Raw genomic sequence first — 72,089 nt, 5'->3', positions numbered from 1 at the left:
TTCTCCATGTAAATGCCTTGTCGTCCTTTTAGTAAAGAGGCCACTGGGAGGAACAGAAGGGAACCACACACAGTGTTCATTATTTCTGTTTAATGAGTACAGAGAGCAGAATCAGAGAAGATGTGAGCCCATAATCAAAACCAGAGAGCATGAGGCAAAGCAAGCTACTGACCTCCATGCCTCACAACTTCCAAGTTGGAGTCCTCCTAGACTCTAAGGAATATATATTTTTAAAATTTTTACTTTGAAGCAATGCTAGATAAACTTAAATATTGCAAAGATAGCTCAGAAAGCTTCTGTATACCTATACTCTTTGCCCAGCTTTCCCCAGTGTTAACAATTTACACAACCACAGGACGTTTGTGACAAATAAGAAATTAACAGTGTTATGAACTAAACTTCCAGTTTTATTTGGATTTTACTAGTTCAGGGACTATATTTTTAAAGGTTTATTTTCTCTATTATAAAAATAATACACACCTGTTATTTTAAAATACTTAACGATTTTAAGTTTCTCCTTATAGTCGAGTTAGAAAGTATAAAAGTTTACAGAAGAATTAATGACCCATGGTCCCTCCACCCAAAGACAACCACTGTTAAAGTTTTACTGTATTTCTTTTCAGTCCTTTTTTCTATGAGTCATTTTCATTGTTTGATATACTTAAATCACTATTTTTTACTTAATTTTGTAAAAAAAATCCTGTGTTTAATACACCATATTTAAATGTAGATATAAAAAGACTGGTCCAAAGAGCTGCAATAATTTCCTGCTCCTAGTGGTAGAGTACTTTAAACAATGTTTTAAAATTCTAAAATCAACAGCTGATCCTTAATCAACCTTTCTGTTAAGGCAAACTTCTTTATGCCCATTCTGCCCTTGAGGGATCCACAGCAGCCCGAGGAAGCTGGACAGTTGCTCCAGGTCACCCTTCCTTGAAGAGGTGGTAGGGGCTGGAATGGAAATCCCCAGTCCCAGCCCAGTGGTCTTTCCCTAACATTCTGCTGACTCACGATACTCCTCTTATCCAGTTCTTCCCATTGCATCTGTCTCATTTCCTGTTTCCTGCCCATCTGAGAAAAGACACAAGCCAAGAGCACCATGGGAGTGGCCAGGCTCCAGACTCCTCAGTCTTTGCTGCATCCCTTCCCCCCACCCCTTCTCTCCCCTTCTGCTCCTACCTCACTCCACAGTTTCCTAAGGCCATTCCTGGGAGCCTCTAAGGCATGCCAAGGGCAGACCCAGGATGAGCCCAGCACAGAAATGAAAGGCCAACTTGTCATGGCCTTGAGCTAACAAACGTTGACAGAGAACATGTGTGGTCCATGACTAAACAAGCTTGCTCATTTTCATTTCTTAAACCTGTTTACTTTATCCAACTGTATTCTGCTTATGCCTCTGGAGGATGATGAATGGGGTCAACTGTCCTGGATAATTCCAGAAGGATGACATGCCATTATCTGAGCCCCAGACATGGGGTCCTACCCGGTGTCCATGTACCCGGAGAACTTCCCTATTATTTACCTGCCATCACTGTCTTTTGGAACAGGATGGAGTTGGCCACAAGGATGAGGAGCAGTGGCAAGTACGTGGTGACATATTGGGGGATGGTGTGGTCCAGACCACTTTCACACCTGAGGGAAGAAAACTGAGTCATTCTTCTTGAATGCAAAGCTTTGGCTAAAACATGCAGACTCATCTGGAAGCCAAAAGGGTGAGGGCGAAAAGGGAAATGCATAAATCTACTTCTGACCCTGCCAAAAGGAAATCTGACTCATTCCTCATGTCTGAGAACAAGCAATAAGTTGCAGGAGAATAAGGAAATCAATCATGTTTCTGTCTTGTAAATGGGAGCACCTGTAAGGCATTTAAGGAAAAGACACTCTGGGGTAGAGGATTCCCTACATGGGGTCCCTTCAAGGAAAAAATCACAACATTCAAGTAGAAACAAAGGCACTCAACGAGTTAGTTTTTGAGCACTTACTACATGTTACACATTAGCCAGTAGCATGAATGACATCTCGTCCCTCTGCCTGAGCCACTCAAAATACCTGAGCTTCATATTTCAAAGGAAATTTGTTCTCATGATTATGGATATCAATTGTTTCTGTGATTCTTTTCAGGGAAAAGGACAAGGTTTTATACTGATGAGTCATAGGCATTGCCGGTCACAGTAGGATGTGTGGGGAGCCACACAGTGGATGTTACCAAGTAGGAACTATCAGCTAAGAAATGCACAATGTAGGAGAGAAGAAAAATGGTGCAGAGGCAGAGAGAACCAAGGCAAAGGGGAGAGAAGATGGAGCAGTCCCAACCAAAGGGGCAGGGAGAAAAGCAGATGACAGCCAGCCCCTGTGGCCACAGAAGGTGAAATGATAAAAACAAGAGCACTTTTAATATTCATGGAGCCTTCAAACCAAAAGGTAAAAAATGGCAGAATATATGACAAATCAGGCAAGAAAAATGCAATACCCATCTTGCCATAGGAAGGATTTCCATGCTGCCACCTCCTTTTTAATAAGCACTTTCATCTTCAGCTATGAAGGCTACAATGCAGTCTGGAAAGGCTCAAGGGGAGAAAGGGAGACAAGGAGCAAGAGAAGTGACTCCACTGCCAGGACAGAAAGTACATGCAAATGAGAGTGAGCCTGCGAGCTTGAAAGACACCGAAGGCTCTAGTTTGGGAGATATGAGGTCTAAGAGCTGATTAAGGATTAAGATGCTTCCTGAAGACCTGACAGCACCTTGGGGCACCCTGTGAGCCCCCCAGCAAGCACGCCCTTAGTCTCAGATTCCACTCGGCCAGGGGTCTCCAGGGTCCCACAGGTGAGGGCAGGCGACAGAAACTCCCTTTCCAATTAAGTTGCTTCTCTTATAGCAGCTGTTGACACTGTATCTGTCCTGTTCAAGTTCTCCAGGAAAGAGAGCGCACGAATGGATCTACACTGAGCTCCTGTGAGTATTCACGGTTGATAAGGCAAAACCAGTTTGGAGACCTCTAACTGAGTAGCTGAAAGAAATTGAAAAAGAAGGGGGAGAAATGATCTACACCGTGGGCCAGCAATTTTTTTTCTGTAAAGGGACAGATAGTAAATATTCTCTGCTTTGTGGGTCATACCACAGTCTCTGTCACAACGACTCTCCTCTGATGTTGTAGTGCAAAAGCAGCCATAGACAGTACATAAAAAAATGGGCTGTGTTCCAATAAAACTTTATTTACAAAATCAGGCAAAGGGCCAAATTTATCCTGAGGGCTGTGCTGTGCTGATCCCAGTCCATACAGCCCTAAAATAACAGGTACTGCTCACCTGTTTTCCAGTTTTCCATAGGAAGTTAGAGTATATGTCCTTGCAGGTGCCTTGAGGCCTTGTAAATGGTTGCATCGATGGGATTTTAAACTTGATGAAATGCCTGAAACAGTTTCAGTGGCCACATCTTCCTGCATCTGTGTTCAGGGTAGCCAAGAGTGCAGGATGGAAGAAAAGGGGGAAAGCGCAGGAAGCAGAGGCACCGAATTATTCCTCCCAGAGCTCCCATTTGCTTCTCATCTCGAACTCCTGCTTAAAATGTTAAACGCACCTGCTCCTCCAGAGGAAGCTTGAAGAATAAAAATTAAAGTGTGGGCATGAGGAAGCTTCACCAATACAGAGTGGATATACCAAAAGCTTTGCATAACTGCTGTGATCAGGCAAATAAGAAAAGCAGAGGCAGGGAAGGAAGTCATGGGTGCAAGGCCCTGCAGTGAGCCCTCCAGGTCGTGATTGTGAGTGGCCTCACATGGCACAAGACAATGGGGTGACTTGCAAGGCAACCCCTGTGGGTCAGGGCATGTCCATTTCCTGCAGAACACAGAATTGGTGTGGGGTTGGAACAACTGGGCTGCCAGGTGTGCTGGCTTACCTGGACACAGAAGGGTAGTAAAACATGACAGCTCCCTCCAGGCAGAGTAGGGTGGCCAGGCCCCAGGCCATGATGTGGTACAGCAGGATGGTGCTAGAGAGGAAAAAAGCCGGCAGCAACAGCATAGGGGGGCAAAAAAGTCCCCAGGGAGACCACCAGACTGCTTCCATGCCCTGGAAAGGTCAGGGAAGTACACACACAGCAAAACCCTTCCTCAGAGAGTGTCCTTATGTTGCTACTGAGGTTGTGGATTGTTGTTTTTTGTTTTTTTTTTTCAATTAAGGTGAAATGCATGTAACATAAAATTACCTATTTGACTGTGAACAATTCAGTGGCACTTAGTACATTTGCAATGTCATGCAACCACCTCTACCTAGTTCCAATGCCTTTTCATCCCCCCAAAAGGAGACCCCATACCATTAAACAGTCACTCCCCATCCACCCACCCCCAACCCCTGGCAACTGCTGCTGCTTCCAGCTACTTTCCATCTCTGTGAATTTGCCAATTCTGGACATTTTATATAGATGGGATCATACAGTATGTGGTCTTTTGTGTCTGGCTTCTTTCACTCAGCATAATATGTTTGAGGTTCATCCATGTGACACAATGTGTCAGAACTTCATTCCTTTTTATTGGTGAATAATATTATGCTATACGGTTATATCATATTTTGTTTATTCATTCGTTCGTCAATGGATATGCAGTTTGTTCCACCTGTTAGCTATTGCGAACGGAGCTGCTATGAACATGCATGTGCAAGTGTTTCTCTGAGTCCTTGCTTTCTTTTCTTTTGGGTCTACATCTGGGAGTAGAGTTGTTCTACATTTAACTTTTTGAGGAACCACCAAACTATTTCCTGCAGCAAATGCACCGTTTTACATTCCCACCAGCAATGTACCAAGATTCCATTTCCTCCATATCTTTGTCAACACTTGCTACTTTCCACTTTTGATTTTAGCCAGCCTAGGGGACTGGCTGCTAATTTTGAGACTTGACCTAAATGGGACCCACTTTCAATAAAACCATGGAATAGACAATTCCATCTCTAGTTCCCTCTGAACAAATTTTTCAGTTCTCCTCTACTATATACTGAATATTTGTGTCCCCTCCCACACATAAATTCCTATGTTGAAATTCTAACCCCCAAGATGATGGTGTTAGGAGGTGGTGCGTTTGGGAGGAAATGAGGTCATGAGGGTGGAGCCCTCATGAATGAGATTAATGCCCTTATAAAAGAGAACCCAGAAAGCTCCCTCATCCCTTCCACCATGTGAGGACACAGTGAGAAGGCACCATCTGTGAACCAGGAAGTGTGCCCTTATCAGACACCAAATCTTCTGGCACCTTGATCTTAAACATCTAGCCTCCAGAACTGTGAGCAATAAACGTCTGTTGTTTATAAGCCACCCAGTCTGTGGTACTTTGCTAGAGCAGCCCAAGTTAGCTAAGACAATATCTCACAGGCCTGGTACCTGTGCCTTGCTCCTTTCAACCCTCCAGGCCCACTCAGCCTCCCTCTTATCCACAACCTGCTGGCCTAATCCCAGGAAGATGCCCTGAGGCCAAAACACCTGGTGATTACTAGCAGCATGATCTGGGCCAAACCCTCTTCTCAGAGCCTTGGGTTGCTCTTAGCCACAGGAAAGATAAAACTCTCAATGGCCTGCCTGTGCCACTATAGTCAGGACCAGTGGACATCAGGCCATGCAGCTGTCCAAGAACTGTAAACCAAATAAGCTTCTGTTCTTTATAAATTACCCAGTCGCAGGTGTTCTGTTATAGCAACACAAAAATGGACTAATGCAGAAAATTGGTACCAAGGAGTGGGGTGTTGCTATACATATAGCTAAAAATGTGGAAGCGCCTTTGGAACTGGGCAATGGGCAAAGGTTGGAGGAGATTGAAGGACCTAAAAGAAGACAAGAAGATGAGGGAAAGTTTGGAACATTTTGGAGATTGTTTAAATGGTTGTGACCAGAATGGTGATGGAAATGTGGACAGTAAAAGTCATGCTGATGATGAGGTCTCAGGTAGAAAAGAGGAACTTATTGAGAGACAAAATACCACCTTTGCTACACCGTAGTAAGGAACTTGGCTGCATTGTGTTCATGCCCTAGGACTTTGTGGAAGGTGGGACTTAAGAGCTGTGAACCAGAATGTTTGGCGGAAAAAATTTCTAAGCAGCAGTGCATTCTGGAAGCTGCAGGGTACTTGCAATAACCATAACTCAGCAGTTATGGCAGAAAAGGCAAGATGTAAAGCCAGAATTTAAAAGAGAAGCAGAGCATAAAGATTTAGAAAATTTGTAGCCTGGCCATGTGGTAGAGAAGCAGAGAGCAGGAGAAAAACGCAAGGGTGAAGCAGATAGACTGGTTGCTAAGGACATTAGCTTGGCGGTGAGGCAGCCAGGTGCTAACAGGCAAGACAATGGGAGAAAAGCCAAGATGACATTTCAGAAATCTGGAAAGGCACCTCTCCCACCACAGACCCTTAGGCATAGGAGGCCCAAGGTGTCCCAGAGAACAGACCTGGGGCACCACTTCCCTCAGGAACCCACTCCCTGCAACCCAGCTGCTCCAGCTGGAGCATCCCTGCCTCAAGCAGCCCCAAGTGTGGTTTGTGTAACACCTCTGGAGAACAGAACCTGGAAACCTTTTTGTGAAGGTTAATTCTAGGTGCCAACTTGGTTAGATGAAGGAATGCTGAGAAACCTGGTAAAACTATCTTTTCAGGTGCGTCCATGAGGGTGTTTCCAGCAGAGATTAGTACGAGAGTCTGAGTGGACCGGGTGGGAAAGACCCACCCTCAGTGTGGGTGGGAACCATCCAATCTGCTGGGGACCCAGAGAGAACAAAAGACAGAAGAAAGAGGTGAAGCTCTCTTGATCTGCTGGAGCTGGGATAAACTCTTCTCTCCTGTCTGTGGACATCAGAGCTTGAGACTCTTCAGCTTTAGGGATCCAGGACTTACACCAAGAATACCATCAGCTTCCCTGGTTTTGAGGCCTTTGGACTTGGAGTGAGCCACGCTACTGGAATGTAGCTTATAGACAGCCTATCGTGGGACTTTTCTTCATAGCCACGTGAGCTAATTCTCCTAATAAATCCCTCTCATATAACTATAATGTATTCTATTGATTCTGTCTCTCTGGAGATCCCTGACTACTACACTTGGTGGCATCCACATCATGTTAAGTGTTCAGGCTGGCAGAACATGAGAGCTGTGGAGGTATGGCAGCCTCCACCCCAATTTCAGAGGATGTACAGAAAAGCCTGGGGGCCCAGGCAGATACCTGCCACAAATGTGGAGCCACTGCAGAAGCCATCTACTAGAGCAATGCCAATGAGGAAAGTGGGATCAGAGCTCCCACAGAGTCCCCCCAACAGAGAAATGTCTAGGAGAGCCAACACAGCAGGACTGCCTCCAGGACCGCAGAGCTGTAGGGCCACTGGCAACAAGGAACGCCCAGCTGGAAAAGCTGCAGGCACCAGTGCAGCTCAATGGGCTATGCCTTTCACAGCACTGGGAGTGTGGCTGCCCAATGCTTTGGGGGCCCAGATGCTCCATTGTGCCCAAGATGCAGGACTTGGAGTCAAAGAAGATTATTTTGGAGCTTTAAGACTTAATGTTTATCCTGATGTGCTTTGGGCTTGTTTGGGGCCTGTTTCTCTTTTCTTCTGGCCTCCTCCTCCCTTCTGAAATGGGAATGTGTAGCCAGTGTCTGTTGCACTATTGTATCTTGGAATTAGATAAATGTGGTTTTGATTTTTACAGGTTCATGCCTGGAAGTTTTGCCTTTGGTCTCAGATGAGACTTTGGACTTTGAAGTTGGTGCTGGAACAAGCTAAGACTGTTGGGACTGCTGGGATGGAATAATTGTATTTTGTATGTGACAGTGACATGAGTTTTGGGGGGCCAGGGGCAGAATGATAGTTTGGATGTCTTGCCCCCACCAAAACTCACATGGAAATCAGACCCCAATGTGGCAGTGTTGGGAGCTGTTTGAGTCATGGGGTGGATCTGTCATGAATGGATTAATGCTCTCCCTGGGGCAGGGGGGATTAATGAGTGAGTTCTCACTCTATTAGTTCCCATGAGAGCTCGTTGCTTAAAAAGACCCTGGTACCTCCTCGCTCTCTCTCTCTCTCTCTCTCTCTCTCTCTCTCTCGATTCCTCTTGACATGTGATCTGGTTGCACCCAGCAGCCACCTGCTACTTTCAGCCATGAGTAGAAGGAGCCTGAGGCCTGTGACAGATGCAGCTGACCCAGAATCACAAGCCAAATAAACCCCAGTTCTTTATAAATCACCCAGTCTCGGGTATTCTGTTATATCCACACAAAAATGGACTAACAGGACCCCACTGCTTTCTATTACTTATGATATGAGGCCGGCCATTGAGTTAGAGGACAGTAAGGACAGGAAATTTGAGGACAGGATGTAGGAGGACAGGGGGTGTGAGAATAGTTGAAGGACAGGAAGTATGAGACAGGAAGTGCCAAGAAAGGAAATGTGAGGACAGTTTGAGGGCAGGAAGTTCAAGGACAGTTAGTGTGAGGACAGTTGGACTACCAGAAATATGAGATAGGAAGTTCAAGGACAGGAAGTTCGAAGACAGGAAGTATGAGACAGGAATTTCAAAGACAGGAAGTGTGGGGACACGAAGTTTGAGAACTGGGAGTTTGCAGACGTGAAGTGTGAGATCAGTTGGAGGACAGGAAGTATAAGACAGTAAGTTGAAGGACAGGAAGTGTGGTGACATGAAGTTTGAGGACTGGGAGTTTGCAGACATGAAGTGTGAGATCAGTTGGAGGAGAGGAAGTAGAACAGGAAGTTCAAGGACAGGAAGTTCGAGGACAGGAATTGTGAGGACAGGAAGTATTAGAACAGGAAGTTCCAGGACAGGAAGGAGGACAGGAAGTTTGAAGACAGTTAAGGAGACCCCAGCAATGGAATTTAACATCATCTTGTGCTCAGGAAGGTTAGAAATGTTTGCTGGACCATCAGTATGGTCACTCTAGGAACTTCATTTGGCTGCACATTATTTAGAGAAGAGGGGCCAATGATAGGAGAGTCTTCCTACACTCTTAACCTATATGCACAGCCTTCAGGTATGTGCAAAGTTAATGTTGAGTTAAAAGGAATGAAGCATTGACACATGCAACAATGTGAATGGACCTCAAAACATCATGCTGAGTGAAAGACGCCAGACACAGAAAACCACATATCACATGATTCCATTTATATGAAATTTCCAGAAGAGGCAAATGCATAGAGACAGAAAGTAGATTAGTGGTTGCCAGGGGATAGTGTATGAGGGGAAGGAGTGTGACTTGTAATGGGTTCTGGGCTTGTGGAAATGTTCTAGGGTTAGTAGTTATACTAGTAAATATATTTTGTGAATGCAATAGACACAACTGAATCTTACATTCTAAAGGGTGAATGTTATGGTATAGGAATTATATCTCAATCAAAAGAATAAAATAGAGTTGTATCAGAGGATGAATCTCACTCAATGTCCACTGGCTGAATGTTTATTGAGCAAAGTTTCTGCCTGCTGTAGGCACTGGAAACACTAAGAGCAACACAAAGCCCTTCCCTCATGGGGTGACAATCTTGAGAGGGTGACATACAAGAAGCAATGTCCTTGCCCCTCTGGCTGAGGAGGGGGCAGCCACAGAAGCCCTGGTTTAGGTGAAGAAGATTTTATATGAAATCAAGTTCAGAGCTGTGATTAATCTAAGAGATGAGCTGATGTTTATAAGTGAAAGTGTCCAAACACTTCGGATAGCCCCAATAAGGGCCCCCAAAGACGTCCATGTTCTCATCTCCAGAGCCTGTGAACATGTTCTCTTACATGGCAAAAGAGACTTTGCAGATGTGATGAAGTTAAGGATTTTTGAGATGGAGAGATCAACCTGGATTATTTGTGTGGGCCCAATGTCACCTGATGAGTCCACAAAAGCAGAGAGGCTTTACCAACTGCACAGAATGAGAGAGAATGGAAGTGTGAAGACTTGACCCAACATTGCTGGCTTCGAAGACAGAGGAAGAGGCCACAGCCAAGGAATGGGGGCAGGTTCTAGAAGCTGGGAGCATGGTGTGGCTGGAGCAGGGAGAGTGAATGAAGGAGGATAGAGGGAGGACTTGTGGTGAGGTCCCTTTGGGTCACAGGACGGTGTTGGCTTTTGTCTAAGTATATTGAGAATGCACTGGAAGATTCATCATTTTTTCAAAAAAAGTACTGCAATAAGAACAGTCTTTAAAGTTTACAAAAAACAGAATATGAAGGGTGGGTGGATGGCTCAGTTGGTTAGAGCACAGCCTTGTAACACCAAGGTCAAGGGTTCAGATGCCTGCAGCTGCCAACCACCAAAAAATACAAAACAAAACAGAATCTGAAGAAAAATTCAGTAAGAATGTGGGGAGGTAGCTTTGGGAAGAAATCAGCCAGTGGCTGTGACTCCAAGTTTTGGGGGAGATGACAGAAAAGGAAGAAAAGGGAAGATTCTTGGTTTTGTCTGGTCTCTGTTTACCACCTGAATCTCCGACATGGAAGTGAATCCAGTTGGGTCTGGAGCTAAACTTGCCCTAAATCTGGGGCTTCCCAGAAGAAGGACCTGAACCAGGGGCCCTGTCCTCAGCTGCGTGGGCCCTGCATCCCCCAGGGAGACCTAAGGCCACATCAGTGCTGGCTTCACCTGATAAGTAAGGAGCTCCTATCCCCACTCCTTCCCAAAGCCACCTCTACCTAACATGCAAGTGCAACCATCTGAATGCTCAGTCCAAACAGGAAGGAGTCCAGACTCGAGAGACTGGTGGTTATTAGATAATCCACGAGAGCAAGTGTTCCCTTTCTTCCTTCCCCACCTCCCCAGTCCGCATTCCCTGCATTCCTGGACAGTCCATATCACTCCTCTTTGTGCTTCAGTACACTCCGCCCTGTTTCCGAACAGGATCTGAGGCACCGCCTTGCACAAGCAGCTGGGAAGAGGGAGCATAGCACAGGCAGAGCTGACTGACTGGTACAGTACCGCCTTCGCTTTGCCTCTTCTGTCTGATGGGATCCCGGGGGGCTAGGGCTCCATCAGACGTGCCGGCCATCACTCCAAATTCCACCAGCCTCCTGCAAAGTAGCGTGACCCCCATCTCACTGGAATTTTAACTCAGAAAGATAAGCTGTGTAGACCAAGGGAGCAGTCAGGGATCTGAGTGGGATAGGATGCCCTTCTACAATGAGATGAGAGGGAAGAGACACGGAATTGCACACAGGGGAATGAGCTTCAAAAGGAGAAATATTTTGTAGCTAGCTGTATGGGCGGCCATAAGGGACCGACTCCAACATATTTTGCCTCCCACATTGGAAGCAGAGCCAGGAGGAGCCCATTCTTGGCCTTCCTGGGGCTGGAAGCATGTCGGGTGTGTCTGAGCAATGCGGAGTCCTTCCCAGGAGGCGCAGATACCCAGTGGAGTGGCTTTCAGCAAAGGGCTGGAGCACTAAGAGTGCACAGTCTCTCATTCCAGACCCTACCCTTGGGCTGCACGACAATTGTGGGTTGAGGTGGGACAGCGGGCAGGCGTGAGGCCAGGCAAGTCTGGGGCTGGAGCTCACCAAAGCCCAGTCAATGGTTCCCTGCCCCCAAACAGGCATGCAGGATAGGGGTCAGGTGCGGCTCAGTTATGCAATGGTAGCCACACCAATAACTTAGGCATCCAGCACTGAGCTTCAAGTGCTTCAAGAGCATCTTGAGGAGTCAGCACCATGGCAGAAGACATCAAGACCAAAATCAAGAATTACAAGTTTGCTCCTTTTGACAGCCATTTCCCCCTCCAGAACCAGACCAGAACTACCTGGACTTCCACCGCTGCGAGAAGGCAATGACCACTAAAAAAGCAATGTTTCTGTGTGTGAGTGGTACCACTGTGTGTACATGTCCCTCTACCCCATAGCCTGAGTCTCAGCTTGGGATGACTATTGGGCTGAAGGCACATTTCCTGAGAAGATCTGATCTGGATGCACCTCACCTCTCCTCTGTCTTCTGTCCTTCTCCTGGGGTGTGGTAAAGGGAGACCTACCCTGGGACCCTGAAGCATGACTTAACTAATAATAAAAACACATTGGAAACCTGTGAAAATAAATAAATAATAACTGAGGCATCTGAAATGCCCAAGGGGTGAGAGTCTGAGCTCCAACCCAGCTCCAAGCATCCAGACCCCAGCTGAAGACCACAGTTCCTTCGTCCAAACCCTGGACAGCTTCCACGTCCAAGTGAGTGAAAGACCTCCCTAGACCCTCTTTATTCTCACACTGTCATTTTCTTAGAGCAAGTAGTGACTTCAATTCAAGTCACTTTTCAAAGAAAAACTTGTATATCCCACAACCTGAAACCAGAGTAGCAGTTTAAATTTTAATTTTATATCTGCCTTAATGACATTTGTTAAGATTTGGATTACAAAAACCAATAGTCCTGTGCCAAAGAAAATAGCTAATTACTGAAAGGATCTAGAAGAGAGTGGGGAGTTTAATCCAGACATAACTACAAATTGCAGCCCCTACCCTGGAATTCAGCAGGACACTATCGTCCCCACCAGCTGCGGTCTCTCAACAGCCACCTGCAGAATGAACCCCACCCCAGGCAAGCTGGCTCCTGCAGAGAAGCTACGGAGGCTTCTGATCCCACACTCTCAGCTGTGGCTCAAACCATCCAGGGGGATCCTCTTGGAGACCCCACACCCAGGCTCCAGGAAGTACAACTTCCACCAGGTAGGGGTGAGGACTTGGTCTCCACAGCCACTGAGCAGCTGTCTTGTTTCTCTGCTGTGTAGCGTGTTCCTCTTTGATGGGAGAGCCTACCCCACTCGCAACAGACAGTCATCCTAGTACAGGAAACCTGCCCTTGCTCTTGCCCCTCACAGGCAAGATGTCTGGATGTCTCACCTTGAATGTGCACCTTCTGCATGATGGTGGGTCCTCAGAAGCTAGGCTCTGCCCAGTATCCTTTAGTCTCTGGCACCCAGCATCCTGCCTACCTGAACACTGAGCTGCAAAATGTATTTGCAAACATTCTCCTGGGTGTGAGGAGGGCTTCCTGATTGCCTCTCCTGGTCTCTCAGGGCTCGTCTGTTCTCTGGGTACAGACAGTGCCCCCTGTCCCATCTGGCCCCATCTCCCTTGCATCCCCACCACGGGTGAGGGTGAAGTAATGCATCCTCCTATGGCAACAGGAGTAATGCACTTCTTCCAGCTGCTGCCAGCACTCCAAGGCTCTTCTTATCTCCATAACTGGTGGTCTATGAGACCTCTAGTTTTGTTGTAGCTCTGATCCCTCCAAATCTGATTGAGGGAATGGTTGGAGACACACCATTGCATAGGCTGCAGATACAAGGCCTTCTCATGCTGCTAGTTGCCTAGCCAAAGCCATTCTCTCCTTCGTCTTTATTAACTTGTCACACAGAGCAGTGACATGCTTGGCTAGCAGACTATGCTTCCTACCTCTTCCAGCAGCTATGTGTGACCACGTGTACTACTCTGTTTTCTGTTGCTGATAAGAAAATACCTGAAACTGGGAAATTTATAAAGAAATGAAATGTATTTCTTACAGTTTGGAGGCTGGGAAGTCCAAGTCCAGGGGGCATATCTGGTGAGGACCTTCTCCTGGATGGGAACTCTCTACAGAGTCCAAGGCAATGCAGGAAATCACATGGCAAGAGCGCATCTAACATGTTCACTCACTCTCCTTATGAAGCCCCCAGTCTACTTCCTGACAACCCATTAAACTATTAACCCATTACTCCATGAATGAATGAACCCAGGCATGTGGGCACAGTCCTCACAACCCAATCACCTTTTTTTTTTCTTTTTTCTTTCTTTCTTTTTTTTTTTTTTTTTTTTGTCATTTACGTAACCGGGTACTCAGCCAGTGAGTGCACCGGCCATTCCTATATAGGACCCGAACCCGCGGCGGGAGCGACGCTGCTCTCCCAGTGCCGAACTCTCCTGAGTGCGCCACGGGCTCGGCCTTTAAAGGCCCCACCTCTCAAATGCCATATTGAGGATTAAGTTCCACATGAACTTTGGAGGGGACATTCAGACCATACCACCACGAAACTAAGTTCAGGCCAAGAATATGTAAGTAGCATTGTGTGAATCTTCCAGAGATGCTGCTTTAAACTGGCTCAGGGGAAATGGGCCCTTTCTGTATCACCCTCTTCCTCCTTCTTGCTGCTTGGAATGCAGGTGTGATGGCTGGGGCACCAGCAGCTATACTGGGGCATGACACCTTGAGGATGGAAGTCAAACAATAGGCTGGTGGAGCAGGGTGGTAAAAGAAGCCTGAGTTTCTGATGTCCATCAGAAGAACCCTGGATTGCCCACCTCTGGGCTCCTTTAGCATGAAAGAGAAGTTCTATCATGTTTAACATACTATTATTTTATGTATTTTATGCAGCCAAAAAGAATCCTCACTGATCCACTTGGTTGGCTGCCTTTGGCTTTGACCATCTTCTCTGGAGGATTTTCACAGCCAGGCATATCTCTGTTCTATACAGATGTGTAAGAGTTTGGTAGATAAGTTAAAAAAAAAAAAGAAGAAGGAAAAAACAAACAAAAAAAATGAAGTAAGCACTAAACCACAGGCCAGAGAGATCAAAGATAATGATGATGTGACACATATAAGGGACGTCAATGATTTTAGAACAGGGATCTATCTAGACTACCCAATATATTCTACAATCTGTATATAATCTCTATTTGTTTACTGATATTTGTTTTAAAAGTGAATTTATCCAACAAATGGTGCTGGAACAAACGGATACCCATATGCAAAAGAATAAAGATGGACACATTCCTCACTTGTACACAAAAATTAACTCAAAATGGACCTAAATAGACTTGGTTGTGCATTGAATTATGTCCCCCCAAAATTCACTGAAGCTTGAAATGTGTCCCCCAAGTTTCATGTATTAGAAACTTGGCGCCCACTGTGACTGTTAAGCAGTAGGAAGTCCTATTATGGTAATTGTAAGGTGGGGATTGAAGAGGTGATTAGATTGTAGGACCGTGCAGTAGTGAATGGATTAGCAATGGTGGTCAGAGGCGTGGTTCTGAGGTCTTTAAAAGGAGAGAGAATGAGGAAGTTGGTCTCTTGTTCTCTCTGCTCTGCTATTTCACAATATGATACCCCACGTCACTGAAGTCACCAGCAAGATCCTCACCAGATGTGTTCCCTGGACTTTGGATGTCCCAGGCTCAGAAACTGTAAGCAATAAATTTCGTGTTCTTTATAAATTGCCCAGTTCTGTGGATTTTGTTATAATCAGCAGAAATGGACTAATGCAGACTGAACGGAAGTATTTGAACCATAAGAAAACATAGGTATAAATCTTTGTGTCCTTGGGTTAGGCAATGGTTTCTTAAATACAACCGCAAGAGCATAATAAACCAAAGGAAAAAAATTTTAAATTGGACTTCATGAAAATGAAAAGCTCTTGTGCTTCAAAATATACCACTAATTAAGTGGGAAAATAACACACAGAATGGGAGAAAAACTTTGCAAATCACACATCTAATAAGGTACTTGTATCTAGAATATATAATGGACTCTTACAACTCCATAATAAAAAGACAAATAATCCAATTTAAAAGTGGGCAAAGCAGTTGAATAGACATTTCTACAAGAAGGTATGCAAATGGCCAGCAAGCACACAAAAAGATGATCAACGTTATTAGCCACTGCTGAAATCAAAACCACAATGAGTTACCACCTCACCCACTCTAGGACAGCTAAAATTAAAACAAATGAACAGATAAGAAGTGTTAGCAAGGCTGGGGAGAAACTGGAACTCTCATACACTGCTGGCAAAATGGTGCAGTCATTTTGGAAGGCAGTTTAGCAGTTTCTTACAAGATTATACCTAGAGTTACCATGTGGTTCAGCAACTCCACTCCCAGGTGTATACCCAGGAATATATGATGAAAACATGTTCACACAAATACTAGTATACAAATGTTCATTGAAGCATTATTCCTAATATTAAGCACAATGGAAACACCCTAAATGCTCATCAACTGATAAATGAAAAAACAAAATATAGCATATTCATACACCGGAATGTTATTCAGCAATAGAAAGGAATTGTCTGAGCCTATTTGGGCTGCTGTAACAAAATACCACAAACTGGGTGGCTTATAAAAAATAGATGTTATATTTATCACAGTTCTGGAGGCTGGAGGTGCAAGATCAAGGTGCTGGCAGATTCAGTGGCTGGAGAGGGCCCCCCTCTGGATCACAGATGACACTTTCTGTCTCCTAACACAGTGGAAGGGACAAGACTACTCTCTGGGGTCTTCTTTATAAAAGCACTAACCACATTCACAAGGACTCCACCTTCCTGATCTAATCACCTCCCCCAAACCCCACCTCCTAACACCATTTCAACATACAAATTTGGGGGGACACAAATATTCAGACCATAGTAGGAATAAAGTACTGACACTTGCTACAACATGGATAAACCTTGAAAATATGCTGTTTAAAAAGCCGCACACGGGCCGAGCCCGTGGCGCACTTGGTAGAGTGCTGCGCTGGGAGCGCGGCGACGCTCCCACCGTGGGTTCGGATCCTATATAGGACTGACCGGTGCACTCACTGGCTGAGTGCCGGTCACGAAAAAAAAAAAATAAAAATAAAAATAAAAAGCCGCACACACAAGGTCACATATATTATGATTCCATTTAAATGAAATGTCCAGAACACGCAAATCCGTGGAGACAGAAAGTAGATTTGTGGTTGCCAGAGGCTGGAAGGATGGTAGAATGGTGAGTGACTTGTAACTGGCACAGTGATTCTTCTGGGGATGTTTAGAACATCATAAAATTAAATGATGGTGATGGTTGCATAACAGTGGGAATATACTAAAAACTGCTGGATTTTACCCTTTTTAACGTGTGAACTTTATAAAATTGTTGATAGAAAGCACGCAGGGGCTCCATCCAAAGGGGACCTGATTCAAACAGACCATGAACTTGGTGGGGGACAAATGGTTCCTGGACTTGGAGCCAGAAGACCTGGATGCTCGCCCTGCCCATCTGCGTCCAGCTTGTCTGCCACACAAGTTCTCTTGTGTGTTGCTCTTTCCTCAACACACATTCACATCCCAGCTACAGTAACAGTGACACCTACGGAGAGACTACTACGTGCCAGGCACTGTCCATGTACACATTTCACTGCATTTACTTGCTCCTGCCAGTGGCCTTAAGAGGTGGGTACCATTTAACAGCTGAGAAAACAGAAGTCCAGAGAGGTTAAGCAATTTGCCAACAGTCACACAGCTACCGAGCACTTGGGCAGGAGTTCAAAGCCACCAGTGCCCAACTTACTAGCCACTGTGTGATTCCCTTCAGACAGCCACCTGCAACTCCAGTGTCTCAATTCCGTGTTTAGCATAAAGTGTCAATATATTCTCAGAAGAATGTTTTTCCTCTGACCTTTGTATACAATCAAAAATTGCTTGTATTTGCACCAATCCTTTTTTAGTATTTCTTCAGTTCCAAATATTTAATTTCTTGAATCACTTATTTTCAAGGCTTTGAACTCCTCAATATTTTGAATCTGCCTTTGGCCTCTGACACAAATGAGCTGTCATAGATATTTCTGGGTGGAGGGGCCAGATGATAGTTTGACTGAGGGCACCTGCCTTACTGCAAAACACTTTCAAATGCTCGGTGGTAGCTCCATACTTCCCTCATGAGATGGAACTAGGGCAGAAAACCCTGCTCATTTTGGCAGCACATTCCTCACACCTGCCCATCTCTGTATCACCAGGTAGGCATCCACTGCGTAGCAGAACAGCCACCAGAAGCAGGCACTGTACAACAGCTGGATCCACATCTGCAACCAGGAAGAGCCCAGCATCAAAGCTCCCGCAGACAGGCATGAGATGTCCAGCCCATGCGTGAGATGACAGGCAACACAGGAAGGCTCCTGGCACACATGTGGACGCGGTCTCTGGAACTGAGGGCAGGCTGTGGCTTCTGTCCTCTGTCTGCTCAGCTGGACCTGACTGACAAACCCGCTTTCTGGCACACTTTCAGGCACAGTAGACAAGGCTCTAAGAAGTGCAGTTTAAACTGCCATGAGGGTTCTAGGAAGTAGAAGCTTTTTCTCTGGGAATGAATGAGTTCAGGCAGAAAAGGCTCAGAAAGTCCTTCCAAGTAGAAGGGGATGGAGGGGGCTTAGGGTGTTGGAAGATCAGTAAGCCTTGCCGTTCTGGGCTGAGACAGATGCTTCATCAGGAGGCCATGGAAGGGAAGGAAGGAAGCGGGCAATTCTGCTCCAGGACAGAGAATCAGCACCACCTGGGTAAGCTTTACATCACTCCCTTGAGCATCCACTTGGTGAACAGAGCATAACGTGTGCATGTGTATTATACATATTTATTTATTTCATGGTTTATAAACCATGAATATGTTTAATATATGTTATTATTATATGTAACATAATATGTTTGAATATAAAATGTTTGTGTGATATAAGTTAAATATAAAATGTTTATATGTTACCATTATGTATATTTAAATATAGTTCCTTAACTTAATTGATAATGTTTTTGTGTGCTTGTGGCTCCGTTTAGGGTAAGTAGGGTAAGGGCGCACACTTGTGCTTCCAGGGCTGCGGGTGGAGAAGCCACACTTGCGTGTGTATCAGCATCGTTTGGAGGGTTTATTAAAACATAGACCTGGCTGGGCTCCAGCCAGAGTTCCTGATCAGTAGGTCTGGGGCATGGCCTGAGACTTTGCATTTCTAGCAGATGCCCAGGGGCTGCTGGAGCTGCACTTTGAGGACAGCAGTGTGACAAGAACGCAGGTAGGGTGGAGAGGGGAACAAAGGCGGGCGCACCTACCGCACTCCCCATGCAGTAAGTGGCAGGCCAGATGTCTGTTCCGTTCACATCGGAGATGTTCTCAACGAAATCTGGGAGTCCTAACCACACCGAAGACCGGATTATGATACCTACGTGAGAATTAAATGATGCTTGGTGTCTGATCCTAATTCAAATCTAAAGCTGACTTTTGTTGCTTTGTACAGATAACAGATAGATAGATGGACAGATATCGATATACACAGATAGATAAATAGATAGGTAGATAGATAGATAGATAGATAGATAGATAGATAGATAGATAGATAGATAGACAGACAGACAGACAGAAAGACAGACAGACAGATAACAGATATGATAGTGAGGAAGCTAGGTAGATATGATAGATAGAAGATAAGCATGACAGATAGAGATAGATGATCGATAGGAAGGGAGGAAGAGATGGGAAGCTGAGGGGAGAGGATGGAAGGGAAGAGAAGGGAATGGAAGGAAGTAAGAAAAATCTACACATATTGGAGTGTGCAGAGAGAGAGAAGGAAAAAATACTGCATTACTCAGAAAATAACTCTTATGATAGCAAAGCAATCCCAGGCACTCTGATTTCAAATTGAACCATCTTTGGCTACAATCTCGTCCCTAATTTTTTTTTTTTTTTTTATTGTTTGCTTAGCATTGCAAAGTGATGTTGTGAATAGCAGTCTGTACTTCTCAGCTGCAATTTTAATGTCCATGTTAATTATACCTCATATAAAAACGAATTATTCATAAAGCACAGTTTGGAAGTTTAAATATATAGATCCTTCATTCTTTTTAAAAAAAATACTTTTAAGATTTTCACAAATTAGCTCTCAATAATTTGCTTTTTACATTTATTATTTGTGAGTTTCCCTTGCTATTAGACCCAAATATCTAATGCTACTTAAAACAGCGCACATACTTACGTACATATTATGGTTTTTTTCATTAGGTAATACAATACCCTTTGTTTAAACATACACTATGTAATACACTACTAAAGTAGAACTGGGAACACTAAGACATACTATTTCTCATTATCAAGCCACTGCTAATAAAACTAATGCCTTTCTTCTGTATATAATTTTTCACACATAGCACTCCTTTGAGCTCAATAAAAGCCCTATGAGGTAGGCATTGTATTTCTTATTTTTCTGTAAGGGGACAGGTCACCAGCCTTCTTCTGACTTCTGCTTTCTCCTCATTTGCCCACAACACTATCCACCACCCTTTCTAAGGCTAAAGGATGTACGCATAATATTTCACTAACCCTCAAAAGATGTCTGGGTACACCTTTACTTCCAGATATTCAAGTTATAGAAACTAAGTTACTATTAAGATGCTTTTCCAAAACGACTTAGCAGAATCAGGAAGAAAAGCAGTTTTGATTGAATTAGCCTGCACACAAGTGATTTTACCCCAAATAAAAAGGAAATATTGCATCCCTGTCTTATTCCTCAAGTCTGATAAAGTAACTTGACGTTGCAAAGCATTTATTTGAAGTCAAGTTTCTTGAGCACCTTCAGTCACGTTTTTGGCAATCTGGGCAAGGGGACAGAATAGCTGGGCCCTAGACACACAGCCCTGTGCCCAGAAACTTGCACAAGGTGGGGTATGGAGGGCAGTTAGCAAATACCTAACAGCCTTCAAGGAGAAACATTCTGCAAATACATGATTCTAAAATGGTCAGCCCCTATCACCCAATTGCCAGTGTGGACAGTATTTTGACCCCAATTCAAAGAAATCTATTGTACAAAACAAAAACAAAAAACAACAAAAACACTTATGATACAACTAAACATACACTGATGACATTAAAGAATTGGTTTTAATCATTTTAAAGTGATAATGATATGAAGGTTATATATGTTTAAGACTCTTTGTCTTCTAGAGCTGTACACTGGAATCTGTAGGGATGAAATGATAAAAATTCTGGAATTTGCTTCAAATTAATCCAGTGAGGAGGGTGAGGGGGGGTGTAGATGAGCTGAATGAAGGGTAAGAGGAATTTATTATATTCGTTTATATATCATTTACTACATTAACATATGCTGGAAATTTTCCAACATAAAAAGTTAAACAAAATGGCAAAATCTAACTTAGATGTCTGTAAAAAGTGCCATGCTATAATTTAAAGCAGATGTTGCCAAAATTGTTCTGTAAAGGGCCAGATAGTAAATATTTCTGGCTTTGTCTGACCAGAACTTAACTTTGCATTTGCAGGGCAAAGGCAGCCCTAGACAACGCACAAACGCACAGCATAGCTGCGTTCCCAACAACTTTACTCATGGGCACTGACAATTAAACGTCATACAGTCACATGGCAACATATACTATTCCTCTCTCGGTTTTAAGAAACATTTAAAGATGTACACCCACTCTTAGCTCATGGGCCATAGGAAATGAGCAGCAAGCCGGATTCGGTCCTGGACAGCAGCTTGCGCACCTGTGGTGTAAAAACCAAACCTGAAAAACCAGGGCAGGGGAAGGATTTCAGGTTTCAGGTTTAAAAACACACGCGACAAAAATATATGGTGCAAAACAGAAAAGAATACACACACGCACACACGACCTGGTGGGTTAAGTACAGATCCAATACATTTTTTGCACTTTGCTTAACTGCACTGAAGTTTCCCGAGTAAGCAAACAACAACAAACACCATAAACTGACATTTTAAAACCAACGTCCCTGGGACATGAATTTTACCGACCATCGTATTTGCAGAATTCCCTAGAAAAGCACACCTGGATGACCCCCATTATCTGTGCTCAGATGTCCCGCCCAACCCGCGACTGAGAGTCCTAACCGGGACACCAGTACACACTGGAGCATTCACCCCACACAAAGCAGGGCCCCCAGCGGGGTGCACGCCCTCACTACGCACCGAGCAGGACCTCTGCAAGGCGTACGCCCTCACCGTGACACGGATAAGGTTTGGAGCTCTCGCCCCACACGGAGCAGATCACCCTGACTTGGCACCGACGCCCTCATCCCACAAAAAGCAGGAACTCTTGAAGGCCGCGCGCGCTCCAACCACACGAAGCTGATGCCGTGCCCGGCAACACGCGAGCCCCGCTCTTCATGGAGCACGTTCCCACAGTGGGCCGCGCGCCATCACACGGCAGGGGCACATCACCACCTCCCCACTCCCGCGGACCGCACGCCCACACCCCTCAAAAGCAGATCCCGACAGCGGACCGCAGGCCCCCACCCCACAGGGAGCAGGACCCACGCGGGTCGTGTGCTCTGCACCCGAATGGAGCATGATCCCACACCGCGGGACGTGCGACCTCAGTTTACATTGAGCGGTTCCCTACCGTGGAATGCGCACTTCAAACAGACACCGATAAAGTCTGTAGTCTTCAAAAGCACGAAGCATGTCTCCCAACCAGCTGCACGCCCTCACTCAGGACGCACGGAGCATATCCCCGCGAGGATCATGTGACCTCATCACGCAGGAGCAGGTCCCCCTTGCGGACCGCGAACAGTCACCTGGACACCTGTAAGATCTAGAGACCATGATCCGCACGAAGCATGTACACTGGAGTGACGCGCGCCCTAACCGCGAATGCAGGAAGTACCCCCGCCGTCCAGGGTCCCTTACTCCAGAGGAACAAGTCCCCCGCTGTGCCTCGGACCGCATGACCTCACCGCGCAGGAGCAGGTCGCCAACGCGGGTCCTGTGCCTTTAGCCCTCACGGAGGAGGTCCCAGAAGCCAGTGGAATGCCCTCACCCCAGACGGCGCAGTTCCCCGCGCTGGCCATTTCCCCTTATGGCGCGCTGAGAATGTCACCCCAAGGGCCGTGAGCCCTCATCCCCGTAAGCTTGGACCACGTTCCCGCGAGTGTCACATGATCTCACATGACAGGGAACAAGACTCCCGCTGGCCATATGCCATCCCTGTGAATGGAGTGTGCTTGCCTCGCACGGGAAGCGCGCCCTCCCTCTGCACTGAGCGGGTCCCTACCGTGGGATGTACGCCTCACCTGGACACCAGTAAGGACTAGAGACCTCACTCCGAAAGGCGCAGCTCCGCACCGTTGGCCGGGCGCCCTCTCCGGGACATGTATAAGATTTGGAGCCTTCATACTCCACCGACCAGTTCCGTCCCCCAGGTCCGCGTGCCCTCACCCCGTATGGACCACGTACCCTGCGGGCCTGGCACCCTGACCCAGACACCGGTAATGTCTGGATTCCTCATTCCGCACGGAGCATGTAGGTCCTCTCGAAGGCCACTAGCCTCACCTGGATACCGATAGGTCTTGAGCCCTCACCATCACGGAACAGGAATTCCCGTGGGCCCCTCCCCGTCACCCCTACCTGAGCAGGTCCTCACTGTCTCACCTGGACACCGGGGAAGTCTGGAGCCCTAAAGCTGCACGGAGCAAGTGCCCCGACGTGACGTGTGCCCTCACCCTGCACGGAGCAAGCACCCCTGCTGTTCCTGCACCCACACCCAGCACGGAGGAGGTCACCACCGCGGGTCTCGCACACTCACCTGGGCACCAATAAAGTCTGGAACCCAAAAGCTGCACGGAGCAGGTGCCTTGGCGGGCCATGGACCCTCACCGCACATTAGCAGGTTCCCCCCACGCCTCGGATCGCATGCCCTCACACCGGCAGGAGTAAGTACCCAACCCGGTTCCAGCGCCCTAAACTCGTCACCGATAAAGTCTGGAGCCCTCAAGCCACACGGAGCAGGTGCCCCAAACGGACGTGCGTCCTCGCCACGCACGGTCCAGTTGCCCCCACCCCCCGTGGCCCCGTACCCTCAGCCCGCATGGAGGAGGTCCCACCGCTGGCCGGACGCGGTAAAGACGCAGGAAGAAGCTCGCCCAGATCGGACTGCCAACTCACTCCACAGGAGGAGGAGGTGTCCCAAACCCATGGGCTGCGCGCCCTCACCAGGACACTACTAAAGTCTGTAGCCATTCCCGGTAGGACCGCGTCCCCCGTATTGGGACCAGAGCCCTTTTCCCGCACAGAGCAGGAACGCCCGTGAGCCGCGCGCCCTCCCACCCCACGGAGCAGATGCCCCGCCACGAGAGACGAGAGCCCGCACCTTTCACGGAGTAGTTGCCCACAGCAGGCCACCCGCCGCTACCAGCAGGAACAGATCGCCCCCTCCCCACCCCCACGGCCTGCGTGCCCTCACCCCTCAAGAGCATGTCGCCGCCAGAGGACCGCGGGACCTCACCGGGACACCAGTAAAATCAGGATCGCGCATCCCGTAGGAGCAGGTCCTTGTCACGTGGGCTGCGCGCTCTCAGTGATGCGGAGCAATTCTCCACCCACCCCGTCAACCAGACACCAACAAAGTCTGGAGTCCTCACGCTGTACGGAGCCGGTACCCACCGTAGGCCACGTGCCCTCCCAGCGCACTGAGCAGATCCCCTGCTAACCAAGACGAGAGCCCTCCCTCTCCGCGGAGCAGGTGCCCACAGCTGGCCGCCCGCCGTTACCCAGCAGGAGCCGATCGCCACCTCCACAGCCCCGGTGCCGGCGCGCTCTCAATCCCCAAGAGCATATTCCCCCGTCGGACCGCACCCCTCACCCCACAGGGAGCTGGAACCCCACAGGTCACGCAACCTCCACCCGGATGGAGTATGTTCCCCTACGGCGGAATAATAGAGGGTCCTTACACATGATATCATAGAGAGCGGAATCATAGACGGGCATTATAGATAAAATCATAGAGAGGGAATCATAGAGGAGCATTATAGATAATATAGAGAGCCGAGATATAGACTGGCATTATAGATAATAAAAGCAAGCTGAATCATAGCCGGGCACTATAGATATATTCATTGAGAGCCGAATCATAGATGACCCTTACACACAATAGCGTAGAGAGCAGAATCATAGAGGGGCATTATAGATAATATCTGGACGCCGAATCATTGAGGGGCATTATAGGAAGCATCATAGAGAGCGGCATCATAGAGGGGCATTACAGATAGTATCATAAAGAGCCGAATCATAGAGGGGCGTTGTCCATAATATCAAAGAGAGCCGAATCACAGACGGGCCTTACACATAATATCATAGAGAGTGGAATCACAGAGAGGCATTAAAGATAATATCTGAGAGCCGAATCATAGAGGGGCATTATAGATAGTATCATAGAGAGCCGAATCATAGACGGGCCGTATAAGTAACATCATAAAGAGCCGAATCATAGCCAGGCATTTTAGATAGCATAATAGAGAGCCAAATAATAGAGAGGCATTATAGATAATATAGAGGAATTATAGGGGAGCATTACCAGATAATATCAAAGCGGGGCATTACAAATAGTATCATAGAGAGCCAAATCATAGAGAGGCATTATAGATAACATCAGAGAGCCGAATCATACAGGGGCATTATAGATAATATCGTAGAAAGAGGAATCATATAGGGCATTATAGATAATCTAGAGGGACGAATCATAGAGGGACATCATAGACAGTAGGGTCATAGAGAAGAGTTTCATAGAGTGACGTCTTGATACTATCATAAAGAGGGGTGCCATAGTGGGGATATCATAGATAATATACATAAGGGTATCGTAGAGGGGATATTATAGATAATGGCATTATAGGGAAGGGTTTCATAGAGGGACTTATTAGGTGATATCATAGAGTGGGGTATCATAGAGAGACATCATAGATATCATACGAGGGTATCATAAAGGGACATTATTGATAATAACATAGAGAGGGGTGGTGTAGAGGGACATCAAACATAATGTCATGAAAAGGGGAATCAGGGAAATCGTAGATAACATCATCATGGAGTAGGGTATCATAGACCGGCATCATAGATAACAGAGAAAGAGAGGCATCATAGAGGGGCATTATAGATAATAGCATCATAGAGAGGCGTGTCATAGAAGGACATCATAGACAGTAGGATCACACAGAAGGGTTTCATACAGGGACATCTTATGTCATGTCATAGAGAGGGGTGACCTGATGGAACACTATGGGTAATAGCATCATAGAGAAGGTATCAGAGAGGGACATCATAGAAGCAATGAAAACATCTAGGTTTGGGGGGACACAGCCATCTGCTGAGACCCCCTCCCACGCTCCAACATCAGGGAACTTCCCGACATAGTGGCCGTGACTCGGGCACCTGGCTAGCCACCTTGGTCCTCTGTGGGAAGCGAGTTTGTGAGCATCTTAGCACATGCGTGGGAAGGGTCCAGACTGAAAATGCTGCGGGGTCCCAGTGTTCAGAAGGGAGCCTCCTCAGCCTTCATGAATGGAAAACCGTGTAACAGCACAGCCTGGGACAGAGGCTCGCCGGCCTACGACTTCGTGGCTTCCGATACAGGCTGGAATAAAAGCTGCAGGACACCGTACACTGCAGTGTGTGGAGCTGAAATGACGGACTCAGTGATGCCGGGGACAAGAGAAACCGAGAGGGGAGAGGTGGCAGGGGATCTTGCAGTGCAATAGAGGGGAAGGCGGGAAAGGCGTTTCCCATAGGCAGCAGGAGGAGGACAGGCGGCTAGGAGCACGGTGGTCAGGGGCCACCAGGTCACAGGGGACATTGGTCTCCCTGCCCGACGGCTGGTGCTCCTCCCTGGTCACAGCCTGGGATCACCAGGGACCTGTAAAGACTCCTGATGCCCAGTGCCTGCACAGAGACTCCCATGTCCCCGGCCAGAGGCGCTGGGGTGGAAACGCTCTGGGAGCCTCTCCCAGGCAGCCCGGCTGCGATCCAGGGTCTCGGGCACCTCACGGGTCACTCCAGGGATCGTGACATTGAATTCTCACACCAGGAGCAAATCAAGCTCCCCAACCCTTTTACCGAGCCTCAGGCTGTCACTAGCAAATTTCACCCTCCACAAAGCTATCCTTCTGCCTCTAAATCTCCCTCTGGGCATGTTCTCCTTTAAACACCTCCATGCGGGCCGGCTGCTCTGCCTTCTTGTCTCTGTAAAGACTGGGGATCCTGCAGCCTGAAGCCAAGCCATCCGTCTACACACCAGAAACCCCAGACACGCGGCCCTGACTGGGAGGGATCAAAAGCAGGGCACAAGTACCCAAAAAGAAAAAAGTAGCCCCTGGCCAAGGACTAACTTCACCCCCTTGAGGCTGAGGTTTTTCCTTCTTTGTCCTCCCAAATCCTCACGGTGAAGGAGAAAAGTCGTGATAGTGTCATTCAGATGTGTCTCTGACCCCTTCTGTACTCCACTCACACCTCGCTAGAGTCACTCTTGGATGATCAAAATTCCCCAAAGAGTTGTTGTCACGTTGTTCTTCCCATTGTAATTCTGTAATTCCCAAATATGCCCAGTGTTACCCTGGTGAGACTTTAACAGAGACGTTCTATGAACAAAAATACTAGAAAACAAATCTTAACTCCTACTGGACTTTCCGATATCATCGAAAGGGCCAGAGATCATTGATTCCTTGTATCTCCTGGGAAATCCCCCATCCTCTCTAGCTCTCACTACCCCACATATCCCCACAGCCTCCCCTATCATGAATCCACAGATAAACCTTGTCCTCGCCACTTCCTCTACCTTACAGATTTCATCCCGTCAGTTAAGCTTCAACCGTCACGTGTAGCTGCATGATAATTAAATAGGAGTGTGACGGAGAATGTGCTTGTCCACGAATTCAGTTCTCCACTTCTTAGATTAAGAGTCTTTTCACTGGGTATGCGGCCACCTCATTTAAAGACCCCTCAGAGGCTAGGAGTGACTGAGTGGGGATGTGGATGTGATGGCAGGAGTTGGAGCAACTGTGTTGGGCCATGAGTTGGAAACCACAAGCTGAGGAAAGCAGAAAAAGAGGAAGGGGCATGGAATCCCTGCTCTATGTGGAGCACCTTCAGACTGCCAACAGGGACACAGGAGACAAATAAGTTTCCCACTTTTGGAAGCTCCTGCGCCTTGGGGGTCTCCCTGTCAAAGTAGCCAAAGGCTATCCTAAGTATTGCAGTAACAACTGGAGGAGGGAGGAGGTGTGTTCATCACCCCTCCCTGCTTTCCTTAACTCCTGACCCATGCGCTCCAGGGCACTCTTCTAGTCTCTGCTTCTCTGAGTCTGTTTTACATTCCTCATACTCATGGAATTGGTATCACGTAGGAGACCTCCTTTTGTGTCTGGCTTATTGTTCAGCATAATGTCCTCCACCTTCAATCAGGTTGTCAAAACTGAAGGATTTTCTTCCTTTCCAAGGCCAAGCGTGTTTAAGTCTCTTATGTCTTAGAACCTCCAGCTGTGGTTGTGGAACTGGCATGTGAAGCAGAATCACCTGGAAGGCTTATTGAATCACACATTCCTGGCTCCCTACCCCTCTTCAATTCTGCAGGTCTGGAGTGGGGCCTGAGAATTTGCATGTCTAGCAAGAACCCAGGCAAGACATGTGCTGCTGGTCCAGGGACCACATTGTGAGACCCACATTGTTCTCTTAGACCTGGACCTTGCAATAGTCCAGCCACCAGCTCAGGCACTAACGGACACTTGAAGAGGGGAGGTCTGAAGGCACATGTCTCCTGGGTGAAAAATACACGGCAGGCTGTAAAGACATCCCTCTATGGGACACTACTAGGCAGTTAGCTTATTTAGGAAGAGCACGGTGTCACACCAAGTTCAAGGTTCAGATGCCCGCCCTTACGAGCCAGCCACTAAAAACCCCAAAACTACAGAGAAAAGAACACTCCCCTCTACTTCCCCTTCTCCTAATAATATGACCTCTCCTCATCCTGAACTTCCTACAGCTTCCCTGAAAAATTAAAGGAATAGGTCTATTGGACTGTGCTGGTTTAGAAGGAATAAGGGCCCACTGTCTTTTCTTGCATGATGCATTTTTCATGAGAAAACTTTGCAAGAAGAATAATTACTAACTTTTTCCTTTGTTTGCGGAGCACAGACAACAATCATTTGGGATGCCCACACAGGAGAAGCCAAACAACAGTTTCCTTTCCATTCAGGTGAGGTTTGTTTTGATTTTGTAATTTAAAAGTAATGATTAAGAGTTCTGTGAAATGTCCCTTAAAGTAATTGTGAACGCACAGAGGGAGCAGCCTGTGGAACCTTGCTGGTGGGAAGGAGACCCATTTCATGTTAAGTGTTGTCGTTCAGGTTTGCAAGGTACAGATGCCTCAACACCAACCTGTCCCGAGTCTGGAAACACAACTGGGAACCAGCCAAAGAGCCAGGGCAGGCTTCTCTGTCCTGCTGCTCAAGAAGGGCTGCTGTGTTGGGGTCCCCGAGACCACTCCATGTTTGGCAGTCTGCTGGGTGGACACACAGGACTCAGCATACACAGCTAAGACTTCTTGTGGGAACGGATACAAAGCAACATCAGCAAAGGGAAAAGGCATGAGGGATGAAGTCCCGGGGAGAACAGACGTGAGCTCCCCGGGGAGTCACACGGGATCTGCTTAATTCCCCCAGAAGTCAGCTGTCTTCCAGGGAAGCCCATTAGAGACTTGGTGCTGAGGGTTTTCATTAGGGGCTGGTCACATGGAGGCACCCACTGCCTACTCCATGCCCGGATTCCAGACTCCCAGAGTTAAGCAGGTGCTCAGCACAAACTGCACTCTGTTTGCACGGACAGCACAGGCAGGGGCTATTCCCATCAGTGAAGGAATGGTGAGAGCTCGTATCGTAAGAGGGTGGTCAGACCTTGATGGCTAAGCCTCGAACCACTGAGCTCCTGGCACTTGAAGACATTACCTGGTTACAATGGCCCGAAACGCTATGTAGGCAGCACCCTGTTCTCTGTGTGACGTGTGCTCTAGGGCGGCACTGTTCACAGTCCTCAGGCCATGAGCTTTCCCAGTCAGGGTTCTGTGAGCACAGGGCTCAGTTCCAGAGCTTCTCTTTCTCAGAAGCAGCCTGTGATGATCCTGAATAAAAGGGACTCGCTGAGATTCCTAAGCAGAAGGGGCACATCACATGAGCAGCTCCCTCTACCCCTTGCTTTTCCTTCCCGAGCCCCCCACCTCCTGCCGTCACCTCTCACTTGATGCGGAAATGCCTCTAGGGAGTGTTCCAGTTGGACTGCCTCAGGGGAGCAGAGACTACACAGACATGAGCGGTGCATGGCCACGAGGTCTCCGGAGTGCCAAGTGAACACTTGAGCTAGTGGGTGCCTGAGAGGAGGTGGGAGAAGCCACCCTCAGCCACAGACCCACTCCCTGTAACTGGACAGGCATGAGACTTGGAGGCCACAGGTACAACAGCCGTGGGGACTAACACATCTGTACCCCTTCTCTGGGTGGTAGCTGTGCTGATGGCCTGAGATGTCTTGTCTCACTCCATGCTCAGCATCCCCTGAGGGCTTTTCAGAACATCCCTGTGTGCTGCTGAGACCCCAGGACCTACCTGAGGGACAGAACAAGGATGGACTCTGGCTGCTCTGACTTCACCACCCTGGTCATTACGTGTTCTTCCATCGTCTTGGGGCACCCAGCTCTGAGGACAGAACAAGGGCTGGGCTTTTAACAATGGCCCTGGGCATTTCGGTGCATTGGATAGTGGCCGGATTTCCCGCTGCCTTCTCAGCAAAGAACACAGAAAGTAGAGAATGAGACCCTAACTAAACTGCATCATTAGTTAACCTTTGTATTGTTCCCATCGTCGTTACTTCTGAGGTCCCTTCAGGGGCAGGGCTCACACTAGATCAAGGAGTAGGGAAAGCTGGGACATGGATAGATCTAGCGGGGAGTGACCAGAGGGCAGTCACCTCAAAACCCTCAGCAGAGCAGAGGGTCTCTTGAATTCAGGCAGGTTGTTCACCACGAGTCCTGACCTTTCACCCAATTTCGTCCCTAATATGGGATTCTTGTTGACACTAATTATCCCCGAATCCAAGGGATGCATTAATGGGTTGCAGGAGGTTTATTAATTGGGGTGTCTTGAGCACAGGCTATGAAATCTTTTTCCTCTTCTTTTTTCTCCTCTCTCTGTGAAAACAAATCTAACAGGCCCACCACGGTGATACTGCTCAAGCAGGAAGGTGGGGGGCAGGCAGCCGGCACACCTCACCTGCCCTTTCTCACCTGTGCGGTGGGAGCAAGAGATGCTGCATGCTGTGGGGCACAGAAAGGGCCATGGAGCCTCTCTCCAGAGGCATCTTGTCATCCCTGCAAATGTGGGAGGAGAGGGTCTTTAAGGTCTTTGAAATTAAGAGTCTGTTCACGCGGGAATATGTTTTATTGTGTTACTGGATATGGCTTCTCCACCATGCTGTTAATTGTTCTAAGTCAGCCGAGCTCTGTGAACAGTTAATAAATGTCAGCGTCCTCTCTGTCTTTCCTGCTCCACAGCCCCTGCTCTTGATGTGGACTGGCAGCACAACACTACCTTTGCCTCCTGTAGCACAGACATGTGTATTCATGTATTCAGACTTGGCTGTGACCGCCCGGTCAAAACCTTCCAAGGACACACAGTAAGTGGGACTTCTGAGTTTCAGACTTGAGTTCATGAGAATGTGATGTGGGAGCCTTTTTATATTTTTTACCTAGAATCAAAAGATGCCATGACAGCAGACCAGTTCTTCTGCCGACCTTTGCTCTTGAGCTGTCACAGATACCCTAGGCAGTTGGATTAACCCAGTGATGGGAAGGCAGTGAGAAAAAGTGACTCTGAGGTGATCTAGATGTTGGACTTTGCGGCAAAGGCTATGAAAAAAATGTACGAGGATATAAAGGAAAAGATGCTTGTAATAAGTGAATAGATGGGGAGTGTCAGCAGAGAATGGAAATACTATGTTTCTAAAAAGAAATGGAAATTGGAGAACTGAGAAGCAAAATGTCTGAAACGAAAATCTTATTAGATGGGTGTAAAAGCAGGCTGGAGATTGCAAAAGCAAGGTTAGTGAACCAGAAGGGAGATCATAGAATGGCCAACTTGAAGAACAGAAAAGACTGAAAAAATGAGTGAAGGCTTATTGACGTATGGGACAATATTAAACATATATCTGTGTTATATGGGTAGAAAAAAGAGAATGGAACAGGAAAATTCCTTGAAGCAACAGTGGCCACATTTTACTAAATTTGGTGGAAAACATCAACATTCAATCCAAGAAGCTGGGCAGACCCCAAGCAGAACATCTAGAAAGAGATCTGTACACCTAGGCATGTGGTCAGCAAACACTAAAACCAATGATAAAGAGAAAATCGTAAAAGCAACCAGAGGCTGAAAAAAGAATCTCATCATATACCAGAAAAGAACAGTATGAGCAGCAGCTGTCTTACCAGATTTTTTTAGCTAAGCACATGAGGCTCTTCCCAGTCTTTCCCCAGCAGATCCCTCTAGCGTCCCAAACCCCCCCATTCCTCAGTTCTCCTGGAAGACACGTGTGGTCCAACCCCTCACACCTCATCTCAGCCACTCCTGAAATGCTTCCCTGCCTTAAACTCTCACAGCCCCCATCTTACACCCACTCACCATGTCCCTGGTCTGACACAAAATCTTTCCCATCTTCCACGACCCCATTCAGATGTCCTCTGGATTCCTTGGGGACAATTCATGACTCCCACCTGGGCTCTCTCATGTGCCTTCTCGTTTATTCTCACCAGCACCCAGAATGTCATTAGATGTTGGGGATCCCCTGTTAAAGCAGAGGGGTCTGATCAAAGCCCCTGGGGAGTTCCCATCATGCCACCAATTTAAGGGAATTCAATTCCATTGTCCTCAGTGCCTGCGCCTTTCCCTAGTACCCACCAGTCTCAGCTCCCGGCCCAATGCGTCCCTGCTTCCAAAAGAAAGTTTTTTGGAGCACAGGCATCCATTGTCCCGTGAATATCTGGCTGTGGTTACAAAGGGACACTTGCTTTTTCTGGTCTAAACTTGTTTCTCCTCTAACCCTGGTTGATCTGCAAACTTTTAATAGTGCTGCCCGCAGTCTGTGCATGCCGTAGGGTACAAGGTCACATAGCTATGTGATTTACTGCTGCCGTGCCCGGGACTTTACCACTGTGACACCACTTGGCTCTTTAAATGGGTCTCCTTGTGGCTAATCGTTTGGAACAAGCCTCAAGCTAAATGTGGCTGAGCTACTTCTTCCTAAGACTTCTGAGCCTCTTCTCAATGCTTCCTAGGAATTGTGACTTGGGCTAAAAGTGGCGGGTGGGTGCGGGTGGCGCTCCATTCCCAGGAGGGTTCAGCTGGAGACAGTTCATGGTGACTGGCTCCAAATTCCTGGGCCCCAAGAAACCTGCCCATTCGATTCTCCTCTCAGCATATGCAGCCAGAACCAGCTACCCTTGTGCACATTGACACACGCCCACACTCCCACACATGCATACACACACTCACACCTCCACACTCCAGCACATGCACGCACACACATACATGCATACACACTCGCACACACGCAGGCACACTCATGCATACTCGCATGCACACTCATATGCCTGGACACTCATGTATGTGTATGAAAACCCACACACAGCCACATGCTGACACACTTATGCACACTTGTGCACATGCACACAAAGTCATGCATGCTCATGCACACTCATGTACACTTGTGCGCACGTATGTGCATGCACACATCTGCACACTCACACGTGTACACATTATCCCCTCTCCAGTCTGAACTCTTCATCCTCCCCTGGCTCATAGGAGCCCACTCCTTGGACTCACATACATGCCCACTCACAGGCCTGGACACTCATGTACGTATATGAACACCCCCACACGGCACATGCTCACACACACGTGCACACGCATGCACAATCACACTTATACACACTTGTGCACATGCACACAAAGTCATGCACACTCATGTACACTTGCACACACATACGTGCACACACACGTATGCACAGTCACACACAGGTCCACACGTTATACCCTCTCCAGTCTGACACCTTAATCCTCCCCTGGCTCACAGGAGCCCATTCTTTGGATTCACATGCATGCCCACTCACACTCCTGGACACTCACATCCACATATGCACACCAGCATACATGGCCACATGCTCAGACACATGCCCATGTATTCATACACATCCATGCACTTACACACGTCTGCACACTCACACACACCTGGGCACTCACATGCACCTCTGCGCACATGCCACTCTCCAATCTGACCCTTTCATCCTCCCCTGGCTCACACAGGAGCCCACTCCCTGGACTCCAGGCTTTCTTCCTCCCTTTTCCCAGGCCATCCATGCCATGAGGAACACTGATGTGGCCCTGTCACTTCTTTGCTTTACACCCTTCACAACTCAGTTTCCTTAAAAAGTAGTGTGACCATATAATTTATCCTCCAAACCAGAGTTCTTAGGAGTGTGAAATTATTTAGAAAATGAATTATGAGTGTGAAGTTAGTTAATTGTTGGGATGGACAGCAGGCATAATATTGTGGGATTGTCCTGAGCAGATGGGGCCCTACAGTCACCCTAAGGAAAAGACCCTTGTGTGTGCACCTTCTCCTTGGTCTCCATGTTTGGCACAGTGTTCCTCTGCCACAGGCTGTTCCTTTGTAGAACCGTGTTTCCTGTGTGTCCCCCTCTCCCTTGCCTACCAGGTACATTTGCCTTTGTCCCCCAGGGCTTAGCCTCGGGGTCTCGGGGCCCTGGTGGCCCTCAGGAACAGTACTGTTCCTTTGTGCACCCAGCATGCTGAGCTGCCTGGTAGAACTCCTCTGCCCTTTGTATTTCCAGGCTGTTTGCAGTGGAGTGCAAGCCTCTCGGGTGCGTTTTGTTTCTCCTGTTTGTTCTCACAGAGCCACCCTCTGGGCTCTGGCGTGTGCTCGTGCACTTGGGGCACACGGGCCTCCTGTTCCCCGTGGAACCCCACTGTGGCTGGGGAGTTTCGTTTGTCTGCATTGACCCTCGTCCACTGCCACTCGCCAGAAAAATGCAGCAGATTTAGATAGAAGGAGTAGCTCTTGCATTAAAAACGCACAGGGAAATGATTTCCTGGTCCAATTTTAAAAACAGCTGTGGTTTTGGTGTTTTTATTTGCTACCTATATTGTACATCAATTCTTCATTTGCTTCCTTCCTAGTATGGAATTTTTTCCCTTCAAGAAATATTGATGAGGGTGGCTGCTCATTTGTGGTATATGGCTGTGCTTTTATAGAAATGAAAAAGGCAAAGTGAGAAAAAGGAAAATGCATGGCCTCCCAGGCTCCGTGCTTTGCTTTTGGGGAAAGCCCCAGGTTGCCCGTCAGCAGGATGACAGAATCTTGCTTCCCCTGGAGGATGGCCAGCAGGATGACAGAACGTTACTGCCCCCACCAGCAGTCTCTGGTGGATGGTAGGCAGGATGAGAGAGTGCTACTGCCCACTTGTGTAAAGCTGCTGGGATGACAGGGTGTTACTACCCCCTTGTGGACAGCCACTGGGATGACAGAGCACTATTGTCCCCTGGTGGATGGCAGGATGACAGAGCACTACTGCCCCCTGGTGAACAGTAGGCAGGATGAGAGAATGCTACTGCCACCTTGAGGACAGCCACTGGGATTATAGAGCACTATTGCCCCCGGTGGATGGTTGACCAGATGATAGAGCACTATTGTCCCCGGTGGACCGTAGGCAAGGAGAGAGAGTGCTACTGCCCCCTGGTGGACGGTAGGCAGGAAGAGAGGGTGCTACTGCCCCTTGTGAACTGCCACTGGGATGACAGAGCACTACTGCCCCTTGGTGGATGGCAGGATGACAGAGCAAAAATGCCCCCTGGTGAATGATAGGCAGGAAGAGAGTGCTACTGCCCCCTTGTGGACAGCCACTGGGGTGACAGAGGACTACTGCCCCCTGGTGGACGGTAGGCAGGATGTGAGAGTGCTACTGCTCCCATGAGGACAGCCAGGGTGGTTACAGAGCACTATTGCCCCTGGTGGATGGTCGGCTGGATGATAGAGCACTATTGCCCCCTGGTGGACAGCGGCTGGGATGAGACAGCACTATTGCCCCTGGTGTGTGGTCGGCCGGATGACAGAGCGCTTCTGCCCCCTGCTGGACGGTAAGCAGGATGAGAAATTACTGCTGCCCACTTGTGGACAGCTGCTGGTATTACAGAGCACTTTTGCCCATGGTGGATGGTCGGCTGGATGACAGAGTACTGTTGCCCCCAGGTGGACGGCAGGGGACAGAGTGCTACTGCCCCCTGGTGGACAGCCACTGGATCTGATCTCAGGACTTTATTTCTTTTCCAAACCCGTCCTATCTTTCAGAATGAGGTCAATGCTATCAAATGGGATCCTTCTGGAATGTTGCTAGCATCCTGCTCTGATGACATGACATTGAAGGTAAAGTTGGCATCTGTAGGGATGAGCTGTTTAACCCTAAAGAGCCCCCAGTACTCAACGCAAGTCTCACATTCCGTGTTCCTTTGGGGGTTGTCTGTACTGAGTCCTCTTCCTTCCTCTTTAATTTGTCCCATTACTGACTGTCAGATTAGCTCTCGCCCAGTGAATTCTGATGTACCAGTCAAGGGTCCTGCTAGGAGTCCCAGCCCTTCCTGGGCAATGACCTGCAGTTTTTTCCAGTGGGACACTCCAATGGCTTGTGTACGGTTCACAGCCAGCAGTCTCTTGGCTGACTGGAGGGACATAGCTTGCTCATATTGTTACCACTGTGTTCTCTAGATCTGGAGCATGAAGCAGGACACGTGTGTGCACGACCTGAAAGCTCACAGCAAAGAGATATACACCATCAAGTGGAGTCCCACCGGGCAGGCCACCAGCAACCCCAACTCCAACATCATGCTGGCGAGGTAAGGACAGGACCCCTGCACAGCCCAGCCTCGGCTCCTGAACGCAGCCTGGCCCGCTGTCACTGAGTCAGCAGCACAGCAGCAGAACTTCTTCACATGCAGAGAGAACAGGACGTTTTGCTGGAGCATTGAACGTCGTAGCTCCCTTTTGAAGGGACTGAGATAGAACTTTTAAGTGAGGCTGGGGAAGGCACGTGTTCAGAGGGCTTCAGCACCTGGCTTTGCTCAAGGTTTTCCTGACAGCAGAGAAAGGAAAGGCAAAGAGTTCAACTCAGACCTTGGGCTTGGTTTATTCGTTCAACTCAGGGCTTACATGGGCAGGGATTTCAAGCAGGGATAAAAGTTCCCCCAGCCACAGCAAGACTTGATCTGACATTTTATATAGTGAGTCCCCTAAGACACAAGCTTGCGAGGCAGTGGAGTGGCCAGCCAGTCACCGCCAGAATTGGGAAGAGGGGTTATAAGTGACAAAGGTGGCCTCCTCCAAACCACGTGGCTTTAGGCTTCATTCAAGAGCATTATTGTGCCCTGAAGCTCGCCAGACCCCGTTAAGAGTAGAATGTTCCACTCCCGTTATTTCAGGAAGAACTCTTAGAAGAAGAAGCTAAAGAGATTCTGAGACCGAATGCCGAGATACTTAGGGGTCTGAAAACCAGGATCTGGACCCATGAAATGTGGATGTCCCCTTAGCCTACAAGAGAGGAGAGTTAAGGGGAATGTTTGGGTACCAGGAGGCAGCAGCGGGTTATTCTGTGTAGCTGCAGAGAGAGGGTAGTGACAGGCGGGCACACAACTCCTGTAAGGGGAGAACGCCTGCCACGTGCCTCTGGGGCAGCGGGAGCCAGCCAGCAGTGCCAAGAGCGAGCAGCTTGTTGAAAGTGCTCAGCCCAACCAAGCTTGTTTCTTAGAAAAGACTGGAAAGAGTCCCTGTATCAGCCGAGTGGTTGAACAGAACAACACAAAGGCCATAATTCTCTTATTTCACGTAATTGTCCTAAAAGCCACTTAAATGACTACGATACAGTACCGCTTACTATAATCATGTATTGGTGACTTGGGGAGTTCTTTTGTGTCACGTATTACCCGTTAGGAACATAAATGACCCTTTAGTCAGCACACACGAAAAGGACAGGGTGGTACCAGCCCTGTAGAGAAAAAGAAAGCCAGATAGCAGGTTTGTCATATGTATTTTATTTTAAATTTGAAAATAACTGAAATTTGCTGCTCTCAGCAATGTGGTCGAATGTGTAGATGTGACTGTGTTTTAATTCCTGTTGGATTAAAAATGTTATAAATATTTATTCACTCTATTCTCTGCTTTTCCAAACCTGGCTATCTGCATTTGTTGGTAACAATAGAAGTTTTTCCATGTAAGAGCATCTTAGAGAACTTGACAAATATTCCACAAAAGTATTTACCATTTATATCTTTCAACAAATGCAGACACATAGGAACGTGGGCATCAATTTGCTTTCGTAATAACAGCACCAAAAGTTGTTTGTTTTGTGACGATGGCTTTGTTTTCACCGCATCTGAGTTGCATTTTAGGAGGAGAATCTCACCGATCTGTACCTAGAAGCAGGGAGAGAGAGTAGGCTCCTGTGAGGTGTGGCCCGTGTTGGAGGGACGTGTGCTAAATGCCCGCGTGCTCAGGTGATAACGTGTCCCCTCCGTCTCCGCAGTGCTCCGTTTGACTCCACGGTCTGGCTGTGGGATGTGGAGCGTGGGGTGTGTATCCACACACTGACCAAACACCAGGAACCTGTCTACAGTGTCGCTTTTAGCCCCGACGGGAAGTACTTGGCCAGTGGCTCCTTTGACAAGTGTGTCCATATCTGGAATACTCAGGTCATCTCTTGACCCTCGGGGTTGAGTCCTTTGCAAAGTAATGCCCGAGTAGCTGTGTTTGCAGTGACCTGGACTCAGAAGAGTCACCGGGGAACTGGCGCTCAGGAATGAGCTGCCACCCCCCATGGAGAGCCCAGTCCTGGGCTGTCTGTCAGGCTCTGCCTGGCTGTGCCCTTGCCCAGGACAGACACCCAGGGCCACTCCCTCCCCGGTAAAGGTGTCTGCTTCTGCTGTCCTCAGGGCTCACAGCTCCAAGCAAGACATCTTGGAGACGTCCCTCCTTGGAGGAGCCACCTCCTTCTTTTCTCCTTTATGAGCAGCTCCCCGCTGTCCCTGAGACCCGTGCAGCACCTGGGTGGGCAGAAGGGCTGCACCCCTTGTGGTAAGCGCTGGTCACTGTGCTTTCTCCGCAGAGTGGCAGTCTCGTCCACAGCTACTGAGGCACCAGTGGCATCTATGAGGTGTGCTGGAATGCTCGCGGGGACAAAGTGGGCACCAGCACCTCCAATGGCTCCGTAAGCAGTGCTCGAGTTGGACTTGTCTATGTATCAGCCAAACCAGGGACCTTCAGTAGCATCAGAGGCACCTTCAGTCTTTATACAGAAGGAACTGCAGTGACTTTGCCACACACACTACAAGTATCTTCTGGGTCATATCATATCCTCTTCTCCCCCTAATCTCTGGGTACTTTTCCTCATAGAGCATCTGAAGCTATTTTATTCTACTGAGAAATAATAACTGACTTTGGATTACGTAGATGGTGATAGAGTTTGTATGTGTTGAACCCTCAAAACTCATGTGAAAATCTGATCCCCAATATGGCAGTGTTGGGAGCTGTTTGAGTCATGGGTGGAAGATCCCTCATGAATGAAATAATGTTCTCCCTGGAAGGTGGCAGTAGTGAGTGAGTTCTCACTCTATTAGTTCCCACGAGAGCTGGTTGTTTAAAAGACCCTACCACCTCCCCCATCTCTCTTTCTCTTGCTTCCTCTTGCCGCTTGTACCTGCCAGCTGCCTGCCACTTTCCACCATGAGTAGAAGCAGCCTGAGGCTCATGCCAGATGCAGCTGTCCCAGTATCATAAACCAAATAAACCTCTGTTTATATAAACTACCAGTCTCAGGTATTGTGTTATAGCAACACGAAAAGGGGCTGTTATGGATGGACTCATCCTTAGTGACTTTTCTTATGAGGGGAAAGGGATCTATAAAGTCAGGAGACACTTCATCTGGAGATGCACAAATGTAGAAGGCAGTGTAGAGTAGTGGTTAAAGAGCACTGAATTTGAGTTTCCCCAGTCAAAGACATTTAATTGAGGACTCTTGTGTACCTGGTTCTCCATCAGGAAGTGGGATTCAGAGTGGTCCAGGCCCCCTTGAGTAAAGGACTCTGGTTCCTGCTGCCTAAACTAGATTGTGAATTGCTTCTCTCTGTGTCCACAAAACATAAAATGAAAATATGTCCTTCCTTGGGTGTCACGCCAGATATTCCTACTTGAGTTATTTCATTCAGTCTTAGGCCATTTCAAATTTAATAGAAAGTTCTGTTTTAATTATATCCCTAATCAGACTTCTTACCTCCTGACTCCCACCTTTATCCTACCCACCATCCTCTCTTACCTGGAGTCTAAAGTGGCCTCTGATGGGATTACCCACTGCAGTTTATTTTCTGAAAATTAACCAAAACTCCACAATTGTTTCCATCTTAGGAAAATCCCCAGTTTCTGGGCAGGAATCATGGGCACTACATGTCCAGGCTTCTGTGTATCTCTCTGACCTCTGCTCCCTTCTCTGCTTCCTTCACCTGGGTGGTCTCAGCCATTCCTCAAACACCCTCACTCTCTCCTGCCTCAGGGCTGTTGCACGAGCTGCTCCCTCTGCCTGGAGTCCTTTGCCCACAACTCTGCACCTCTCAAATGTTATGTCCTGAGAGGAACCTTCCCTGACCTTCCCCTGTCACACCCTCCCTCCCCTCATGATGATCTCTAGGCTCTTTTCTGGATGAGTTTTCTTGAAAGCACGAATCACTGTCTGATATGCACGTGCCTGTGCGTGTCTGCGTGTTTCCTTAATTCACTTGTCAGCTGCTCAAGAGCACATATTCTGATCATCCTGTTCTGTGTGTATTTCCTGTTCCTGGAACATTGTATGGCACAGAGTAGCAATTCACGTGACAACTAATTGAAGTAATGAATGAATGAAAAACAACATATGCATGTTATTTAGAAATATGGAAGAAATTAAGAAACAATTAAAAGAGCCAGAAGAAACTGCCTTGATGAAAGAGCTGGTAGGTGCTTGAGACTTGTTCTTTGTCTCTAAGCCCGTCAGGACTATATATTGTTATATATTTTTCATATAAAGAAGTTAAAAAAATAAAATCAGAACAAAAATTTCAAAATATAAATTGTCCCTAAAAGTCAAAGGCAAATGAAATGAATCCTTAATTTCAGAAGCACCTGATTTGAAATTTTTCCATCTTTAGACTGCATTTTACTCTACTTAAGAGTTGTACCCTGAAAATTCCCAAGGAGAATTCTTTCTCTTCTGTCCTATTTAAAGAATAATAGTGGTGCCCACCTCTCCCTGCTGTGAGCTCTTTCTTCCACTTGCTGTCCCGCTTGATACCCAGCTCCTGGCCATATTCATCCCCGTACCAGACCAGCAGTTCACAGCCCGGCCTGATGACCTGGCAAGTTCGATAGAAGATCTGCCCATGGTATTGAAAGGCCACCAGGTTCTGCTCCTCATCATCCCGGGCACAGTTCACATACCTGGGGTTGAGGCAGACAAAGGGACAGAAAATAACAGGCAGTGAGTCTCCACTACCTGCCAGGGCCGTGTTGGGCTTGTCACCAGATGGTCAAGGCCCCCATGCTGTGGCTGCCCATGCCGTTACCCTCCTCCAGGAACCTGCTGTTCATACCTAAGCCTCTTTCTCCAAGTCCTGCTTATGGTGCTCATCCTGCCTGGAATGCTTTTCCCCCCTTGCCTACTTAACCATTCTTCAAAGCCCAATTCCAGACTTACTTCCACCTTGATTGGCCATAAAACACTGACTTCTCACTTCTCTAAACTCTGAATCGATTTCTGCTGATAGCACAGAATTTGGTCTTTGATCAATCATGTACTCCGCTTCTGGATTAGCACACATCATTCTTTACTCAGTCCAATTCTATCTTCTTTTAAGAGACCTTTCTCTAATCTCCCATAGTTTACCTAGGTGCCATTCACCTGCCTCCCTGGGTTCCCATAGAAACTTAGAGGTCCCTTTGTCCTAGCATGATAATACAGAATAATAACAGCATGTCCATATTCTTTTCTTCTAATAAAATGAGAGCCCCTCATGGAAAAGGGCTGGTCCATGCAGCACAGAGGCCCGTGACCACCCTGCAGCTCACTTCTCAGGCTTCAGGTTTTAATTTCACTGAAGCTGCCAAGATTTCCTGCCCTCACAGATTAAAGGTCCCTTGTTTTAGGTTGTCTTGGCCTTGTGTACTTCTCCTATAATTAAATGTTTCACATCTGCCCGCAATAGTCCTCCACGAGGGCATGGGTTGTGTGATCTGTTCATGTGATGTACTCCATTTTCGAAACTAGAATAAAGCAAGTGCTTAATAAATGCTGATTAGGTAAATTAAAGTGCGAATCCAGCATCCGCAATGAATCTAGGCTCCTCAGCGTTTATCCTGGTGCCCCAATTTTGTCTATCATAGAGATTTAGTTTTTGCATAAAAAATGGTAATATTTATATTTTATCTCTTTTTTCCTAGATTTTCATAATATGAAAAACATTGTAAGGGGAGCAGAGATTGTAAAAACCATCGAGGGAGGCATGCTGAGGAGGAAAGAAGCCGAGCTTGAGAGAGATGAGTGTCCCTGCTGGAACCCGAAACCTATTGGCCTTACCTCATCCAGTTGGCCCGAGATTTGTCCTTTCCATCCACATACTCATAGCAGTTTCTCCCCTTGGTGATCTGAGTCTCAGAAAAATAAGTTAGTCATTTTGGGGTTTGATGGGCAGGTAATCATCAGAATTATTTTATTCTACTGTCATCCATGCATTTGAGCCTGAATGGGTTCAGCCACCAATGGTGACACATGCTGTGTACTCCTCAGCATCATCTACACATCTGAGTTGATTGGTCCAGTCAGAGCTGAGGCCCCACAGGGAGAATGCACTTTTTTTGTCTCTGTGCCACTTTTCTCCCGCTCACCCTGACCTTTAAATAGGAGTTCCAGGTTCATGCAAAGACCACTAAGTACACAGAGCTAACCATGTTGCCACTATCCATGTTCTAGCATGTAGAAGGTGATGTCCCACCAAAGGCACAGAAGAGATATAGGAAGCCAGAAGACGGGGTTAAGGTAGGCCCTTCTCACCATTCAGGAGTATCTGCTGTTGGCTGCCCCTTCATCTTCTGTGATCTGGCCCTCATAGGGACCAAAGTGCTGACCCAACAGCAGATTGGATGCCTCATTCCATTCTCCAAGCCCGGCCTCGGGGATGCCCGATGGCCCAATTCTCAGCCCAGGGGGCAAAGTGAGGGCTGAGTGGTTGCAAGGCCCCTTGTCCACTGCACTGTCCTTTACAAATGTAGGGGGTCTATGAGCCAGTCAGCTGTCGATGAAGATGTTCTGGCATTGCTCACAATCTGAAGGCAAGAGCAGCAGGGATTAGGAAAAGTATAGTGCATGTTCCTGGATATAAAGAGCTTCAGAAAGAGCCCAGCAGTTACATAATTTAGCCTCAATCCTGTATTCCAAGCCACCAGAATAAAGGAATGATTTGGGGTCAAACAAGAAGATAAAATTATTCTACCGGGATATAGCCTTCTCCATGAGTGGGCCAAAAGGGTCACTTACATAAGTACTCATCATCCTGAGGCTCACAGACCTCTTTGTATGCATGACCCTTTCTCGCAGGCTATACATCTTCATTTCAATCTCCTTTCTCTTGAGTTCTACATTGGAGAAGAGTAGGTGAGTGAAGTTAAGAGTCTGGAGTGTTTGTCCCTATATCGTCAGAAAATGTGAAATCTCCTACCATCAAATTATTGTCTATCCTTCTACATACTCTGGCTCCCCACCCCTTCACTACCTCTTAACTATTATTTCAGAGAGACTAAGACTCTACACCCACACTGACTACAGATGCATAATTCAATTTTAGTTTCTGGATTCCCAGGATCAGATTTACCTTCCCAAACTTTCTACTCACAAAACAGTTAATTCATGCATTTATTTATCCATAAAATATTTGTTGAAGGTGCATTACATATTAGGCATTGAACAAGGGCAGGGATATGCAGTAAGAAAATGTGGTCTCTATTATCACAGATGGATTTATTGGACACCTTGAATGTATATTTATTTTAGTGCTTTTAAACAATATATGAGCCATTTGTCTTTATCTTCATTTTACAGATTAGCATTAATGAGCTCAGAGAATTTATAATGTCTTCCCAAGGTCCAAATGATTCTACGTGGATTATAACAAGTGTGTGACTTCAGAGTTAGTGTTTGTTCTTACATGTTATTCAATACAGCATCTAACTTCTGGTCTCAGCTTAGTCCAGCTTAAGCACAGGCCAATCGAAAGTCTACACCACATATCTAGAACATACTCATCAACCTTTCTAAAGGACCTAGAGGGACTAAAGTCCCCAAATTATTTTCTCTTACCCAATTTTTCTCTAGAACGCTGTCCGGAGGTACTTGCTTCTGCAGGAAGGGAGACTCGTTTCTGGGCCTTCTCTGAGTCCCTTGTGTTCAGTAAATCTGTTGTTCCTAACAATTTCTTCAAACTAGATTCATTATTTAACAGTGACCTGGCCATTCCCTTTAATGTGAGAATCACATATTAAAAGACAACATATATTTCTTTAGTTCCTTAGGGCTTGCAACCTGTTTTCACATGCATGACTTTAGTTAGTGGTTCAACAATCCCTGGACAAACTTGGAGTGACAGAATACCAGAGAGAAAGGGAAAGGCCTGTGTGGGCAGGACAGTCTTAAGGCTCTTTTCCTTCAACTTTCTATATATACATGAGAGCGAGGGAGGGAGAATAATCTGGAAGACTACCTGGAGACTCAACAAGGTCTGTGAAAGAAGGAGGTAGGGGCTCATAGGGAAAAAGAGGGGATCTTTTATGAACTAGTAGACATTTGACAGAAGGAGAAATGTAGAAAAGCACAGAGGGTACAAAACACATCTGGAGAATGAACAGTGAGGTTGGGAAGAGAAGAAACAGTTGGCATAAAGGTTATCTAGACAACTAAGAAAGTGATGCTAAGAGTTGCAAACTGCCATATCTTGGAAGGAATATTTAACTTTGAAATTGAACTAACTAGTTCCTGTACCAATTCTGCCTAAGTAAGGGTGTACTATCAGCTAATTCTATTCAGTTTCCCGGTCCGTAAATTGGCATACATGCTAATTCTTAATGGTACAGTGAACATGAAATGTAATAACGTTCACCAAAGTGTTTTGTGTCATCCAATACAGTACAAATATGAGATTAATAATTTCTCTTATAGTCCTGACATCAATTTTCCTCCTCAACCATCTCTACAGTCAAAATCTAATTCAAAGATATTATCTTCAGCATTCTCTGACCCTGTTACCTCTATTTTTTATTTGAAAAATTTGTAATTATTCAGAAAACACTGAGGGGGTCATCAGGGGCTCTGAGTTGGGCCTGGGAATCCTGAGAATAATCAGGTATGGACCACGCTCTCAAAGAGCTCGTAATACAGAGGTGGCAGGCTATACAAATGATTACAAACAGCATGAGATTTGCCTAGTTCAGGCCCAGAGGAAGGAGCAGTTAACTTCTCCCTACAGGGATGAGCATTTAAAATCAGTACCAGGATACATTTCTACTGAATAGTGTAATATACATGAAGTGCTAAGTCATTCTCCTATCTGATGTTTCTCAATCAAACCTCAAACTACTCAGGGCTAGGAGCAGTCTTCTCATATCCGAATGGGTCCCTTATGAGAGAGTAGGAACTATCTCCGTCTTCATCTGGGACAAGGCACAATGTAAATTGACTGTATATTGCAAGCTCCCCTCAGACTGTCTTAGCATATCTCTCACTTAGCACAGCAGAGAAGAATCGGGTTGAAATAATCAGTCAGATGAATAATGTAAAGGTGTATGAGTAAGGCAGCATGAACTTTACAAAAGAAGAAAGTTTTAATCAGCTCTTAAGTACTTAGGGAAGGAAGGAGTATTAGATTTGACTGAACCACTACTGACTGTGATGTCAGGCATAATCTAACATTTCTGTACTTCAGTTTTCTCATCCACAAAATGGTTATGCTTACAGTACCAACTTCATAGGGTTGTTGTAAGGTTTGAGTGAGTTTATTCACTTACAATGCTTAAAATAAAGTCTGAAATATTGCAAAAATAAAACAAGCAGTAGTGATTATCATTGCTCTTCTTATTAACTCTTAAAATGTTGATGTCCGACATTGTGCTAAAGAGATCAGTAAAGGAAGGAAGCAGTCCTACGATACTCTGCATTCTCCTTCTCTTACCTGTGTTTGGATCTTACATGAGGAAGACTGTCGTGTCAATAGGATTTTTCAGGTACTCACCTTCTTGTGTTTACTTTGTTCCACTCTGAAGACCACCCAAGGAGGTTTGACTAAAAGGTGATGAGAAATCAGTGTTTTGATTGGTAAATATTTCCAAGCTCAGAAGATTCTCATTAGGGACAGAGAATTCTGAACTAGAGAGTGACAATTCCAAGTATTATCCAAGGGTGATTTGAAAATGGTTTCTGAAGTACCATGAAGACCTTTGCTTCTATTGGAGGCACTGCTAATTTTCTTAAAATGTTTTTTAAAAATAGAGCTCTGGATCTTGGTGTTAACACCACACTCTAACCAACTGAAGTAACTGGTCACCCACCAAAAAACAAGCAAAACAAAACAAAACCTCATCTCTGCTTCATCTTGTGTTGACAAGGTTTCTATTACATTTATTTTTTTAGAAAAATATATTGGCTTGACTTTCATGAAAAAACGCTGAACAAAACCACACAATGGAGGAAAGGACAGTCTCTTCAAGAGATGGTATTGGGAAAACTCGATCGCCATATGCAAAAAAAATGAAGATTGACCCTATGTTACACTACATACAAAAATTACATCAAAATAGATTCAAGGCCTTCATGTAACACCCAAAAGTATAAAACTTCAAGAAGGAGACATGGGGGAAAGCTTCAAGAAATTGAATTTGGCCACAATTTCTTGGAAATGACACCAAAGCATAAGTGACAAAAGCAAAAATAGACAAAGAGAACTATGTAAAACTTAAAAACTTCTGAGCACCAAAGGAAACAATCAAGGAGTGAAAAGGCAACCTACAGAATGGAAGAAAATATTTATCTGATGAGGGGTTCATACCTAGAATATATAAAGAATTCCTACAGCTCAACAAGAAAAAAACTCAGTTAAAAGAGTGGGTGCTATAACTGGGTTTTTTTCCTCCAAAATTCATATTTTGAAACCCTACTCCCTGGTGTGATAATATTTGGAGCTGGAGCTTTCAGGAAGTAACTATGGCTAGATGAGTTCATGAGGGTGGGGTCCTCATGATGAGATTAGTGCTTTTTATAAGAAGAGGAAGAGAGAGATTCCCCCCAAGAGGTGGAAGTAACCTAAATATCTATTAAAAAATGAATGGATAAGGAAAATGTGGTATAGAAATACAATGGAAGATTATTTAGCCATAAAAAATAAAGAAACCCTGCCATATGCTGCCACATGGATAAATCCTGAAGACATTTTACTAAGTTAAAGAAGCCAGTCACAATAAGCCAAATATGGCATGGTTCATTATATGAGGTATCAAAAGTAATCAAATTCATAGAAACAAAGTAGAATTGTTGCCAAGAGCTGGGGCAGGAGGAAATGGGGTGTTGTTGTTCAATGGGTATAGTTTTATAGTCATGCAAGATGGAAAAGTTCTAGCAGTTTCTTGCACATTAGTGTGTATATAGCTAATAATATCAAACACTCAAAAACTATTAGGAGGGTGAGTTTATGTTATGCGATTTCTTACCACAATAAGAAACAATAAATTGACTAAGGTGGGGATTTAACTGAATCCAGATAATGATGTGTGACAAACCGTGGGGTTCGTCATTTCTTCTTCGAAGACACTTGATCCAATGACTGCACTATTATGAGATTAGGGTTAGAAAGCTCTTTGGTGGGTTTACAGTTCAATTAAGGTTTAGTTAAATTGCCCATTAATTAATTAACAATGTTTAGCAAAACCAGTCTTTTTTTTTATGACTTTAAAGAATGGTAAACTTTAAACATATAGAAAAGTACAGAGAATAATGCTGGAAAACATAAATCCACCACCATGCAGTCCCATTTCAACATTCTGCCACAGCTGCTTGAGATGTTTTTATTTCTACTTTTTATTTCAAAATTCAAAAGTAAAAATAAAAATAAAACAAACAAAAAAGCTAACTATGACATAGTGAAGCCACCTGCCAGCCCTTCCTCCTTCTCTTGTGATGATAACTTCTGAGTTTGGTATTTCTTACTCACATTCAGGTTTTTATACTTTTAGCACTTATTACTGTATCTGTAAATAAAATATGTAATTATTTTACACGTTTAAAACCTTTATATGAACAGCCTCTTACTGTATATACTGTTTCGCATCTTGCTTGTTTGTTGAACATTTGTTTTTGAGAGAACATGGTCTCCTTTGTTAACTCCTAAGATAAAGCCGAGACATCAACCCAGGCTGGTTTCAGGAGGTCACTTCTAATTCCTCCTGGCCCCTCATCTTTCTGCCTAGGTATCCATTCTTCATTGGAATCCTCAGTGTCATCCACATGGAGTTTGGCCTGCCTTCATTGACACATGAAAGCTGTTCGAGGGGCTCTGAGACCTAGAAAGAAGCCAAATCTTTGTCCTAAAAGGGAAGAGGTGGGAGGAGGAACAAAGGGTGGTGGCAATGGAAAGCACCACAAAGCCAGTGTGGCTCAGCATGGGCTGGGAGAGTCTTGAACAAGGTCAAGATGTGAGCTCTGCATGACTAGTGCCGACACTCAGCCATGCACTGACAAACAAAAAGAACAAAATTTCCCCTCCAGATTTGTCTCCATACAGAGGGGAACTGTGGGCAGATGCAGCCACCAAGAGAGAGCCAAAATAATACAGGGACAGAAGACCTGTTTTGTATTTCCCAGGCTGGTCTGCAGCCAGCACTTGCAGTAACCTATATTAATCAGTTCATTATAGTTCTTTTTCACATGCCTATAGCAAATTTTCTTCAATTCTCCCATCTCTGCCCATTCTTCCTTGGAGAACTATATAGAAATGCCTTTGAAAGCATCTTTAGCCTAGAGAAAATAACATAGTTCATCACTGATTTACTGTATACATCACAACGCCGAGTGGGGCCTTTTCTTCGACCTTGTAATCAGAACAAGCAGAACACAGCCTGGGGCCTTGGGGTGGTCTCTGTGAAACAACGATAAAGACATTTGTTCCCGCCCTCCCCATATTGTGTCCTGTTGGAGAGGACACAGCAGTTTCCTAGCTCTCCCCAACCCAGAGAGTTTGATTCCAGTGTCCTTTTCTCTTCCATGTCCCAGACGGGACAAATTGTCCCCACTCCACGCACATTCACAGCCAGGGTCACACAGAGTTGCAGGCCATGGGTCTGTGGCCCTCCAGACACCAGCTCCTGTCACTAGGTCCCCCTCTCCATCCTTCTTACAGATCCTGCTTGGAGCCCAGCTTCACTTCCCCCACCTCTCACCTTGGGCTTCTGCCCTGTACTCCCTGCATCTCCCTCAGGGGTCTCCTCCGGGGACCTGTTGGGGCTCTTGGTGCTGGGACAGGCTGGCAACTCCCTGCTCCAACTCCAAGGTTGGGAAGAACCCTTGAGTCTCCCAGCTACAAGGCCAACGTTCCTGTGGAAAGAGATGGTGCTGAGAGGAGGCCACAGCCCAGACCATTATGCACAGCCAGGCTCTGTCTTCTCCACTTGGCCAGGTTGTCCAGACCAGGAAGATGTGGAGACCTTGCAAGGACTGGAGGACGTTGGGGGGGTCTGAGGGCTATTGATGGGATAGGGGGAGGGTCTCTGCTGGCCACAACAGACCACCTAATGTAAGCTGTTTTGTTTCAGTTCCCCTGCATCTTGACGCATCTGAGGAAGGGTGGCAAAGGTGCCTGAGGGTCAAAGCTTAGGTGTCTTCGAGGAGAGTCCTGAGATGTGAGGGCCGGGGGAGGCCCATGGAGACTTTGAGGCCCCCTGACTGATGGGACTCGGGTCAGACTCACCAGCTCCACCGAGAGGAAATGAACATTTCTCATAGGAAGCTTCTGGGATCTTCAACTGGAGATTCTGGAAAACTGTGGGAGTAAAGCAGTCTGGATCTCTAAGGAGCAGCAATCCCACAGGCTGAGGAGATTTGGTGTCTCCAAGGCCAATGAGATTTGGGGTCTCTCAGGCTGAGGTTCTGGGGGTTTTGGGGTCGAGGGGATTTGGGGTATCTCAGGCTGATAGTATTTGGGGTTTTTCAGGACAAGATTTTGGGTCTTTCATGCTGAAGAGGTTTGGGATACTCAGGTCGAGAGGCTTTGGGATTCATCAGGTAAAGGGAGTTTGGGGTCCCTCAGGATGAGAGGATTTCGCATTTTTGAGGATGAGGAAACTCGGGGTCTCTCAGACTAAGGAGATTTGGGGTCTCTCATTAGGGGGCATTAGGCTCTCTGACACTGACGTTATTTGGGGGTCTTTGAAGCAGAAGGACGTTTCCAGGCTGAGTAGGATCTCTGAGCTCGGGGAAATTCGGTCTCTCTGTGGCTGTGGTATTTAGCGTTTCCCAGGCTGAGGGGAATGGTGATTCCTCAGGCTTAGGGTGTTTGGACTCTAAGCATTAGAGGATTTGGCGTTCCTGTGGGTGAACGGTAGATTTGAGGTGTCTGAAGCTGAGGTGCGTCGGGGTCTCAGGCCGAGGGGGTTTGAGGTCGGTCCAGGTTAGCGGATTCGAGGTCTCTTGGGGATCAGGGGATCTGGGGTTTCCCAGGCTGAAATTTGAAGGTCTCGGGCTAAAGGTTTACAAGGGTTTCTTACTGCACGGCAAAGACTTCCCGAGTTCCTGTCAGTCTCCCTGGCTTTCTCCTGCCCCGCTGCCCACCCTGGCTGGTGCCCGCTGGGATCCTCTCCGGTTGAAACGGCCACGCAGCCACCGGTACCACCAAACCACCTATCAGAGTTGTGACCCAAACTCTCCCACCAGTGAGCGATCAGAAGGGCATAAAGGGGCGGAGAGTAGGGAAGAGCCAAGCCTGTCAGTCACAGGCTCCCCTTAGTCCTAGGCTCGGGTGGTAAGTCGGGACCTGGTCTTTCCTGCCTTGTGGACAATCCGCCCAAAACCTCAGGGATTGGCCGCTCTGGGTGGATCCCTGAAGGGGTGATTGGATTATAGCACCATGCAGTAGTGAATGGTTTAAAAATGGTGGTGAGGGACGTTGTTCTGAGGACTTTAAAAGAAGAGGAGAGTCTGTCTCTCTGCTCTCTCTCTCTCTCAGCTTCCACCATCTTGCAGCGTGAGACCCCTGGTTCACTGTTGCCACCACCAGATGGACTTTGGACTTCCCAGCCTCAGAAACTTTTGCAATAAATTTCATTTTCTTTATAAATCACCCAGTTCAGGTATTTTTTTATAAGCAACAAAAACAGACTAATACAGCAAGCTTTTCTCTCAGGCTCATCTTTAGGCTTCAGGTAATCCACAAGAGAAGACTTGAGCAGATGTAAACTGCTCGTATAGTTTTGACGGTGTACCAAAATTCTGAGCCAATCTGAAAAGAACAAGACAGCATTTTTTTATTTGTCCTGTCTTACATTTTGTTCTGGGCACATAAAGAAATGTCTCCCAAATTACTGCTTAATGGAACAGAGACATCAGTGATTGCACACGACAAATATGGTCTACTCAAAACAGTTTTGAAAAGTAAGTTTAAAAAAATCGACTATAATGATCAGAAATAAACCATGGTAAGGGAGAATAACGTGTTCTCCAAAATTACTACATTACAATAATCATAAATTCCAGTTTTCAAAAACAAAACAAAACAAAAACCTAACAAACGGGAAAACTTTTCAAAGCATGCAAAGAAACATGAAAGCACTTCCCATTCACGGGAAAATAGTAATGATGATGATGATGATGATAATTTTAAAAATGGTGGGTGGGGAATCCCAGCCAATGAACTTATTAGACAGTCTTTAAATCACCCAAAACAAATGTCATACATATGTCCAAGAGGTAAAGGGAATGATGCACAAAGAAATAAAAGAAACCAAGGGAACAATGTCTAACCAAATAGAGGTTCTCAATAAGGAGATAGAAATCAACAGCTCGAAAACCATAACATGTGAATTGACAGCTTCACTAGAGGTTTCAAAGGAAGGTTTGAGCATGCAGAAGAAAAAATCAGAAAACTTAGTTAGGTCACTTGAAATGATCCTGTATGACGAGCAGAAAGAGAGAAGAAAGAAAAAATTAAACACAGCCTAGGAGACTGTGTGATCCCCATAAAGCAAGCCAATTGTATTAATCCACTTCTGTTGCCGATAACAGAAAACATGAAACTGAGTGATTTATAAAGAAACAAAACATGTTTCTTACAGTTCTGGAGGCTGGGAAGTCCAAGGTCCAGGAAACACATCCGGTGAGGGCCTTCTTCTTGGTGGCGACTCCACAGCAATGCAGGGAGAGAATGGGTGAGCAAGAGAGCTAACCTGCTCACTTGCTTTCCTTCTAAAGCTGTCAGAACCACACCCATGATAACTCATTACTTCATGGACAAGGGCATAGTACTCACAATCCAATCCCTCCTCAAAGGCCCTATCTTGCAAATATTATAATAGTACTTCCCACCCTCTTAGCACTGTTACAATGGAGGTCAAGCCCCAGTGAGTTTTGAGGGACAGTCGATCCCCAGAATGACAGTCCCAGAAGAGAGGCTATAGAGAAAAGGGCAGGAAAAAAAAAAAAAAAAACATTTCGAAGAATAATTGCTCAAACTCCCAAAATTCTTGAGAAGACATGAAAGGTCAGATAGAATGTTCCTTGGCTTAGAAGCCTTTAGACCAAATTATCTCTTTCTGAAGCCCTCACATTTCTTCAACACCCAGACCCTGTAGGCAAAATAGGCTCACACTGTTACCTGCCCTTTCTGAATGCCCTGTTTAGTGTATGTCCCCCTCTCACTTCTCTGCAGGAGGTCAACGAGAATAGAGATTTTTTGACACCTTCTCATGCAATGACAAACCCATACATAAATAGCTTAGAACAAACAAATCATGAAGAAATTGTGCATAGATTATGTTTATTAAAGGAATAATCCAGTTAAAAACTGGAGGGGCTGTGACCATCAACTCCATTCACCACTGCACTGTGTTTACAGAACTCTTACAAGCAAACCTTACAAGTAAACCTAAGATTGCCCCCACCTTGAAAACGACCTGACACATCCCTTCAAAGCATTCATTCTCTTCTGGGGGCGAGGGGTAAAGGGGGCAGAACTAGGGGGCAGAGTTGTTACTGACTTTTCCGAAAGCCTCTCTTATGTGATCCAAGTGGGATTTATGTTCATTGTTAACTTCAGTGAGTGCACAAGCTATCCCTGTTTCTAAATATGTAACAAGGTTAGTCATGCCTATAGTAAAGCATTTCTGTGTCTCACAAAAATAACTCACAGAAAATCTCAGTTAAAGGAGATAGAAAGATTTGATGCAGAAATGGAGAAAACAGCCAAATTCCCTTGGAGACAGACTCAGACACAAACTATATAGGAATGAATGAACAAACGGTAACAGCGTGGCAGATAGCAAAGCAAGGAGATGAAAATATTGAAACCATTGTAGAGATGTTCAGTGTACATCAGCAAGGATAAATGATATCAGGTGATAAAAGTATAGGCAGAGTCAGAGGAAGAGACACACACTCACACACAGAATGAGAAAGAAACCTGGGGAAATGTAGACACACAATTTGAATTTTAAACAGAGACACTGACATCAGGAAAAACAAATGTGGTTCAGAGATATCAAGTCAGAATGCTCACAAATTAATCATGTGATTATGAGGCCCACATGCACTGATACTCAATGGAAGGAAGCATTAGGGAAAATGTACAATTTCACACTTCTTTTGGTAACCCCCAAAACAGCGGGACCATGGGAAAGCAGTAATATGACTGAATTACGCGGATGAGTCAAGGACGAAACTCAGGAAGCTGCATTCTCTTGGGTGGACATGACCAAGCCACTAGGCAGTAGCAGTTTAGTCAACAGTAGACAGCTACGGTTTTGCTAGACCCTCCATGCAAGTTCTCCTCACATTTCACTCCAAGAGCAGCTACAGTTAAAACTGGCAACCAAGGGCTAGCAGGAGATAAGTATTTGGAGAACGCTTTCCTAACCTTTTCTCCATTCATTAAACGCTAAGTAAGACCCCTAAACTTGCCGCTAAATACTAAGAAAAGGGCACACAGAAATCTGCTGACCTGCTCTCATGCAGGGCTTCTGGAACTGCTTTCTTTTACAAGCACAATGGAAGATAGGTAGCAGCACATGGCACCGGAAAAGGTTCCTGCTGTTTGGATCAAGATGGATCAAGCTGCTTAGAAAGCCTGTCCCGTTCTTTCCTTTTATGTTAACCTTATGCACAACATGCTGAAAACACCACAGAAAATGAAAGGTTTCTGGGTTCCTAATGCGGAGTGGGGTATCATTTACTAAGACAGCATTCTCACTGGAGTATACCAAGAAAGGAATGTACTCATAATGGCTTTACCTATTTACTTTTTGGGATCTTCACCTAATACACAGGGTCTTGCGTAAAAGCTTAGACCATCTGAAAATAGGAATATTAAGAATAAAGTCTACATCTAGGATCATCTAGGGACAGACAGCACATGGGTGAAAGTCTGGCAGTTGTATATTCAACCACTCCACCTCCCTGCTCTGTTTATATTTTTTGCCCAAACTCAGTCACCTGGAAAAACAACGGCACTCACATACAACTATGAGGAGACCTGCTTTTTCCCAAAAGTTTATCTTTTCACTTAGTCACCTTTGCAAGAAACAAAGCCACACCTTCACTGCCTTCCCTCATCCCTTTGTGTCCTTTCCCACAGTCCCTTCATATACCTTATATTCCCATTTCTTAAAATGTTGCTGGGAAGCCTGGCCCTGACAGGTTGATTGTCCCAGCAAAGCACTGTGCATTCATCTACCTAAGGATGACGTTTGGTTCAGAAGAGAAACGAACTTTAACAGTTGCACCTTGAATTCTCCTAACGCGTCTGACAATATGCACAAAAGAGGATATTTGGAGGAACCCTGTGCAAGAAAATTTCACCCTGATTATTTTACTTCTGTAATCACTAGGTCCTTTCTTTGAACTACCCTCCCATTCCTGGGAAAAACAAGAAGTGTCAAACTAAACTGTTTCTCTTTCCTTTCTTCTTTCTCCACAACCCCTGCTCTGTGGGGAAGGAAAAAAAAAAAGTCCTCAGACGGAATCCTAAACCTTGGTGTATCTGCTCTCTACAACTTTATAAGCCCAGATCCTCCACAGCCTGACAGTTCCTGGACAAAGAATTAAAAATCCCACGTGGATTTGACCTATGTATAATCTCACCCCAATCCAGTACACAAGCACATACACAGAGACACGTACGCTTGATGGTGTTTATTTCTCCTTCACACCAATCCGATTTTATCCAAGTGTCTTGCTGTCTGCATTTTTCATCACCGGATCTGCTTTTCTTTCAATCCTGAGCATGAGAACACTGTATCTGAAGTCACATTTTAGAAGTTCTGCTTTTTTAGGTAAAGTTTGATGCTCCGAGATATTCAACTCAAAAACTTGGAATACTCTAAAACACACAAACACACATAAAAACTCATTTTCTCGGAAAAATGTTAAAAATTGCTTTAATTATGCAAGGTCCTGCCCAGGAAAAACTAGCCCTTCCCCGTTTGTGACCTCTTCAATTTCCCCTTACCATGTGTTAGCAATTGCTCTCCGTCACATCTGCCCCACTGCCAGTGTTCTCTGTATGAGTAGAATAAGCTAAGGAGATAAACAAGAAAATTAAAAGACACCTGATTACCAAAATGGAAAATTGATGAGAGAAAGGAATGAGAGACTGTACAAATATTCATAGCCTTTTGTGGAAAGGGTGAAAGGAGGAACATTTGATGAGCCAAAATTTAAGGGGCTGGAGAAATGACTGAGGGTGGGGTTGGCTGTCATGGAATTAAGTTCAGAGAAGTAAAGGATTGAACTTTGCTTCTGTCCAAACGACTCCAGACACTGACTACAGTGCAGTGGGCTTAAGCTTCCCCAGCTCTAACTTGTTTTGCAGTGCAGTTTCTCCAATGTTCCTGTTTCATCTTGATGCCCTGGGTGACCTGGTTTGTGTCATTCCCTGTCTTTCAATTTCTACACTTGTGAAATGAGTGTCCAGGTACCCAAAAACATGCATTTCAGCCCCTACTTCCCGAGCTGCTCACCTGCCATCTCGGTTCCCTGTCCAGGCACCTGCATCCTCATGTGGTACCGCAGGGGATTGAGCCATAGGTCTTCACAGATGATCTGTTAGGGGAACCAGGACAGGACCGCTCAGGGTTCAGACACCATTCCCAAGAAGGCTGGGAACCCTCCCTGGTCATTTCTGAATTTTCGCAGTGAGGCCCTACCTCAGCGATCCTGTTAGATCCTGCAAAGTTGTGGTCAGAAAACCAGTTGAAGAAGAAGTTAACACTGCTGTTGTGGTGCCTGCGGCTATAAGCCTCATGTTCATAATCCTGATACCACTGAACTGGAGTGGAATGAGATGCCCTATATCCTGCAGGGAAGAAAAGTATACAGGAAGGGGTTGGAGCATGCTGACGATGATAAACCCAGCACCTTCACTACCCATCCTGGGATCCACCTCCTACCGGTGACATTAATGAGATATTCCTTAATAATCACTTTATTCCGGAAGTACGGGTTGTCCCGAAAGAACATCATGATCTTGCAGCAGTGAATGGGATGCCTGATTTCCTCCACCTGTCATGACAAAGTGGAGAAGGCTAAAATTTCTTTTCAGGTCACCTACCCTTTTCTGTTTGCCTGAAAGAATTGCTTCTCTTATCCTTCCCCGCTCAACCTTCCAGCCTCAGTCTCACTAGTTCTGACCTCCAAGTCGATCATGTAGCTAAGCAAGTCTTCATCTTCATCGCTGATCATGGCCAACATCTCGGGGTGGTTCACAATCTGCCTCAGGTCAAGGAGCCATTCCATGCTACGGAAGTAGGCGCTAGAAGCAACTGAGCATGTTTAAACAGCTAGGAGAGTGTGTTGCGCAGGGGTCTCCCACACCTCACACATTGTGTCTCCCACACCTTATGCACTGTGCCCTCCCTGCCTTTCATGAGACACACTCAAGGCAATGGGTGCCTTGCGTGGCCTTAAACGGGAGACTGTCCACGTTGACACAGGGAGGGGCTCCTTTCTGAGGGATGCTGAGCTCTATGTGTCCCTGATGTACTAGGGGCAAAAGTGAATCTGCTTGTATCTAAGTATGCACTTTATCAGCTCTGACTGACTAGGGTGGGAATTCATACACTTTCCTACAGCATTATTGTCCGGAAAGCCTGTCCTTCAAACACCTTTTCTACATGAGAACTCCTTTGTGCTATTCACGACACTGATCCAGAATGACTTCTAATTCTCCGCCCGAGTTAGTGTCTCTGTGCCATAAGTATTTGTATTTGCACGAGTGTGGCTGCAGCTCCGTCTTCCCTCAGTCTGTACCTTCCCCCACACCCCCCAAGCAGATGTTTTCCAGTACAGGGACGGAACACTGGTCCTTGGTGCTATCAGTACCATTCTCTAAACAACTGAGCAACCGGCCAGAAAAGCCTGTATATTCTCATGCTGAGCTGTCCCATGGATCGATTGCTATTACCCTTGCCCATGCTCCTACCGGTCAGTACAAAGCGAGATTCGAAAGGATACGGCTTTGGCCCAGAAGCCAGGGATGCCCTGGATGATGGACCTTCGGTGACCGAGAAGAGTCCTACGTCTCTGCACCAGGTTCTGCCTCAAACAAGCAAAGGCCGTCCTGGCTTGGTTGTTCACGGGCTCCATCTCTAACTGAAGGGCCTCCAGCGACTACAGAGGGGATAAGGACAACATGGGGCTCCACAGAGTCTGTGTCCGGGTCTTCTATTCAAGCTTCTCCTCAGGCTCTACAAGTTGCATCAGAGTTTCCTCCCCCACGTCTTCTTCCTGAACTTTTTCCTCAAATTCCTCCTCCTCCTCTTCCCTGTCAGGCTCCTACACCACCCTCTCACCGTCCATCACATGCTGCGCCCACTCCCCCTTCCACTGCTCCTGCTCCTCCTTCTCCTCGTCCTGCTCAACTGCCTCCACCTCCTGAATAACATCCACCAACACAAGCACCACATCATCCTGCTCCTCGACTTCTCTCTCCTCTTCTCCCTCTTCAGATCACCCCTTCTCTTCCTGCTCCTCCTGCCACTCAACGACCTCTGCCACCGCCATTCCATCCACAAGGACAGCACCACGTCTTCCAGCTCTTTATCCTACTGGTCCTCGACTTTTCCTTCCTCACACGCCTCTTCCGGTTTCTCCTCTTCCCTCCTCCACAGCGACCTCCACCACCTCCACTGCCTCAAACAAAACTAGCGCCACCTCCCGCCCGGTCGCCCCCGCCTCCCTCTCTGCCAAGGACTCGCTTTCCTGCACAGCTTCAACCCCGGTCCAGGAGGCCTCCTCGGACGTCCCACCCAACTCTGCCTGGGTCGCACACCCCACGCCAGTACTGGCCTCTGGCCGCTGCTCCCCAAGAGGCCTACCTGCCCCTGCCCCCCGAGGGCCCTTTCCCATACCTACCTTCATCCAGGGTTCGGCGGAAGACCCTTCCTCCCGGGAGCCCGCCTCATTCGCCATGCTGCCCTGGTCCTCAGCAGGCTCAGCTGCGCCGGGTACACAAGGCCGAAAGCCTTGAGCTGCACACCCCGGGCAGCAGCTAGAGAAGCTGAGCCACAGGCAGCTTCCGGCTCTGGGAACTTCCGGGAGCCTCGAGGTCCGGCTCGGCATCGGGCGCATGCGCATGGCTTGGCGCGCTCTGCCGTCGTCATGGGGCCAAGGCGCCCAGCCACGCCCAGACCGCTACTGTTGCTCCACGACCAATGGATGAAGAGGTAGTGGCTGTCACCCATGACGGCCCCGCCTCCCGGACGCAGACATCTGAGGCACAACTGCCCTGCCTGCGAGCCCAGGCCCGTGTCTCCAGGAAGCCATCCAACTTGCCAGGTGCAGTGCGCACACACAGCCGGTTTGCCCTTTGCAATGTCCAATGAGTGTTCCACTCCAAGGTCCATGCCTGCGTCTTGTGTGGCACCGAATTCAGACAACATAAAGTACTTAAGGACACGAAGCGGGCGCAGTGGACAGTACTGGGTATTTCAGTTCCAGCCCACAGACAGAGTGAGGTTCTCTGAGGGCCGGGCCCATGGGTTGCTCTATATGGTGCTGCGCTGGATTTCACCGGGTCTAGAGGCAAAGAGCACTACTGCATCGTCTCCCTCAGGATTAGGAAAATTAGGGGTCTCAGAAATAGTGCACGATTGTCTCTGCAAGTATCAGACCCTCTCCTCCTCAGTACCTGGCACAATGGAGGTGATTCTGCAGAATGTTCAGCCGCCTGCATGCACACATTGATGCAGTGCCTTCCCAGAGACTGAGAGAGCAAGCCGTGGCCTCCTTTCTACCAATGGCAGATGGCCACCGGGTGGATGTCACTGGCGGTGTGTAGTTTGGAAGAAAGGAAATCCTTCGAAGGTTTTTAGGTTCCTGTCTTTGGTATGTACAGTGGGTCCGTAGGTCAAGTGTGTCATCCAGATCTCCTACACCCTTCTGCCTCGTGATCGTTCTCTTTTCTCCCCTCCCTGTTGGGTAGACCGTAGCAAGCGTGGTTCCACAAAGGCTGTGTTGGGTGACTGATGTCACTGTCTTTTGTTCTAGTGTCGTGATGGAATTGTACACGGGCACCGCCTTGCTTCACAACTGTGTTTTCTGCCCTTCCTTCTTTATTCTGGTAACGTGGTTTTGCACTTGCACTCGCACAAGTAGACTCCCGGGCTACCTCTTGCAAAAGAGGCAAGGTGAAAGGGACCAGGGCAAAGAGGGCGTGAACTACGCAGTAAAAACTGCCGGGGCCAAGATGTGTGAATTCCTACTTGTCCTTCGACCCTGTTATGTTGACAGATTAGCACCAATTAGTACACCTGCACCACCACATCCTTCTTTCTAGATGCTCCCTGTCCCCAGATACCATGCTTGAGCCTCAAGCACGGTCTGTTCAATCAGGCTCTGAGTCCAACTTTCTCTTCACGGCGCACACATGTTCCCATGCTTTTCTCTGAACTTCCCCGGGAGTGTCCTCACACGAGCTGCTGTGTGAGCCCATGTCTTCAGTGGCTTTTATTCTCTCTAACAAACCCAGAGGAGGCCCCTGGGAGCCAGCAAGCTCTGAGATGTTCTCCTTTCCTCCTGCCAGGCACAAATGTAAAGTGTCTAGGTAAATATCAGGAAGGGGATTTTGAGGGAAGTACAGCCATGCAAGCTTGCCGAAGCATTAGGTCATCTGAAAGTAAGGAAAAGAGAAGGCGGCATCCCCTCCTGCCCGATGGAGACTTTGCACAGCACACCCATGGACACTGCATGGGAGAGCTCCCTGCTCTGGGGATCGTCATTACTGGTCTCTTTTCCAGGAGCGAACATTTCTCAGTACGCCTCCTGGTCTGGGATGGAATGTGAATGCCCTCTTTGTATGAGTCACTACTTTTTCTGTCCCAAAGTGTGTGTCTTCCTTGGACATTCCCACACCAAAAGCAATCCCTGTAGCCTAAACATGTGGAATCAACCATCTGTCAGAAACATCCTGGTTCATTGAGATATGAAAGAGTTTCCCTTTATTTCCGTGCAACAAGGTGAGATGTCCAAGTCACTGTCAGATGGGCTGTAGAATAATGGTGACCAAGATGAGAGAAAGAGCAGTAAGGGCATTCGACACAGAGTGCTATGGACATCTTGAAGTGAAAATTTTGACATGCAGGCATAGAAGACGTGAGACTCATAGAACCATACACTTAGTGAGATCAGGTGACAAAGTCTCACGGACAAAGACAGGGAGACAGAGAGAGAGAGAGGCAGAGATTGAGGATGTGAATGGACGAGTATGGGGACATCCTCACATGCACCGTGCACTGTTAAAGAGTAACAGCAAACACCTGGTCGAAGAGAACATGAGGAAAGGAATTGTTACAGAGGGATTGAGCCAAAAACTCACAAATTGATCAGGTCCTAACTCCTGGATTGTGACGGGCTTGGGCCCACTGGAACTGGCATTGAAGAGAGGACAGCAGAGGCAAATCAAACCCATGGAACCTCACTTGGGATACCCCCCTATCATTTGGCGCTGGAAAAATCCCTAGTGAGAATGGGTTCCCCCAGGTGTAGATCTGTGCTGCGAGAATACGCTCAGTTCTGTCGTGTTCTCTGGGATGGCACAAGAGACCAATCGTTGGCACATGAGCCTGCAGACCACTCCATCAGACTTCCCTGTCCGGTGCACATCATTGCCCTCCACCTGCACGCTTCATTTTAGGGCAGGGCAGAGTTTAACGGTGCCATGTTTTGTCCCTGCCGGGAGATGACCTTGGCTTCGAGACACAACCCAGGCTTTCCCCTGCTCTTCAGGGCCTGAGTGGCTCCTTCCTGAAACCCAGGACGTGACACGAAGGAGCCTAGGACACAGGGAAATGGACCTGTCTCAGGAGCTCGGTGTCGGGCACCAGGTTGCTATCCAATCAACACTGTCCCGGAAACATAGTTTCATGTCGCATCAGAATAAATCCTGAGCGCTGGCGCGTGAGAGGTGGCATAGTCCCTGAAATTAGGGCCTGCGGGCTATGAAGGCCTGTCTCTGTCCTGGCTGTGGAGCGTCTGGGGGGACAGCAGGCAGAACAGGTCAACACTTCCTCTCTCCAGATTCACTTGCCTGCCAGCACAGGTTTGCACCAGAGGGGCCATCGGTCTGCAGTCCGATGCTGAGAAACAGCAAGTGAGTTCGAGGGCCTGAAGGAGGGGTGGGCAAGGGGATTCAGAAACCCGCTTGCTCAAGCTACCGGTGCCACCGGGATACCTATGCCGCCATCACATGTGAAGAGGAGTCCTTAGAGCTTAGTGAGAATGTCAGCATGACATGTCCCGTGATGGTCAGAATTGTCACATACGCAGAGTTGGTGGAAGACCTGAAGAACACATTGAGACCTGCCACCCCCAGCTGTGGCAGGATACACCCTTTACCGTGAGTGCCAGTTTCAAGTATTCCCAGGGAGCAGCAGCCCAATCGGGATGGAGCCATACTCAGGAAGTGCTTGCCACCAAGCACGTGAGGCTTTTGACCTTTGCTGTGCCTGCCCTGTTGTCTGTCACTTCCATTGTCCTACAGCACAGAAGCTGCGATGGCCTAAGAACACAGAAGGGCTCAGGGTTCTTAATACGTGTGTGGGTGGCCAATCTACCCAGAGGAAGACAGAGCTTCAGTGGACTGTCTCCTGAGCAGAAAGTATTTATAGCGGGCACTTGTGTTTCTGTGTCATGCGGCTTGGGTCCAAGCCCTAAGCCTTCTTATCGGAAACACACGTGGGATAACCGTCCTTCCCACCTCTACCATCGTTGGGGGATGTTGCACACGTGGAGGTTTAGCTCGGACGTGGATTTTACCCCATCCCTCTTCTGACCTTGGTCTCTCACCATTCGCCTGCAGTGGACGCCAGCCCCGAGTAACACAGAAATCCACAGGGGCCCACGCAGTCAAGAGGGGTGGTGCTTCTTCGGCACTGCCCTATTTCCCTTAATCTATATTGTCAGAATCCCAGCATCACTTACACCACGCCCAACACCCTCCTGCTCTCCCTGTAGATGCCTCCCACCTGCATATTCAGCGCCGTGTGAGCACGTTGCTCCAGAGGGCTTGGTTCGTAGTCCTGAAGGGAGTCTGTTTGTATGTGTCTTCTAAACCATGTGGATCGGTGAGTGATCATAAAGATCCCGAGTGAAGCTCAAGCACGCATACTGCACACTGAACAAGGTGTGACCAGCCACTTACACCCGTGCTCACCACACTTTTTCTTTGATGCCTTGGCCTCTCTATGTGGAAGGTCTCCAGTTCAGCAGCGTGTCCTGTTCTCTCCCCATACTCCCTGGCTCCCACCCCGTTGCCTAGAATTCTGGCCTTGACAGTGCTCAGCTGGGGCTGTGCCCTCCTTCTCCACTCTCCCAGGTCACTCTCCAGACATGTTCTATACAGGGATTCCCAGGCAGCCAATTCAACAGGCCACTCCGGTTTCATCTATTCACCGTATCCGTTCGCTTCCCCAAACAAGCACACAGAAGACCCATTCAGTCTTTTAGTGTTTTATTTGTCCCTGGGTGCCGTTCCAGACCAACGGCATCTTCTCCATGTATGGTTTCTTTGGCAAGCCATTCCTTCCTCATCTCTCGGACTGAGAAAAGTCCACGGCAGCCAAACGTTCTTCCTTAGTCCTCTCCTTCAGTAGAGCTGGGGATCGTTAACACGCACACACATGCACACAGGAAGACATGAAAGTGTGTGTCTCTGACCAGTACTGCACGTACTGTCAGTTCACAGGCCCCCTTCCGGGACACACCATCGCTTGCCATTTTAGGATTCCTCCCAATGTCCCTCCCTTAAAAGTCAGTGGGATCTTTAGAGTCCCTGAACCCTTGCACTGTACACAGACAGCATGGCTTTTGCAATCTGGGGATTGAAATGAAAACTCAGAGCCTGCTCAAATTATCACCACAGTGAAAGGAGGCACAGGAAAGAGCAATTGTACAAGATCCCGTGCACATCTGAGTGAATGGCCCGTGAGTGTCCTAGGCGGGCCCCAACTCAGTGGACCTCGGCAGGCCTGAGGTTGGGTGGGGGTGAAAGGGAGCCCTGCAATGAAAATGAAAAGGAACATCATTACTGTCTGAGCCTGGCTTCTTCTCCAGGGACAATGGATGTGGCATGCGGCCTACCTGAATTAAGCCTACCAGCTCCTAAGCTGTTGGCATTACATTTCCCCTGAGCTCCTAACGTCTCCCACTCCCTGGATGACCAGGTGTGGTCACTGTGGTCATCCCTGAGCCTCAGGTTCTCCATCTGAATCCGAGGTACCCCACAAGCACACACTCAATCCCACCTTCAGGCTGCTCACCTGGCCTCCCCTACGTTTCCTCTCAAGTTGTCTTCCTCCCTGGGGTAGTACTTCAGCGGATTAAGCCACAGGTCCTCGATGATAATCTGGTGGGGGAACCAAGAAAACTCAGATCACCCTTCATAGCCCATTCCCACAACACTGGAATCCCCGCTCCTTACTAGCACATCACGTCATTTCTGATGATGCCCAGAGGGGCCTCACCTCAGCAATCTTGTCTGACCCTGGCCGGTTGTGGTCACACAACCAGTCGAAGAAGCTCAGGCTGATGGTGTCCTCCGTGGGGAAAGGGGCTTGAACTTCATCATCCCAGAACCCCTGGATTTTACTGGAACAAGATGCCCTGTGCCCTGCAGGAAGTGGAAAATGTAGGTAAGAACAAGGTTTGGCCTTGCCTCCAACCCCAACACCTACCTCCCCAAGTCCACAGAGACACTTCTGACCAGTGAGGCTCAGGTGATACTCCTTCATGATCACTGCATTGCGGAAGTATGGGTTCTTTCGAAAGCAAAATAGCATTCGACAACCATACGTAGAATGATCCAGTTCCTCTACCTGACAGTGGAAAGAGGCAAGAAAGGAGGAAATGTTCTCCGGCTGTACTGAGATAGCAATGTGGTTTTCTGGGATAAATCACCTCTACTTCCCAGCTGTCCCTCTTTCACACTCAGTTTTCACGCTCTGACCTGCAGGTCGGTCGGTCATGTAGCTAAGCATGTCTTCATCTTGGGTGCTGATCAGGGCTGATATCTTGGGGTGGTTCACAATCTGCCTCAGGTCAAGGAGCCTTCCCTTGCTATGCAGGCAGGCGCTAGAAGCAACTGAGCACTGGTAAAGGGCAAGCACAGTGTGCTGTGCAGTGGTCTTACAGACCTCAGGAATTGCACCCTGCCATACAGGTCCTGAGCCCCTGCCTTCCATGACACAGGCTCATGGCTATGGGTACCTCAGGGCTGTGTAAATGGGAGACTGTCCACGCACACACAGGGAGGGGCTGTTTTCTGGGGTTGCTAAGCTCTATGTGGTCCTTGTGTGCTGGGGGCTGGACAGGTACTTCTGATGTCCAGAAGGACTCTGTCCTGATGGTGGCCTCGCCGCTAGTGTGGACGTGATCCCACGAAGGTCCCGCTGTTTGCGCCAATGGGGCTGAACGGCCTTGCCTGGGGCTCTGATGGGATCACACAGTCCACTGGAGGGCACATATGGCCAGGGCTTATGCTCCCAGCTGCACACTTTGTAGCTGACCAATGTGTCTGGAAAGCATCTGTCTTCAGAGGACAGCAGTGTCGTGTCACCTGCTTACCCCTGCCGGCTGTTGGCAGGAAGAATCTCGTTTCTCCTGGGCATTTCTCAGGAAAACGTGTCCTTCAGCTTTGTGGTTGTGTGAGTGAACGGCACACGTGGTGCCGCCCTTACCTTCCAGTGTAGACCAGAGCCCCAGGCCCCTATCAGCTGCTCACGGTCGACCTCTAAGGGCGGGAGGTCAGCCACACTTTGAGCTCTTTTATACGACATGGCCTCGACCCCTCCCTGCTCCCAAACCTCTGCCCATCCCGCATCCCTTCTCGCTGACACGCAACCTCCACCCCCAGCCCCCTTTGGCAAACACTCTAGACACACAGCCCAAAGGATAAAACTTTGGCCCAGAAGCCAGGGACGTGCGGGATGATGGCCGTTCTCCTCTCAAGGTGACGCCTACGCGTCTGTCCCAGCCTCCGCTTGAGCCGAGCAGAAGCCCTGCCTCCTCGGGCATTCACGGCTCCCAGCTCCAACTGAAGGATCTCCCACGCCTCCAACGGGGGCACAGGCCCCACGGGACCCGAGGCTAGCGGTGCCTGCCTGTCGTCCTCGTCCCCCTCCTCCTGCTCCTCGGCCAGGAACTCCACCACCTCCATTAAGTCCAGCAAGTCCAGCGCCACCTCCTGCCCAGTCGCAGCCGCCTCCCTCTACGCACCGGCCTCGGTTTCCTGCACAGATTCAACCCCGGTCCCGGAAGCCTCCTCAGGCTTCCCACCCAACTCTGCCTGGGTCGCACACCCCACGCCATTACTGGCCTCTGGCGGCTGCTCCCCAAGAGGCCTACCGGCCCCTCCCTCCCCAGGGCCCTTTCCCACACCTACGTTCATCCAGGGTCCCGCGGGAGCCCCTTCCAACCGGGAGCCTGTCTCACTCGCCATGCTGCCCTGGTCCTCAGCCGGCTCAGCTGCGCCGGGTACGCAATATCAAAAGGCTTGAGCAGCACATCCCCAGCAGCAACTAGAGAAGGCGTGCCACAGGCCGATTCCAGCTCTGGGAACCTCCAGGAGCCTCGCGGTCAGTCTCGGCATCAGTCACACACGCAAGGCTTTGGCGCCCTCTTCTGGCTTCTTGGCGCAAGGCGCCCAGCCACGCCCAAACCGCTACTATGGCTCCAAGGCCAATGGATGAAGAGGTAGTGGCAGTCACCCATGACGGGCCCGCCGCCACCCGTACGCAGGCATCTGAGGCACAACGTCCCTGCCTGCGAGCCCAGGCCCGTGTCTCCAGGAAGCCCTCCCAGCTTGCCTGGTGCAGTGCGCACACACAGCCGGTATGCCCTTTGCAAAGTCCAATGAGTGTTCCCCTCCAAGGTCCATGCCTGCGTCTTGTGTGGCACCGAATTCAGACAACATAAAGTACTTAAGGACACGAAACGGGCGCAGTGGACAGTACTGGGTATTTCAGTTCCAGCCCACAGACAGAGTGAAGTTCTCTGAGGGCCGGTCCCATGCGTTGCTCTATATGATGCTGCGCTGGATTTCATCGGGTCTAGAGGCAGAGAGCACTACTGCATCGTCTCCCTCAGGATTAGGAAAATTAAGGGTCTCAGAAATAGTGTACGATTGTCTCTGCAAGTATCAGACCCTCTCCTCCTCAGTGCCTGGCACAATGGAGGTGATTCAGCAGAATGTCGGTCCGCCTGCATGCACACATTGATGAAGTGCCTTCCCAGAGACTGAGAGAGCAAGCCGTGGCCTCCTTTCTACCAATGGCAGATGGCCACTGCATGGAAGTCACTGGCCGTGTGTACACTGGAAGAAAGGAAGTCGTGCGCAGGTATTTAGGTTCCTCCCTTCGGAATGTATAGCGCGTCCGTAGGTCAGGGGTGTAGTCCAGATCTCCTACACCCTTCTTCCTCGTGATCTTTCTCTTCTCTCCCCTCACTGTTGGGTAGAGGGTACCGAGCGTGGTTCCCCATTAGCTGTGTTGGATGACTGATGTCACTGTCTTGTGTTCTAGTGTCTCGATGGAATTGTACACGGGCACCCCATTGCTTCACAACTGTGTTTTCTGCCCTTCCTTCTTTATTCTGGTAACGTGGTTCTGCACTTTCACGCGCACAAGTAGACTCCTGGGCTAAGTCCTACTTGGCCTTCGACCCTGTTGATGATGACAGATTAGCACCAATTAGTACACCTGCACAACCACATCCTTCTTTCTCGATGCTTCCCATCCCCAAACAACATGCTTGAGCCTCAATTACTCTCTGGTCAATTAGGATCTGAGTCCAACGTTCTCTTCAAGACGGACACATGTTCTCATGATTTTCCCTGAACTTCCCCGGGAGATTCCTCACACCAGCTGCTGTGTGAGCCCATTTCTTCACTGGCTTCTGTTCTCTTTAACAAACCCGGAGATGGCCCCTGGGAGCCAGCGAGCACTGAGATGTTCTCCTTTGCTCCTGCCATGCACAAATGTAAAGTGTCTATGTAAATATCATGAAGGAGATTTTGAGGGAAGCACAGCCATGCAAGCTTGTCGAAGCATTAGGTCATCTGAAAGTGATTAAAAGAAAAGGAGGCCTCCCCTCCTGACGGATGGAGACTTTGCACAGCACACCCATGGACACCGCATGAGAGTGGCCATTGCGGGAAATGTCCCTGCTCCTGGGATGGTCATTACTGGTCTCTTTTCCAGGAGCGAACATTTCTCAGTACGCCTCCTGGTCTGGGATGGAATGTGAACGCCCTCTTTGATTTCTGCGTAGGAGTCACTACTTTTTCTGTACGAAGTGTGTGTCTTCCTTGGACAGTCCCACACCAAAAGCAATCCCTGTAGCCTCAACATATGGAATCAACCACCTGTCGGAAACATCCTGGTTTATTGAGATATGAAAGAGTTTCCCTTTATCTCAGTGAAACAAGGTGAGATGTCCAAGTCACCCTCACACGGGCTGCAGAATAATGGTGACCGAGATGAGAGAAAGAGCAGTAAGGGCATTCGACACAGAGTGCTATAGACACTTTGTCGTGAAAATTTTGACATGCAGGCATCGAAGACGCGAGAGTCATCGAACTATACACCTAGTGAGATCAGGTGACACTGTCTCACTGACACAGACAGCGAGACAGAGAGAGACAGAGACTGAGGATATGAATGGACGAGTACAGGGACATCCTTATGTGCACGGTGCACTGTAAAAGAGTAACAGCAAACGCCTGGTCGAAGAGGACACGAGGAAAGGAATTGTTACAGAGGGATTGAGCTAGAAAACTCACAAATTGATCAGGTCATTGTTCCTGGATTATGACTGGCTTGGGCCCATTGGAACTGGCATTGAAGTGAGGACAGCAGAGGCAAATCAAACCCATGAACCTCACTTGGGATACCCCCCTATCATTTGGCCACGGAAAAATCCCTAGTGAGAATGGGTTCCCCCAGGTGTAGATCTGTGCTCCGAGAAGATACTCAGCTTCGTCGTGTTCTCTGGGATGGGCCTCGAGACCAAACGTTGGCACATGAACCTGCAGACGGCTCCGTCAGACTTCACTGTCTTGTGCACGTCATTACCCTCCACCAGCACGCTTCATTTGAGGGCAGGGCAGACTTTAATTGTGCCATTATTTTTCCCTACCATGAGACAACCTTGGCTTCGAGACACAGCCCAGGCTTTCCCCTGCTCTTTAGAGCCAGAGAGACTCCTTCCTGAAAGCCTGGATGTGACACTAAGTAGCCTAGGACACAAGAAATGGACCTGTCTCAGGAACTCGGTGTTGGGCACCAGGTTGCTATCCCATCAATACTGTGGAAACATAGTTGCATGTCGCATGAGGATAAATCCTGAGAGGTGGCATAGTCCCTGAAGTTAGGGTCTGCGGGCGATGAAGGCCTGTCTCAGTCCTGGGTGTGGAGTGTCCGGGGGGACAGCAGGCAGAACAGGTCAACACTTCCTCTCTCCAGATTCACTTGCCTTCCAGCCCAGGTTTGCATAAGAGAGGCCATCGGTCTGCAGTCCGATGCTGAGAAACAGCAAGTGAGTTCGAGTGCCATAAGGAGGGGTGGGCCAGGGGATTCATAAACCCACTTGGTCAAGATACCGGGGCCACCGGGATTCGTCTGTTGCCATCATTTGTGAGGAGGAGCTCTTAGAGCTTACTGAGATCCATGGCATGACATGTCCCGTGATGATCACAACAATCACATACGCAGAGTGGGAGGAAGACCTGAAGCACACATTGAGATCCGCCACCCCCAGCTGGGGCAGGATACACCCTTTACCGTGAGTGCCAGTTTCAAGTATTCCTAGGGAGCAGCAACCCAATCGGGATGGAGCCATACTCAGGAAGTGCTTGCCAACAAGCACCTGAGGATTTTGACTTTTGCTGTGACTGCCCTTTGGTCTGTCACTTCCATTGTCTTGCAGCCCATAAGCTGGGAGGGCCTCAGAACACAAAAGGGCCCGAGGTTCTGGATACTTTGTGTGGGTGGCCAGGCTACCCAGAAGAAGACAGAGCCTCAGTGGACTGTCTCGTGAGCAGAAAGCACTCATAGCGGGCACTTGTGTTTCTGAGTCGTGTGGCCAGGGCCCAAGGCCTAAACCTTCCTATCGGAAACACACATGGCACAACTGTACTTGCCACCTCTGCCATCGGTGGGGGAAGACACGCACGTGGAGGGGTAGCTTGGACATGGCTTTTACCCCATCCCCTCTTCTGACCTAGGCCTCTCACCATTCGCCTGCAGTAGACACCAGCCCCGAGTAACACAGGACTCTACAGGGGCCCACGCAGTCAAGAGGCGTGGTGCTTCTTTCTGGCACTGCCCTATTTCCTCTAATCTCTATAGTCAGAATCCAAGCATCACTTACACCACGCCCAACACCCTCCTCCTCTCCCTGTAGATGCCTCCCACCTGCATATATTGCCCCCTCTCCGAGCACCTTGCTACTGAGGGCTTGGTTCGTAGTCTCGAAGGGAGGCTGTATGTATGTGACTTCTAATCCATGTGGATCAGCGAGTGATCCTAAAGATCCTGAATGGAGCTCAGGTACGAGTACTGGACACTCAACAACGTGTGACCAGCCACTTACACCCCTGCTCACCACACTTGTTCTAAGATGCCTTGGCCTCTCTATGTGGAAGGTCTCCGGTTTAGCTTCCTGTCTTGTTCTCTCCACATACTCCCCGGCTCCAGCCACGTTGGCTATAATTCTGGCCTCCACAGTGCTCAGCTGGGGCTGTGCCCACCTCCTCTTCTCTCCCAGGCCACTCCCCTGATGCGTTCTTACACAGGGATTCCCAGGCAGCCAATTCCACAGCCCACGCCGGTTTAATCTATTCACCCGTTCAGTTAACAAGCACACAGAAGACCCATGCAGTTTTTAGTGTTTTATTTGTCCCTAAGTGCCGTTCAAGACCAACGGCATCTTCTCCATGTACAGTTTCTCTGGAAAGCTGTTCCTTGTTTATCTCTCGGGCTAAGAGAAGTCCACGGCTGGCAAACGTTCTTCCTTAGTACTCTCCTTCAGTAGAGCTGGGGTTCATTAACACCCACACACATGCACACAGGAAGACGTGAAAGTGTGTGTCTCTGACCAGTACTGCACATACTGTCAGGTCTCATGCCCCCTTCTGGGACACACCATCCCTTGCCATTTTAGGATTCCTCCCAAAGTCCCTCCCTTAAAATCCAGTGGTATCCTTAAAGGCCCTGTAAACAGACAGCATGGCTTGTGCAATCTGGGGATTGAAATGAAAACTCAGAGCCTGCTCAAATTATCAACATAGTAAAAGGAGGCACAGGAAAGAGCAAATGGACAAGAACCCGTGCACATCTGAGTGAAAGGCCAGAGAGTGACCTAGGTGGGCCCCAACTCAGTGGACCTCTGGAGGCCTGAGGTTGGGTGGGGGTTAAGGGGAGCCCTGCAATGAAAATGAAAAGGAACATCATTACTGTCTGAGCCTGGCTTCTTCTCCAGGGACCTTGGATGTGGCAGGCGGCCTAGCTGGATTAAGCTTACCCGCTCCTAAGCTGGTCGCATTACGTTTCCCCTGAGCTCCTAACCTCTCCCACTCCCTGGATGACCAGGTGTGGTCACTGTGGTCATCCCTGAGCCTCAGGTTCTCCATCTGTATCCCAGGTACCCCACATGCACACATTCAGCCCCACCTTCAGGCTGCTCACCTGGCCTCCTCTACGTTTCCTCTCAAGTTGTCTTCCTCCCTGGGGTAGTACTTCAGCGGATTAAGCCACAGGTCCTCGATGATGATCTGGTGGGGGAACCAAGAAAACTCAGATCACCCTTCATACCCCATTCCCAGAACACCGGAATCCCCGCTCCTTACTAGCACATCACGTCATATCTGATGATGCCCAGAGGGGCCTCACCTCAGCAATCCTGTCTGACCCTGGCCACTTGTGGTCACACAACCAGTTGAAGAATCTCAGGCTGATGGTGTCCTCCGTGGGGCAGGGGGCTTCAACTTCATTATCCCAGAACCACTGGATTTTACTGTAACAAGATCCCCTGTGCCCTGCAGGAAGTGGAAAATGTAGGGAAGATTCAGGTTTGGCCTTGCCTCCAACCCCAACACCTACCTCCCCAAGTCCACAGAGACACTTCTGACCAGTGAGGCTCAGGTGTTGCTCCTTCATGATCATTGCGGAAGTCGGGGTTGTTGCCAAACAAATACTTTAGGCGGCAGCGGTACTAGGGTTGGCTGAGTTCCTAAACTTGCCCGACCAAAGAAGCAAATAAGGGAGAACCCGCTCTAGGTCTGTGGACATTCCTGGTTTTCTGGGATAATTCACTTCTACTTCCCAGATGTCCCTCTTTCACACTCAGTCTTCCCGCTCTGACCTGCAGGTTGGTCATGAAGTGAAGCACGTCTTCATCTTGGGCTCTGATCACGGCGATATCTGGGCATGGTTCACAATCCGCCTCAGGTCTAGGGGCCTTCCCTTGTTATGCATGCAGGCGCTTGAAGCAACTGAGAACTGGTAAAGGGCAAGCACAGTGTGCTGTGCGGATGTCTTCCAGACCTCAGGAATTGCATTCTGCCATCCTGGTCCTGAGCCGCGGGCTTCCATGACGCAGCCTCTTGGCTATGGGCACCTGAGGCCTGTGTAAATGGGAGACTGTC

At 47.8% G+C, this 72,089-nt stretch overlaps 1 protein-coding gene and 1 pseudogene across 1 annotated transcript; one reads left to right on the top strand and one right to left on the bottom strand.

Moving 5' to 3' along the window:
• Positions 1–11,660: 11,660 nt before the first annotated feature.
• On the top strand, positions 11,661–11,907 carry LOC134367713 (cytochrome c oxidase subunit 6B1-like; annotated as a pseudogene).
• Positions 11,908–42,943: 31,036 nt separating this feature from the next.
• LOC134368668 (testis-specific Y-encoded protein 3-like) lies at positions 42,944–58,635 on the bottom strand. The gene is made up of 8 exons (XM_063085084.1): positions 58,396–58,635; positions 58,067–58,210; positions 57,407–57,562; positions 56,585–56,662; positions 56,344–56,455; positions 56,101–56,249; positions 55,915–55,996; positions 42,944–42,981 (listed from the first exon to the last, which is right to left on the bottom strand). The coding sequence occupies exons 1-8, from the start codon at positions 58,633–58,635 to the stop codon at positions 42,944–42,946; spliced, it is 999 nt and encodes a 332-aa protein (XP_062941154.1).
• Positions 58,636–72,089: the final 13,454 nt, after the last annotated feature.

This window comes from Cynocephalus volans, chromosome X (assembly GCF_027409185.1).
Source record: "Cynocephalus volans isolate mCynVol1 chromosome X, mCynVol1.pri, whole genome shotgun sequence".
NCBI lineage: Eukaryota > Metazoa > Chordata > Mammalia > Dermoptera > Cynocephalidae > Cynocephalus > Cynocephalus volans.
Note: the sequence above shows the minus strand (reverse complement) of the source record. Positions and strands in the feature narration are given on the sequence as shown.

Bases quoted from the DNA above. Each gene is read 5' to 3' on its own strand.
- LOC134368668 (XM_063085084.1), bottom strand. From the start codon at position 58,635: ATGGGTGACAGCCACTACCTCTTCATCCATTGGTCGTGGAGCAACAGT. The intron at 56,663-57,406 runs GTATCCTTTCGA...GACCTGAGGCAG, and splicing joins CTGGCTTCTGGGCCAAAGCC to ATTGTGAACCACCCCGAGAT. The intron at 42,982-55,914 runs GTGAGCAGCTCG...TCTTGCCTTCAG, and splicing joins ACAGGGAACCGAGATGGCAG to ATTGTGAGCAATGCCAGAAC.